Below are 72089 nucleotides of genomic sequence, written 5' to 3' on the forward strand. Positions count from 1 at the left end.
CTAACTATAAGTCAAGCAGAGAGATGTTGCCAATATGCTATCATTGGTATCCATCAAAACAGAAACTTAGCAAAATCTTAAAAGAATAAGCCATCTTTCTGAAAAGGCACTTTCATAGATAAAACGAACAAACTGTTCGCCATACCATCTGGAATAATTTTGGGCAGTTTATAAACGTTCGAACTGACACCACTTAGATTACCTGACAAATGTTCCCATTTGGCATTTCTCGTGTCTGCAGTAAATACTCAACATTATAAATTAAGGTCTGATGCGACAAATGTATTACATGTTATGTAATATGCCCATGGAAGTACAAGAAGAAGAATTATCACCTGAATTATAAAAAACAAACATCGATCAAAGGATTAACCGATTAATCTCGCGATCTCGCGTTCTCGTGCTTTTATGCCAATTGCCCATACAGTTCTATGTAACGATTTTCGAAAACACGAGAACGCGAGAACGCGAGATTGCGACATTTGACAAATCTCGCGATCTCGCTTTCTCGTGCTTTTGTGCCAATTGCCCATACAGTTCTATGTAACGATTTTCAAAAACACGAGAACTCGAGAACGCGAGATTGCGACACTTGACAAATCTAGCGATCTCGCAATCTCGCGTTCTCGTGCTTTTGTGCCAATTCGTTGGTTTCACATTAATTTTCGACTCGCTGTGCGCATGCGCAGAGCGTGTAAACATATCCACGGGCCAACTTCCGGTTTGGTCGTAAGCTTTACCGATAGTGTAAACACACTCTAAAGAAAGCAAAAATCAAAACAAATATATGGTTTTATGTCGAATTTAACTGATCTCAATTCATTTATGAATGGAAGGGACCGGAATCAGTTAAATAAATAGCTCAACGTTTGTTAACAAGCTCTTGTATAAACACATCTCACCACCACTCGTCCACCGTCCTCCCTGCACATCAAAAGTAAAAAAAACACATCTCTGACCAAAATAGGACATAAATTATTGAAAAGCATAGGCAAATGGATGTATGTACTCAACTATGAACAGTTATGACGCGTAAATAATATTCATACAGCATTTATTTAGAGTGTGTTTACAATATCGCTAATACGACCAAACCGGAAGTTGACCAGTGGATATTTTTACACGCTCTACGCATGCACACAGCGAAAATTAATATGAAACCAACGAATTGCCCATACAGTTGTATGTAACGATTTTAAAAAACACGAGAACGCAAGACTGCGATACTTGGGGATGGCCTAAAAGTCGGGCCGGGCCGGGCCAAGGCGGGCCAAATCTATTATTGGCTAATAAACCCATTAACAAAAACCATGCCTACAATTAATCAATGCAACATACACTCATGATAATAATGATCAATCGGAAGTCACAAACGCGTACCATAATAACTTTATTACGAGTAAATCGGCTAAAACCCAGGAAGACGAGAAGCCTGTGAACTGGCTGACCGAGGTTACGTATAAAAGTGGAATCGTTAAACGAAACGGGATTTAATACGTATAAATACTTCAGCCAATTCCGATACACATTTCCGTCGGCCCGAAAATGATTTTACATCTATATCCAATCACATACCACCCCATAAATTCACTTTTCATCGTATTTAAAGCATGCCCACATTTAAATGATACGATCTCTTCCCCACACTCTCAACATTATCTCGGCCACAATTTTCCGCCCGGCTTGGCTCGAGCCGTCAAAAGCAGCTTAAACGTAACACACGTATCTTGAAATGTGTTTAATTCCATAGACTGGTATGATATCTACCTAAATATCGCTTTGTAATATTATAAAATGCCACATGTAAAGAAAACTGCTCCGTTAAAGTGAAGCCCTTGTATCACATTTTTCAACATAGCCTCAATCAAAAGTGTTTGGTCTCTGTTCAGCCAGACTTGGCCCGTGCTGTCAAAAACAACTTAAACCCCCCTACATGTATCCTGATTTGTGTTTATATCCATAGATTAGTATTAAAATCTACCTACATATCACTTCACAGAGTCTAGAAGCGTAGTATTTGAAGCAAGCACCTTGCTCAAAGTGAAGCCCTATTTTCTGTACATTCTCAACAAAGACACAGTATCACAAGCTTTCGGTCCGGCTTGGCCCGGGCGCTCAAACGCACCTTATACCTCACAGATGTATCTTGAAATGTGTTTAAATCCATAGATTGGTATTATATCTACCTAAATATCACTTTGTAATGTTATCAAATGCTACATGTAAAGATAACTGGTTCGTTAAAGTTAGCCCTTTTCTCTCTCCATTCTCAACAAAGCCTCAATCAAAAGTGTTTAGTCTCTGTTCAGCCCGACTTGGCCCGTGATGTCAAAAACACCTTAAACCTCACACATGTATCTTGAAATGTGTTTATATCCATAGATTAGTATTATATCTTCCTACATATCACTTCACAGAGTCTCAAAGCGTATTATTTGAAATGAAAACGTTGCTGAAAGTGAAGCTCTCTTTTCTACATATTCTCAACAAACAGTATCACAAGCGTTCGGTACGCCTTGGCCCGGGCACTCAAAAACAACTTAAACCCCACACATGTATTCTGATTTGTGTTTAATTCCATAGATTAGTATTATATCTACCTACATTTCACTTCACAGAGTCTCAAAGCGTAGTATTTGAAGCAAACACCTTGCTCAAAGTGAAGCCCTATTTCTATACACAGCAAAAATAACTTGGTTTCAGTGGACTGAAACTTAAGTTTCAACCTAGAATCCAGTGAGTTTCCGTTCTTTTACATTGAGTTTCCACAATAACGGAAACTTACAATTACCCACTTTCTAAGGGTTTCCGCAAGGTTTCCGTTACCCACACTCCAACAGGTTTCCGCAAGGTATCTGTTACCCACACTCCAAGAAGTTTCCGTTGAGTTTCAGTTAACTTTGAATCCATCAGGTTTCCGCAAGGTTTCAGTTATTAAGACTCCAACAGGTTTCCGCAGAGTTTCAGTTACCAACAATCCGACATAGTTTCCGCATAGTTTCAGTTACCAACAATCCGACATAGTTTCCGCATAGTTTCAGTTACCGGTTTCAATTTCAGGTTCACAGGTTTTCATATGCGTTTCAAAGAGCTAAATGTAAACATTCTTCTTTATTCATATCATAAACTCTTGATAAAAAAAATATAAGCCATTTGTTATTATCATGACATTTACTTAAAGAAAAACAGAATATATAATAAGATTCATTTTTTTATTTTCTCAACATGAATATGAATTAGCATTTAAGGCAAATAAAGATCATACATATAACTAGTAATATAGCACTAAATAGGGCAAAACATTTTGGCATAACTCAGTCCAGTTTAAGAAATCATATATCATTTATAACAAAGTAGTAATTGTTCATCAGTTAAACTTTCATTCACTTGTTATCTTGAAATAGCATGTTAGATATGAAATTTATTTCTAAAATCATGCTAATGGTGAAAAATAACAATAACATACAACTTAACACGGTAATAAAACATAGCTGCATCGGACATTTGGCATTCAGCCACACACTATCTCCAAACATCCACTATGATATACATCATACAATAACACAACATACACCTTTCAATACAAAAATAAAATAAAATAAAAATTACATTATGAAATTGAAAATAAATTCAATTAAATTGCAAGAGATGGTCAGTTAGCCCAATAAGGGGCATCCCTGGGCGGAGATCCCTCTGTTACTTTGGTTGGATGCCTCATCCTCGTCCTCATGTTGGCCTTGACGAGAGCAGTGGAGGTGTAGATTCTTTCCAAGTCCAGTGTCGTCGTGTATGCTCTAAGCTTGCTGGACTCCCAGACAAAGGGGGCGGAATGCAACTAATTGACGTCATCTTCGTCACTCACGACTGGTGATGTCATGTCTATGGTGAGTGTTGTCGCTACCTTTTTCTTTCGTCTATCTGGCCAATCGATAGATGCAAGTCTGTTTAGGCGTTGTGCAGGTTTCTGAAAATGGCAGGTAATAACGAATTACTAGGTTATTTTGATAAATTACACAAACATCAATCAACAAGAAACTGACAATGCCAAGGATGATTTAAAATGAGTAATCCAAACGGAAGTTTGAATAAAAGAGAACTAAATTGAACAATCACACTTTGCATTAGTTTTCTCAAAACTCAAATTATACAATTCATCACACTTCATTGACCGAATGAAATATCTTATTTTCTAAAGAGGACACACAATCTATACAAAATTTGCTCTGGAGTTACATGCTTCCCAGACCAGAGGTAGTAATACGTTATATATATATATATCTGAAAATTTATTGCATTTTCTATATACAGTAGTTATAATGGTTCTAGTAATAGATTTTCATCAAATTGCTATATTCAATCTCCTACAGATCGTATTGTTGAGCCCATTTCTGGTGTCCCCCACCGTGATGTTGCTGGAATATTGCTAAAAGCGGCGTAAAACCAAACTCAGTCAGTCAGTCGTATTGTTGAAGGCACAAGTATATTCACCCAGTAGTGACTGTATGTTTACACCATTAAGTCTTTGAGGTGTATTTAGAAGTGAATAATACAAGACATGAATGTTTACGGATGTCAACTCTGAAACATGTTTTCACATAATAAAGGAGTTGACATCCATAAACCTTGTCTCTACATTATTGGAAATTATTTACTATTTATAATGAAAGTCACTACAGATAGGTCAAAATTACCTTCACATGTTCCTGCTGACCATCTTTGGTCATTCTTTATAAAGTCTCCACACTCATCATCAGCTTTGCTGAAAAAAATAAACAATAACACGTTACTGTTCTTTGCATTTCCCCATTCATTCATTCAAGTTTAAAAAAACACACCAAACAATTGCAGCGACATTTATACCAACAAGCAAACTACAGATTTATCATTTTAGTTTATGCAATCAGTAACTGAACGGCCTGACATAAACATCCTGATGAATGAAGTTTAGTTATCTCATGTGACATAACCTTGGAGTAATTACGGTATTGTAAAATCAAGGGGTCAGTTTGACTGCAATTTCATACAGGTGTGAAGTTAAGATTTATTTGGTCCAATTTGAAATCATGATTAAGTTACCGGTTATTCAAATCCATTTGCAAATGCAACTTTAGTATGGTTCATTTTGTGAAAATGTATCTAGGGAAGCATAATAATAAAATATTCAAAGTGAAATTATGTCTATGTTTCGTAGTACCATAAACACATACCTTCAGTAAGAGAGGGTGATCATTTCCTCCAGGAGTAGTCGTGGCACATGTTTCCTCACAACAGCCTAAATGAATAAAACAAATCCATTAATATATAATCTATTTGCTGTATTTTTCAAAATTGTAGTATATTTTTAGATAGACACTTATTTTACTTCACCAACCTTTGAAAATAGTTCGAGCAAAACAGTTTATACAGTCATGGGACTTAAATATACGTCAGTCGGCAAAATTCTCATAGACTTGCATGCTATTTTAGTGTAGCTGTGTAATTTTCATTAATTCAGTTTTCAATATTTGGTTGTCAAATTTTGCAGGTCGTTAGGAAATCATCTTGGTCACAGATACATAATTTTCCGCATTGTAGTTACATGAGCAACATATATACAACATTGCGTATTCTTTCCCCATAGACCGCCATGTTAAAAATTGCCATAACCATGACACGCACTGAATTGAAAATAAAACGGAAATTATGTCTTTGTAGCTGAGATAATTCATGACCCATGTGCAAAATATAAACAATATCAAACGGATATTAAATAAATTCAAGACATATTTCTAGCTGCACCAAATTAACATGTAAGTCGAATAATGCATAGTGACGAATGGGTGCAGGCTAAAACGGAACCACAGCAAAACGGCACCAGGCGAAAACGGCACCATTTGGACATAACGGAACCTCCACTTGGCGAAAACGGCTACAAATCTTATGGTGAAAACGGCACCAAATAAAATTATAATTATTGGGAACATCTTATTTGTCATTAGATAATCTGAATACAGAATTTTGGAAGCCGTCTACTCTGCCGACAGTGATTGGAAAGTTTGTGTTAGCTGATAATCGGATTCCAGTATGTTTAGATAATGAATGAGTCTGACTGATAATCGGCTTGTAGAATGTTTCGATAGTCAAAACATCTACTGTGCCGAGAGTGATTGGAAAAGCCTGTAAATTTAGCGTGAAAACATCACAACCTTTGATGTTTTAAGTACATTTACTCAACTCAGACTTATACAGGAAGGAAGGCTGAAGGCATACATCCGAAAATCCTCAACAGCTAGGCAGGAGGAGGTTTTCGAATTGTGGAGTTCATTCAAGGATGGAGACCTGTCTCTGTCGCAGCTACTGTCAAGATGTGCGATGATCCATGGACCAATCGTTCAAGCATCCGGCCAAATATGGACGTGTGAACATGTGTTATGTTGACGGTTTGTTATCGTCTTTATTATAATCTTGTTATTTTAATGTAATGGTTGATTGAGTGAGTTATGATTTTACGCCGCTTTTAGCAATATTCCAGCTGTATCGCGTGTTATAATCTTGCTGAAATAAAAACCATAAGTCAACGTCATACTGTGTTTTTTATATGTTGATTCTAATGTTATAATTAAACGAACTACAACATAAAAGTCAACATCATACTGTGTTTTGTATATGGTGCCGTTTTAGCTCAGAAATCAGTAGCCGTTTTCGCCAATACGGTGCCGTTTTCGCCGCACGATTTTGGTGCCGTTCTGCTGTGGTTCCGTTTTAGCTATAACCCGTGACGAATACCTATGGCCAGTGGCTGTAATTCGATAGATTCGACAATAAATTTATGGAATGCCCTACCAAATTTCAAAAGCGTCATGTAATCTCACAGAATTTAAAAACCTAATTACAAAAACTGAAAATAAGATTTACTTTGACCTTAATTATGGCACTCGTTTTTGCCAAATCGTTCACTGTCGCCTCAGGCTCGGATGTAGCGACCTAAACGCCGATAAGTATAACAGACATTTAAAAGACAGCCCTTGTTGTTCTTGTGGACATCAGAGTGAAAACGCCCTACACTATTTCCTCACTTGCCGTAACTATACTCGGATAAGACTTAATATGTATTTGTACACTACCGGTTATAACCTGGATACCATTCTTAAGGGAAACAGAGAACTTACTCCCTGTGTAAACCAGAAAACAGTTTAATCCGTCCACGATTATATAACCAAGACACAACGCTTTAAATTTTCTCAGGAAAATAATTAAATTTACTCAACAACCTTCTCATGATTGATTTATATTTCTACAATGGCTTGAGACACACACAACTGTAACTCTTTAACTTATGACTACTTAGAGAATAGTTGTATTTCATGTAATCTGTATATATTTATACATTTTAAAAATATTATATTTATGCAATGGTCAGTATCGATGACGTCAAATCCTCCATTTTCATGTTGTATTATATGTTGCATGGGAGCGGTGTTAACATAAGCAGTAATGCTTGTTCACCAATCCCAATTCATCTTCATGAATAAAAATATGTTTAAATCAATTCGATAGATTAGCTTGTTTACCAATCCGGATTTCTGTACGTAAAGTAAATAATTCATAAAACGTTATTTGACAACAAAATAAATTCGTCTTACCTGACAGGGTCGTGGTACTGCGAGTTTTTCGCAGCCATTTCCATCTTTCTGTTCCTGGTACCGAATTCTCTCTTCCAGTGCTTTGAGGGAAACTGAGGCGGCTATGAAAATGGCGTCTCGCAAAGACTCACGGGAAAAACACTTTGTTGTTGTTTTTTAATCTAAATCTAACATTACAGTTTGACAATATCTTTCCGCGTTATACAACAAAATAAACATACACTATACACCTAAAATGTCAGCTGTGTGTTTTTATAATGATTTAGGTAGTCTCGCGTGGACGTGATCCGGTCGCCATTGTTTTATTTGTTTTCATTGCCGACATCAAATGAGACCGTGTAAGATGGAAATGAGCAGATTGAATGTGAGAACCCAAAGTGACAACAGTGGGCTGTTATGGGCTTAAGGGTCTTTTCATCGCATAATGGGCACTAATTGCTCCTCCTCAGTGTGAAGCATCAACATGTAGGCCTAGGATAATTAACAGTGAATAAATCTGAAAACATATTCACGTTACTTTAAAAGTCCTGGGTGCCGTTCCACTAACCGATCTTATCTAAGATCAATCTTAACAAGTTACGCCAATTTTACAATCGTCGTAGCTAAAAGTTACACCCGTTCCACTAACCGATTTTAGGCCGATTGTAGCCGGTCCCGATCTTACGATCCGATCCAAGCTTAGATCGAGACTCTTTCGTGCGAGAGATAGAGGAATGCGAGGCACGAGTCACTCCCTTTGCATAGGTCGCACTCAGCAATAGTCCAGCTATATGGCGGCGGTCTGTAAATAATCTAACTAAGATGCATAGCGTTCACTAACATGAGCGTTCATGTTAGTTAACGCTATGTATCTTAGCTATAAATAATCGAGTCTGGACCAGACAATCCAGTGATCAACAGCATGAGCATCGATCTGCGCAGTTGGGAACCGATGACATGTGTCAACCAAGTCAGCGAGCCTGACCACCCGATCCCGTTAGTGGCCTCTTACGACAAGCATGGGTTACTGAAGTTCAATATTCTAACCCGGGCCTTCATTGGTATTTTTCCAACCAAGTGTAAACGTGGAGAAAAAGGCTGGAGCAAAATATTACGGTAGTGAGCACCTTGGTTTCAGGTGCAAGTGCGTGTGAACGCTGGGTATCAGGCATAATATAATAATAATAATGCATATTTATAGTGCGCCTATTCCACATCCTGGGGCATGCTCAAAGCGCCATGTACAGATAATTTACACGAGAGCATTTACTGCCGAGGTAATAAACTGAGAACAGATTTTAAGTCTGGACTTTAAAAATGTCAGTTGTGTCAGAGCTTTTAATATGTGCCTGAATAACACGCGGCTGCCTTTAGAATCCCCCACCAAATATGCGCAGTGAAATCAAACATATTTGTATCTTTTTGCTTCAGAACATTGTTCACTTCACGGCTGTCCCTATTCTTAACCATGACGTTGCAATATTGTTGTGCAATACAAATGTGTTACACGGACTCGCTCGGTTGTGTTCCCATGACGACAGTGGTCAGACTGGCCTGACATTTGTAAGGCTTCAGTGCAGTGTTTGTTTACATCACAGAAATATACAAATTCATTTCATGCTCGCTCTTATTTTTCACATAGAATAGGAAAGCCACCATTTTGGTTTATCTACGATTGATTTTAGCTATCCTAAGTTGGTCATGAGCAACTTAGACTTTGAATCTTAACTTTACGATTGACTTAGGTAGATGGGTTAGTGGAACGGTATGCCGATCGTAACGTCACGCTAAGATTGGGATTTTATGGGTTTACGATTGGCGTAGGGCTAAGATCGGTTAGTGGAACGGCACCCAGATCGAGCTTCATGAGTCCTACTCATGAGAACTTGTGTTAGTGGCAAATAGGTGATTTTTCAAAACTCTGTCAGGAGTAGGCAATATACGAAAATATTTCTGCTGGACGTAAAACTTCATCATGTAAGTAATTTACCTACTGAGCTCAAAACATGCAAGTGTATTAGATATGCTTATATCATGTTCATTCTTTTCAGTTCTACACCTAGATCTACGTATACTATTCCCATGTATTATCAGTTTACTTATCTAATTTTGCAGTATATATTACTAGTTTATATGTTATGTCAGCTCAACATATCTAAGTGAGTGAGTTTGTATTACGCCGCACTCAGCAATATTCCAGCTATAAGGCGGTATTGATCCAATTATACCAGTTCATCTTTTTTATCATTTTATAACCATTAAAACAATTATTACATATACTTTACACTCATAGCTTTGTGTAATAATTTGTGTAATCAATTATTAAACCTCTTAGCCTTACAATGCATTGACACAAGTCACGTATAACACTTCTAAAAGAATCATTGTTTCAATTATTTGATTTACAGATACGTATTGTGGATCCACTGACTTGTTGGAGATTGACAAGAGGCTTGGCTTGGTAATCATTTATAGTTACACCATACCATGCTCCTAATTTCATTAAAGGAAATCTTAAAACAATATTTTTTATTCATCAGCATTTAGTCAAAAACAAGTAAACACTAAATAGATACATAGAATAAATTTCTTTATCTTTGTAAAAAAAAAAATCAATCAAATGTAACAGTGCTTGGATTCCAGTGTAATCATAAGTTGATATGTTTTTTCAGTTCCAAGAAAAAGACGTTTCAAGGAAACAAGGAATCCGTCTGGAATGGACGGCAGTTTCTCATCAGGTTAGTCGTCAAAGATACTTCACTTCATAGGTTTCACTTAACGACTTCAGTTTGATCTGTCCCTTTGCTTTCCATCATATATCAATAATGAATACATTTAATTATTGTATATCAGATATGTTGTAACTGTAACTGAAAGTGAATAAGTTGTGTTACACATTTTACAGTTTTTAAATTAAAGTAAAGGTTACATTAAAAAATAATATTTTATGTTATTATATTGCTGTGAATGTTTCCTTAGAGGGTTGATAAAACTAAGAAATACCCACGATCTTTCATTCATGGGAAATGTTAGGTTTTGTATGCTTTTCTCAGTTGAGTTGGTCATTTCAATTTGAATAAGATCACATATATAATCAGGTGTTACATTCGGTGTTTGAACAGGATTCGTATCTATTTAAAATATGTATGTACCGTTTTACCTATGCTTAGATTTCAATTGGCGATTTGGTAGTAGATGTTACCTTGAATATGAGTACAGTAACAGTAATAAATATTACCACAATTTGCTTCAGAATACTGGGTTGGCTAGTATTTTCTGGTACCAATCAATCAAATAAGTGACATGTCCAATGGAAGATACAATATACATGTATACTACAGATCTTTCCTTTGTGATTGTGAAAAAAATCTTTTGGTTACATCTACAAATTAGTCGTTCTAATTTTATAATTTCACTGTGATCAGATGTACCACTGTGCATGTTTTTGAATATGTATCAATGTGTTACTTTGGCTGCTTTTGTAGTTTTACTAAGCATTGTATGTATTGTATTTGCAGGATGATGCAGAGTCTGTGTGGGATGATGAGGATGGCAACGATGTCGTGCCAGACATCAACCAGGACTCTTCATATTCACCCACAGATCTTAAGTAGAGCATACACCATCTGTTTGCGGTTGTGGACTGGTTCAAGCTTTGTTGTAATCAACTTGGTTATATTTCCCCTTTCTCTGTGTGGCAAAACAAATGTCTCAACTCAGGCTCTGCTTCATATGTACCAGATCAGAGGATTGCTGTCTGCTCAGTATGAGTGCAACAGTAGCTTCATGATTGTCAGCAAGTTGCCAAGTCTTTTTATGTGAGATTGTTAGTGTGTATATGTTAAGATACATTGAGGCAGCTTCAAATGTACACTTCATGTATATGTATATGGGCCCATGACCTTTCATACAATAAACATTTGAATGTTAATTTGAAATCTGTTTAATAAATACCACAGCAAATATGTTATGCCTGCACTAGTAGACCTCATTTCATCATATTCATAAAATGTTGTAGGGTTTTAACATATTTGTATTTGCATATTCATACAGAATTTGTGTTCTCCAATGCTGAAGATTCCCTCTTGATGTGGCCATACACACACACACATACATTGTTGAGTTCTGTTGAAATGTGAGCTATTCAAAATAATGAAACAGATGAATCATAACAGTGACTGTGTTACTGTGTTTGTTGTTTTTCGTGTAAAATATAATAAATGGTACATTCACAAGTTATGCAGAATGGTAGTGAGTGAGTTACAAAGTCACATCGGCAGCCATATCGTGACTATGAAAGTCGTAACTCTAAATTTGTAAATGTGTACATGAAATAAAAACAAACTTATTTCTTACCTGTCTTTGAAGGACAGTAAAATAACTAGTCTATCACAAATGTACACTAAAAACTGGCATGTAACCATAAACACTATAACGGTAGAGTATAAAAATGGGCTATAGGTTGCCAACACCTGAAGGTTGATCAATATACTAGGGACTACGGCACGTACAGTACTTTTGCTTCCTGCATGGACCCTAGAAGGATTCTATATATAGAAATTATCTTGCAAATGTAACAGTAAGTAAATATAGTCCCCCAATGGAACAGCACAAAGCTATACTAAGTTTGCCATTTCATCTAAGCTGAAACCAACAGAAACCTAGCGGAAACCTACATTACCCAGTAGCCAATAGGTTTCCGCAATAGCGGAAACTAAGTCATTTTGCTATGAATGTTTCAGCGAACTGAAACTAAATGGAAACGCATAATGATAGTTTCAGTTGTAGAAACTTGACGGAAACCTAGATTTGTTAGTTTCAGTTTTGTAAACTATGCGGAAACTCGCATTGACTGTTTCCGGATACTGAAACCTAGCGGAAACCTACATTACCCAGTATCCATTAGGTTTCCGCAAGAACGGAAACTCAGTTATTTTTGCTGTGATACATTCTCAACAAAGACACAGTATCAAAAGCTTTCGGTCCGGCTTGGCCCGGGCGCTCAAATGCACCTTATACCTCACAGATGTATCTTGAAATGTGTTTAAATCCATAGATTGGTATTATATCTACCTAAATATCAATGTGTGATGTTACAAAATGCCACATGTAAAGATAAATGCTCCGTTAAAGTGAAGCCCTTTTCTCTCTCCCTTCACAATATAGTCTCAATCAAAAGTGTTTAGTCTCTGTTCAGCCCGACTTGGCCCGTGCTCTCAAAAACACCTTAAACCTCACACATGTATCTTGAAATGTGTTTATATTCATAGATTAGTGTTATATCTACCTACATTTCACTTCACAGAGTCTCAAAGCGTAGTATTTGAAGCAAACACCTAGCTCAAAGTGAAGCCCTATTTTCTATACATTCTCAACAAAGACACAGTATCAAAAGCTTTCGGTCCGGCTTGGCCCCGGCGCTCAAACGAACCTTATACCCTACACATGTATTCTGATTTGTGTTTAATTCCATAGATTGGTATTATATCTACCTAAATATCACTTTGTTATAAAATTATGTTATCAAATGCTACATGTAAAGATAACTGGTTCGTTAAAGTTAGCCCTTTTCTCGCTCCATTCTCAACAAAGCCTCAATCAAAAGTGTTTAGTCTCTGTTTGGCCCGACTTGGCCCGTGCTGTCAAAAACACCTTAAACCTCGCACATGTATCTTGAAATATGTTTAAATCCATAGATTACTATTATATCTACCTACATTTCACTTCACAGAGTCTCAAAGCGTAGTATTTGAAGCAAACACCTTGCTCAAAGTGAAGCCCTATTTTCTATACATTCTCAACAAAGTCACAATATCACAAGCTTTCGGTCCGGCTTGGCCCAGGCGCTCAAACGCACTTTATACCTCACAGATGTATCTTGAAATGTGTTTAAATCCATAGATTAGTATTATATCTACCTAAATATCAATGTGTGATGTTACAAAATGCCACATGTAAAGATACCTGGTTCATTAAATTGAAGCCCTTTCCTCTCTCCATTCTCAACATAACCTCAATCAAAAGTGTTTAGTCTCTGTTCAGCCCGACTTGGCCCGTTCTGTCAAAACACCTTAAACCTCACACATGTATCTTGAAATGTGTTTAAATCCATAGATTAGTGTTATATCTACCTACATTTCACTTCACAGAGTCTCAAAGCGGAGTATTTGAAGCAAACGCCTTGCTCAAAGTGAAGCCCTATTTTTGTATACATTCTCAACAAAGACACAATATCACAAGCTTTATATCTACCTAAAAACGTCTTTATAGAGTCTCAAATCGTTGTATTTGAAGCAAACACGTTGCTTAAAGTGAAGTCCTATTTTCTATACATTCTCAACAAAGACACAGTATCACAAGCTTTCGGTCCAGCTTGGCCCGGGCGCTCAAACGCACCTTATACCTCACAGATGTATCTTGAAATGTGTTAAAATCCATAGATTGGTATTATATCTACCTAAATATCACCTTGTAATGTTATCAAATGCAACATGTAAAGATCAGATGATTTGAAAATAGGCTGCTACTGCCCAGCTCGGCCAGTTAGGCGAGACACTGTGGATTTAATGAAAACATACTTCTCCCACTTCTCTCTCTAATACTTCTATTGTCTGTATGCGTGTTCAGGAAAACAGGATTATCAGAAGAAGAAGAAGAAGAAGAAGAAGAAAATATTTATATTTTTGTGTCACATGTTATATATAAAACATACATAAACTTTAAAACATTCAATAAAATATAACATCCGGCCATATGGCCTATGAGACACAAGGCACTATATTATATCTAAAACAGTATAGTAGTAAATAAAATATCACAGCTTTGTAAGCAACATTGGAGTGTGGTATATATATTTAATTACATGACTACAAACTGCGTTTACAAATGGTTACCAAGAAGAAAGAGTGTTATAATTTGTGTTTAACATGTTGTACCATAAGACTCTTAATATAACATCTGGCCTGTGAGACACAAGCCACTACATTCTACCTAAAACAGAATAGAATCTCACAATTCTCTAAGCAACAGTGGAGTGTGGTATATTTAATTACATGACTACAAAGTGCGTTTACGTCTATGAAACATTTTAGTAACTAATGCAGCTAAGGGTTTTATTAATTTAACATTACCTAGCATATATTTGGCCTGGTCGGAAGGTGGCAAGAGAGAAAAAAAAGGGTTAATATTAAGTACATTTTCCCACAAATCATATCGTAAATCCGAATATAGTGGGCAGCTGACCAAAAAGTGAACTTCGTCCTCAATCGTATTGCCATCACAGCATTTACAAATTCTATCGTCTAAAGGTGTTTTAGGGCGTGTAAATCTACCGACCTCTATTTCAAGGGGTAAGGTGCCACATCGTAACTTGCTAAGTGTACTGCGATGAGATCTAGGCAGAAGTTCAGTGACATATGGTTCAGCTGTTAATAGTTTCTTAAACTTTCTGTAAGTACGGAGTTTATTCCCGTTAGGTTTCCCTCGGTCGTTCCAAAGTTCTTTATTCCAGTCCTGACAATCTAATGAACGTATCCACAGTGAGGCGTAATAAAATTCCATTTTAGACATATTATATAGGTCAACCACGGGGGGATCCAATTTGTTAAGAATATTTACAACAATTTTATTCCAGGATTTTGGAAAAGTATTAGACCATCTGCATACAGCACTGGGTATTCTCGGCTGCTCAGTAGAACACAGCTTACTCCAGAACCGCACAATTTCAATTTTTTGTTTAGAAAATGGAGTTGTCCAACCCATCTCTCCCCGGACCGCTAGATTTGGAGTCTTACTGCCAACGCCCAGGAAGAATCTACAGGCCTTTTTTGTACTGCATTTGTACAATTGAATTGTTTTGTGCCCCATATGGCTGACCCATAGGATAAGATCGGCTGGACAAGGTTATTGTATAAAGTATTAAAGACATTATAAGCCAAACCACCACAAGATCTGAATTTACACATGATAACACCAAGTACTCGACTAGCAGATTTAGCGATTTCTTTAGCTGTAAAGTTCATATCAATGTTTTCCTGCAACCAAACGCCCAGATATTTATGGTATAGTCAATAGTAACATCACCAATTTTGAATACAACTTGTGATCTATTGAAACAACAGGGTCGGTAATGAACGACATTAGTTTTCTTCTTATTAATAGTTAAACGCCAACGTTTACACCAATTATCAACGCAATTTTAACATCCGCTGTAGGAACAACTCGTTTCCTGCTATCAAAGCAATATCATCAGCGTACAGTAGTGTACTCAACATAACTCCGTCAATGTTTACACCACAATTGAGAGCGTTGATTTCTTCTGCTTAGTCATTAATGTAAATAGAAAACAAAGTCGGTGACATTACACAACCCTGCCTAACACCGGAATTTACATTAAATAAATCAGTGAAACAGTTGTTTATACGTACACGGGCGTTAGAGTTATTGTACATAGATTGAACAGGATAAAGGAATTTCCCTTTGATTCCAAGTTTTAACAGTTTAAACCATAGACAATTTCTATCTACCTTATCAAACGCTTTCATTGCATCGATGAAGCACACAAAAGTAGGTTTCCCAGTTAGCTTTCTGTTATTGATTACTGAATATAGACTGTAAATATGTTCTTGAGTACTACGCTTGGATCGGAAGCCATTTTGTTCCTCAACCAATATATCATGTAATTCTAACCACTTTGTAAGTCTAGTATTAAGGATAGTGAGTATATTTTACATGGGACTGAAAGCAGTGAAATACCGCGATAACCCAATAGATCACGTGGGTCACCCTCGGTCTTCTTGATAGGATTTATAAAACTAGTACGCCAAATATCCGGGCACTTATTGTTTTCAAAACAAAATGTAAACAGTCTAAATAAAAGATCAATACATGTTTTACTTTTTAGAGCTTCAGTAGGTATACAGTCTGGACCGGCAGCCTTACCACGTTTAGCACGGGCAACCGCGTACTCAACCTCCACCAATGTTACAGGTTTATCTAGGTCACTGGTATCAAACGTCCGATCACTCGCCCCGTGACCGTTGTCCATTTCATCCCGAACTCGCTGTAAGTGAGCCTCGTCAAAACCGGATTATCAGGAAAACAGGATTATCAGAAACGCTTGAAGTTTACAACATCCGGAAACGGCATCTCAGAGTAACCTTTGGCAAAGCTCTCACAGTGAAAACAATGTTCTCCCGAGCCTGAGCTGGGCAACACAGTGTCATTGCTGTGGATGTGTTTTCATACTTTCGTATGTTCAAATTATATAACCATAACATCTCATACGGCAAGTCATTTTAGCTGATACCCTCTGATATTTATTAAATTACTGATATGTTCAAATCATGTCATGAATAGCTTCAGCCGGCTATCTATATCTGTACTAGTATGAATTGATGTTTATACTGTGGAAACTGTACGGAGAACATCCTGTATTCTGAACCACTAAAAAACCCACCTCTTTCAACATGTACGGAGAACATCCCATACGCATCATATAACACGAGTGGAAGCATAAATAATTTTATATATATCTATTATATATTATATATACATCTGTGATAAACGTAATGAAGAAACGGTGGAGTAATCAATAACACTGAAGGCCCCTGAACGGTAATTAAGGGCAACAATGGAGTATGTTAATTGAATCACAACACCTAGCTGATTGCAATTAGACAAGAGGCAATTAAGCAAGCTGAATACAGGTGTAATTAACAGGTGTATTAATTTCATTAGCCCGCACAGACCCAGATTGAACACTGGGCTTCACTTAAAGCAACGTGTTAGATTCAAATACATGTACAAAGCTTTGAGCCTCAATAAAGAGGTATTTAGGTAGATATAATACTAATCTATGGATTTAAACACAAATCAGGATACATCTTTGAGGTATAAGGTGCGTTTGAGCGCCCGGGCCAAGCCGGACCGAAGACTTGTGATACTGTGTCTTTGTTGAGAATATATAGAAAATAGGGCTTCACTTTGAGCAAGGTATTTGCTTCAAATACTACGCTTCTAGACTCTGTGAAGTGATATGTAGGTAGACATAATACTAATCTATGGATTTAAACACATTTCAAGATACATGTGTGATGTTTAAGTTGTTTTTGAGAGCACGGGCCAAGTCGGGCCAAACAGAGACCAAACACTTTTGATTGAGACTATGTTGAAAAATAAGAGACAAGGGCTTCACTTTAACGGCGTAGTTATCTTTACATGTGGCATTTTGTAACATCACACATTGATATTTAGGTAGATATAATACTAATCTATGGATATAAACACATTTCAAGATACATGTGTGAGGTTTAAGGTGTTTTTCACAGCACGGGCAAAGTCGGGCTGAACAGAGACTAAACACTTTTGATTGAGACTATATTGTGAATGGAGAGAGAAAAGGGCTTCACTTTAACGAACCAGTTATCTTTACATGTGGCATTTTGTAACATCACATATCGATATTTAGGTAGATATAATACTAATCTATGGATTTAAACACAAATCAGGATACATGTGTGAGTTTTAAGGTGTTTTTGACAGCACGGGCAAAGTCGGGCTGAACAGAAACTCAACACTTTTGATTGAGACTATATTGTGAATGGAGAGAGAAAAGGGCTTCAATTTAACGGAGCAGTTATCTTTACATGTGGCATTTTGTTACATCACACATTGATATTTAGGTAGATATAATACTAATCTATGGATTTAAACACAAATCAGAATACATGTGTGGGGTTTAAGTTGTTTTTGAGAGCCCGGGCCAAGGCGTACCGAACGCTTGTGATACTGTTTGTTGAGAATATGTAGAAAATAGAGCTTCACTTTTAGCAACGTTTTTGCTTCAAATACTACGCTTTGAGACTCTGTGAAGTGATATTTAGGTAGATATATTACTAATCTATGGATATAAACACATTTCAAGATACACGTGTGAGGTTTAAGTTGTTTTTGACATCACGGGCCAAGTCGGGCCGAACAGAGACTAAACACTTTTGATTGCGGATTTTGTTTTCCGAGGACATTATTTTCCTAAATCGTTGGGAATGGAGAGAGAAAGGGGCTTCACTTTAACTTTACTTTATGAAGTGGTATTTAGGTAGATATAATACTATTTTGTGTTTCATGTGTATTAGTAAATATAAGCATATGCATACGCGCTGGCTATCGGATTTGGGCTGGTATTGTTTACAATGAAAACACATAAGAATTTTTGTGTTTGTGAATGAATACTTTGTTTGATCCTTTATAACATGTTACAAAAGTTTGTGATTTCAAATATTTCTTTTAATATACATAATCATGTCATATTTGCCGGTTGACATTCGCCCATATCCACGTCTCTTTAACATAAACATCCTGTGCTGATTCAGCACAATAAAGGTTAATTAGGGAACCCTAATATCTTAATTAAGGAAAGAAAAGCAGTCAAAACACTGTCACTTCCTGCCCAGGACCCCAGGATGTCACACGCTAAGAGAAGTAAGCAGCCTTCCCTCATAGACATATCAAGGAAAACACATAACAACAAGACGGTGTCTTTTCTACGGGAATCTCGGTATGTAGACTTTGTTGTTGTGTTGGTCTTTTCCCTATTAACTATACATTTTCAATCAAACTATGCATTTGTGAAGGCGGGAAGTGTATCGACCCAAATGTGCAGGTTTCGTTTTAATATTCTGCAATCCATTTTTAGTATTACCCGGTGGCCCGGGCCCGCCCGACTTTTCTTGGCCCGACTTTTAGGCCATCCCCATGACAAATGTCGCGATCTCGCAATCTCGCGTTCTCGTGCTTGTGTGCCAATTGCCCATACAATTCTAGGCAATGATTTTCAAAAACACGAGAACGCGAGATTGCGACACTTGACAAATCTCGCGATCTCGCGTTTTTCTGCCAATTACCTATACAGTCATATTGAACCGGGATCACAGGTAGCTCAGTCATCTGAGGCGTGGCAATAGAGTTGCGTCCCTTGAGCGTGCCAGAAACTTATGTTGGTGGGTTTCATCCTATAACGAACTGACAAGCCGTGACATAACTGAAAGATAAATACTGTTGAAAGGCGTGTTAAGCCAAACTCACTCATTTATTCAGAGCAATGCACGTACCCCGGGTTGTGAATGGGGGTTTATTTCCAATATTAGCATGCCGGTAAGGCCGCAATAAATTTAAATACAGAGTTTGATTAATTTCTAGCAAAAACATTGGAGACGGGAAGAATATTAATTTACATTTTATTTTTTACTTTTTAAGGCACCTGTGTACAACTACTGTCCAAGGATTCGATTCACATGCACCATGCATGTTCAGTAGGGCTACGTTTGTGGAGTATTTCATCAAGTAAAGAAAGTAGGAATGTAACAGGGATGAATTATTATATTATTAATATCATAGGATAATTATATTTATATAGCGCACCTATCCACGCAATATCAATATCAACTCCCTTGGGAGTATACAACTCTTGCTGCCTCTAGGCTCACCGAGTTTATTGTGACTTTCTCATCCTAACGAAGGACCCATTTCCAGCTGGGTGGACTGGGACACATAGTTCACAGCACGTTGATGTACCCGCAAGTAAGTGTTTGCACGTATTCATGTGGCCACCATATGCGGGTTTGTGGGTTCTTTTAAGTGCACAGGGTTGTGTACTTTACACTAGGGGTTGTGACATCACAGACAGAGTCTGCACACAAAGTTGACTGCAAGGTTTTTACACCCGGTCACAGATGGGCTCGATCCCGACACCTCAACCTCGCTGGATCACTAGCCGGCGCTTTAGCCAGCTCTTTGTGTTTCAGTGAGTGAGTGAGTGAGTGGCTGAGTGAGTGAGTGAGTGAGTGAGTGAGTTTAGTTTTACGCCGCACTCAGCTATATGGCGGCGGTCTGTAAACAATCGATTCTGTACAAAACAATCCAGTGATCAACATCATGAGCATCGATCTGCGCGATTGGGAACAAATGACATGTGTCAACCAAGTCAGCGATTCTGACCACCCGATCCCGTTAGTGGCCTGTTACGACGTAAATTGTAATAAAAACGCAAATTGTAATACTTGCAGCAAATTGTAATAAACTTGACGTAAATTGTAATAAAAACGTAAATTGTAATAAAAATTGACGTAGGCCTCTTACGACAAGCATGGGTTACTGAAGATACATTCGAACCCGGACCTTCACGGGTGTCTTTGTGTTTCATGTACAGTTCTGTGTCACAGTTTGGTCAGGATTAAAGGTTAGTTATTATACATTTTAATTGTTACATACATAGTAAATTAAACCCTAAAATTAATCAAAATAGGTATAAATATGCCCATGATAACAAAACAAAGGTGAATACACAGTATACTTTTTAACTTGTATGAATGTGCTTATGGTTTGCTTTCTATATGTATAGTGAATATCTAGTGCTGGCTAGTAGTTGTTGTTTGGTAACTATTTTCTGTATCATGTAAGATTGATATATCTCATCTATCATGTATATTGTATGTACTTGACAAAGATTACATTTGATCAATGTGTGGTACCTATATCCCAGCAGGCACATCAACGTTGTTTCAACGTTGAGAATAGGTTGATCCTCAACGTTGAAAATAGATTGAAAATAGGTTGTATATGAAAGTTTTTTTGACGTAGATATCCGACGTGGAATCAACGTTGAAGTTTGACCGATTATCAACGTTGAGAATCGGTTGATCCTCAACGTTGAAAATAGATTGAAAATAGGTTGTATATGAAAGTTTTTTTGACGTAGATATCCGACGTGGAATCAATGTTGAAGTCTGACATATTATTAACGTTGAAAATGGGTTGTTCCGTGGGTGTGTCTGGGAGGTATTACGATTTCCTGTAAATAGACTCGCATTTCATCTTTAAACTACAATAAAGTAGCACCAAACTCCTGCATCCAGCTAAAATACCCAAAAAGCTACCTGCAATAAACAGTGTTCAAACAGAAAATTGCAGTAAAAATATTTACCTGATAAAATACTTGGTTAAAATTCCACATTCAATATAATGTTCATTTAAGTTTTATGTCAGTTGGACGTATAATTCCAGTAAGAAGAAAAGAGTATTCCAAATTAAGAAAAACTATTTACTGTTGTATTGTTACTTTGAAAAGGTGAAAATTGTCCCGAGAAGACATTTTGTCTGAATTTCAGCTCTTAGACAGACACCTGAATAAACACAATGCAATTACTTTCACCATGAAAGGGATCCAAGATGACCAGGAACTATACCTGAAGACAGCACATAAAACAAGTCACTTTTCATGAAATCTTTATGAACACACACGCACACAGAAAACGTGGTTTAATGCATAATGTAAAACATCACACATGACATAGTCTGTAGGTGATCTCTGTTGTGCTAATAACACAATATCATCTGCATATAGCATCAAAGTGACATTTACGCCACTAATTTCAATACCACAGTTCAGATTTTTCAACACAATTACAACTCCAAAAACACAATTATCAGCTCCTCTTCTTTCTGCCACTCCCTGCCTGGCGGACAGGTGGATACTTCAGAAACGTTCCTAACTCTTTCTTGAAATTTACTTCGGATGCATTCCCATCTCATTCCCTTGAGATAGGACACATTCTGAAATTTTATATTTAAATACATGAATAAGTTATATGGAAGATATATTGTCTTAAATGATTCAAGTATTTGTTTAATCAATCATTTGAAAGGTTCATTTCACTGCTGTAACTTGGCATGTGAACATATGAACAGCATCAATACAAAATATGACGAAAAGTGTAAACAATTTATATTTTCAACCGAAGGAATGGAAATGGGTGGTGGTTCACAGGTCAAAGAACAAGTCTATTGTTGGAGGTCTCCCAACACCATTTGTTCCCAAACACAAGGAAGTATGGATCATGGAGTTCTGAAAACAATAATGAGCTCTCATAAGTATGCAATATATTCTCTATTATCTATTCTCTCTCTCTCTCTCTTTGTCATTTGTACACTCATAAAACTCAGATAAATAACTTTTTTATAATTCATAAATGTTTACACTTAATCTCTTATAGGAACGCTTAGAAAATCTCTCATATAATGAATTATGTGTGCTATTATCTGCGACGTCATAACTATGCTTCTCTGAATCATGAACAATAAAATAATGAGATTAAACTCTACATTGCCAGAAATAATCTATCATACCATGAATAATAAGACATTGAATAACATCTCTTACAACTCCAATCTACACTCAAAAGACTTAAATGTACTCGTAAACAAACATCGCTGGCACACGCAAATTCTTGGAAACAGTGCATCTCTGACTCTCAATTCCAAGAAATGGAAGTCCTACTCTATTTGACCAAAGGGGTGACAGGTGGCCAAAACATATTGAAATGTAGGTCATACACTGAAAATAACTCTGATTTAAAACACTACAAATATACACCTTCTCTCTATATATACTCGATAGATGATCTTAACAAGGGAACATGTACATAAAATGCTGATATCTAACAACACCTGTACTTTAAATAATGGACTCTTCCAAATCTCAGTATGTTTCACTTCACACATATTAGATTGCAAATAATGAAAAACCTACCCTTTGACAATAATAAAAAAACATCATATTCAAATTCTACAGCTGACCAAATACCTGAAGAGGGTGTTTCCCAGCAATAAACATCTCTATATATCTATAAATGTATGACTTCTGTCCTTTCGCGTGCTATCTTGCATCCAGCTGTTTACGGCGAAAAACAATATGGCGCCAAGCAAGGGAGTGCTCATTAAACTAAACATCTCCGGGAGAAATCATTGTAAATTTTTTCTCTTAAATGACCAACCTTAATATATAAATGAAAATAAAGACCAACTATTATCACCAAAAAAGACCAAACATTATCACAAATATTCAAAACAGGTGGTAATGAAAGAGCATTATCATCTTTCTCTTAAACTTTGTGGTGGATGTACTGGAAACAAGTGAAATGTTAAAAACGTGTTACCTTAGCCTTGCTCCTTTTATGTGATCCACAAAATTGCTGCCACCCAGTCTTCGAAGATGAGATTTCTGCAAATTCCATTAAAATAATGTTATTTCATAATTAAATGTTCCTTACATTAAAATTACTTCTTTTGTATGTAAGATTTTAACCTTTAAGAGACATGAATTATCATATCCCTTCCAAACAAGTGTAAGAATGAAAGTCTGTGGGTGCAGTTTTGTTAATTGTCCCATCAAAGAATCATTAGTGAAGTTACACTTTTTGTAAATAAATAAAAGTTCAAATAAATTATATACAATTTCATCCTTAACAAAGACTTTCACTAGACATTTTAAAGTAAAAATTTTCGTTGCATTTCCTTACGCCATTCTCCACCACCCCCTCCCCCCAATAAAATACATATGTTGACAGGGTTCAGGGCGTGCTCAATGCATCATTTACTGATAGATCTATTCAAACGAACAAATGTTCATAATAATGGGATGCAATATAAAATGTTGATTAATCCTATCCGATTTTGTATAGCTGCCCTTAGGGACCGTTCATAATGTATGGCTTTGGGGTGATGTTGATTTTTATGTACAAAGTGAATTACACACACACACACACACACACACACACACACACACACACACACACACACACCCTAAAGTGTATGAGTATGTACAGAATAAGAGACGGCCCACCCTGCATGTCATGTACATTATCTATGACGCCCTCTCCCCTTCCCATAATTTCTAAACATAGTGCGTGTGTACAAAAATGCTGACCCCTAGCTCCCCTGAACAAAATGGGTGACACCCCACCCCACCCTCCAACCCTTACAATCAACACCCCCACCCGGGGGGTGTTTAATTTAATTATGAACGGTTCCTTATATTGATGTACTTCATTGATTATTTGAAAATGTATATTTGCAAAATTCAAATCAGGTGATGGGTAGGAAAGGAAATCTTATTCGATTATATAATAAAATGCCAAATATATGCATGCAAATATACTGAAAAATAACAAAACAAGTTCATGGAAAACACGGGCTTCCACTAAATTTTGTGAAACATGTACTGTGACATACCGGTAACCTTGTGAGATAAAACATGAGCCCTAATTCGGAGTTTCTTGCTACTGCTAGATTTAAACGGCATTCCTACGTTTTCATTATACATGAAAGACATACTTACCAAATAAACACCAGCATGCCGTGAAGATGGTGAAAATAGAACGATATTGCGTTGAACTTCGCCAAAGTGAACTGACAACGATCAGCTGCCTTTGCGCGCGCGATAATTGTGCGCATGTCCGGATATGGCCAAACGAGGCGATCGAAAGGTCAACATCTGGCTTGTGTTTGAAAGCAAATTGTCGGGAATTATACAATTTTCACAGTTTTGTGGGAAAATATCAAATGTAATGCAATTTGGATAACTGATGACTTTATACCTAAAACTGCGATTTACGTAATATTTCCGTCCGTTGATCGATGCACAATAAAATAATATATAAGATTATATCTGTCACTAGCTCGATCTTGATCTTTTATGAAAATAATGTTCCGAAATGATAGTTGCTAAGTTGGATACCTATTACCAATATGAATTATGTATCAAATTTGCCAAGGAAACAATTAGTTGACATTTTGTTGGTTCCTTACGTTGAAACAACGTTGACAACTAAACGAATCTCGACTAACTTTCTTTGGTCGCATGATAAACGTTGAATCAACGTTTATGAAAGGTTGATCAACCAAACAACTAAAATTCAACGTTGATTCAACGTTGATTCAACGTTGTGTGCCCGCTGGGATGGGATTATTGCATGCGTTGACTGTCCGGCTGCTGGATGTGCAGACACACTCTGGTGTAACCCACAGGATAGGTTTCTTTGAGCAGTATCTATTGTCTATTTCATTATTATACCATGTATTATTATAAGTGTTTATGCCAACACTCATTTGGTATATCACTGTAAACATGTGATCACGTAAGTAACCTGTGTGATATTGCATCGCGTAATACCTGCATATGATACACGGCCAGAGCACTAGCGGTGTCGCGGAGTATCCTTGACACACTAGCTCGGGACACTCCATGGAGATGCCCGATTTCACTGAGGAAAAGCCCTTTTGCCAAATACCTCTGTGTACACAACACTTGCAGGGAGGTCGGAATAGCATGTGAACGCCTTGTGGGTTTGTTCAGTTGGGCTCTAATTTTCTGCACAGTTAGAAAACAACATGAGTGTCGAGCACGTTCGACCTGTCTCAAAATTTCTCAGGTCTTCTTTGTTAGCGCGTTTAATCACTTGCAGTGAGTGCCATAATCGTTGACGCCATCTTTGTAGTGTTTGCGACCTCCTAAAGCATTTACGACAGGTCAATCGGGGTCCTAAATTTTGGGCTGTTTACAGCACAGTGTAAATATACGAGGTCTTTGTGAAACAGGGTAAAAAAGTAAGAGGTGGGCTACGACCTGCTTTACGAGGTCGTACCGATAAGAGGGCTTTGTGAAACGGGCCCCTGGATCATTGTGCCCAGCGTAGACGTTCATTACCGTGTACCTGCGTCAGCATCGGCCCAACATAAGGAAGTAGGGCACGAAGATGGGCAGCAGCGGTTTCGTGCGGTCTGGGCAGTTACGCGACCCAAAGCAGTGCGTGACTGTTTAACACTGCGATCCTAGACCTAGACCTAGGGTTTGATTGTTATCGGCGTGTGACGTCACATGTGGCCTGGGGCGATCAGTTATCGTACCCGTCTGATGTCCACGGTTATGAATTGTCCGTCTAATGCCTCTCATGGTACGTGCAACAACCACAGTAGACTGCCAAGCCTGGAGCATGCCAATTGCACGGTCACATTCAAGATTTGTAAAGCTTGGCATGAGAATTGTGGACAGGCCTAGGGGCAGCGCGTCGCCCTTTGGCCACCACAGAACCTTTTAATCTCTCGAAACAGCACCTCACAATATTTGCCAAAAGTACACACAAGGCGTAACTGATACTGGTAGCAAGAGCGAACGAAACTTAAGACGTGTTAGCTTGCACACTGCTGTTTTCAGTGCCAGGTTCCTCAGATGATAAGATTAAAGAACCACTAAACTTTGTTTTTTTGTTACTCTTTTAACCATTACATATGAAAGATTTGTGGTTAGTCTTATGCGGAACACCAAATTTATTCTTTAAAAACTTGTGGTTAATTAATACCGAGCGATTAAAAGTGCGCAAAAAGTCGCCTGCTTCCCTCTCGCCCGCCAACGAAACCACAGACAGGTTACGTAACTCTGTCGCCAGAGCACTGCAGTGACGTCATATGAGGAACGATTTTCAGTTAGTTGTATAGAAAGTGTGTAGCACGCTCATCATTTTGATGATTTCTCAACATCAACGACGACATGCCGAATCGTTGCTTTGTCGTCAATTGCTCCTAGGGGTCGGGCGATGGTGTCACCATGCACAGATTTCCACAGGACCCCGCAGTTCGTGCTAAATGGGTTATGTTTGTGAGTGCGAAGCGAGCGTTGTGGAAGCCTGAAACGATATCTTACTTGTGTTCAGATCGCTTCACGGAAGTTAAAGAATCAAAACTACTTACTAGTTATAGTAAAATATGTATATGATTGATGACCATATAGATTTTCCATAACACAACTTGTAACATAACGATTTCTTCCTCGGAAGTGAGGTTGTGGTCGAAGTAACAATAATATTGTAAGTAGTATTATATTGACACCCACCTCGCTGCCAGGAGAGAAATTGTTATGTTATACGCTATGTCATGCAAAATCCTATTGGCCATCAATAAAATACATATTTTACTACCAGTAGAAAGTAGTTTTGATTTTGTAACTCGGTGAAAACAAACCTAAATACCATTTATCCACAGACTGGCGGATGTTCCCGACAGGGCCCCGCCATTTTTGAAAATCGTAAAGTCTGTTAGAATTAACGAGATTATAGTTTGTTTTCATCAAGTTAGAAAATCAAAACTACTTTCTACTCGTAGTTAAATATGTATTGGAATCATAACCAAAAGGATTTTGCATGACACAACTTATAACATAACGATTTCTTCCACGGAAGCGAGGTGGGGGTCGAAGTCACAATACTGCGCGATAAATTTCTTGCTACATTCACATGGTTAATGTCCACTCACCAGTATGTAGATACTAGTCAATGTGCGTCTTTATATTTGGTCTTATAATCCTAATTAGTTTATTATCATACTTTTATGCATTTTGAAACTAAATAAAAAGCTGACGATCTGCTGATACTTATAGTGAATTTATAACAGAACTGTAATATCTAGACATTTTATAGTTTGCCAATGTGAATCATAATTCGCACACACACCCTAGTGTATGTTGTCTGTCTCATTACACTTCACGGTGAAAACAATGATTCTGTTGAATACTACGACAAATGAATAAAAAACAAAATGCAAATATTAAAATTAAAACAGATTAAAGTTATAGGAACAATATCAGGCCATTACCTTGTTTGAGGAATGTATCCATCAATATCCACAAAACTGTTCCAAATGATGTGTCTTTTAACAGTTTAATATACGAAAAAGTGATAAAACTTTTCAGGTATTGGTGTATAGTCTCATTGGTCACCCAAGATAGCACACCTGGCAACTAATTGCATAATGTCCGCCTTTCATTAAAAACAGTAATTTAGTTAGCCAATAATGGGCAATCAATCAATGTATTGCCGGTTAATCCTTTGAAAGAAGGACGTTGTTTTTACGCAGACACCGACACGGCAGAGTGTATTCAGTATAAATTAGTAAATCTACATACATAAACACTACCTTTTGACAATTCCGCTGTGTAAGATAAAAGTAATTAATCAATCAGCGTGTTATCGGTTATTTCTTTGATCGATGTTTATAATGTTGAATATTTACTCCAGACACAAGAATGGCCAAATGGGAACCTTTGTCGGGTAATCTAAGTGTCTTACCACTAATTATACCTGTTATAAATTCATTAACTGACCATCAAGTGAATGATGACAAATAACATGTGTAGGTTTATACCACCTAACACGGGTTACAACAAGGGAGTATTAATTGCTGTATTGCATGTGAAAACTTATGGGCCGACACTGTTTTGAGAATACAAACAGATTTTTACATGACATGATTAAATATCGAGGTAAAAAAACACAGAAATGGGATCAATTTGGATCAGTCATTATACAAATAGGGCCTAACGACACCAATCAATTGTGACAGAAGCGTCTATGAAAACAAGTTGTAACTCGGAAACTAGGCAAAGCAGGAGACAAAATTAAATGCCAGTAGATTGTGAGAACATATAGCTTTCATTTTCCACAACAATTATCACGATTTCAGGTTTATACTAGCCTGTAAACAAGATAATTTACCCCCTAAAATGTAGATGAATTCTGCATCGGCCCTCAAAGCTATTCCTAATATGACGTCACAGAGTCGCGCCGCTCTGATTGGTTGAAATTTCGTTCGCGGGTGAGAATTGTGCACTGTTGTCAAAAAGGTCGATTTAAGTCAATTAAAGGTCGAAATGAGTAGTTTTAATGACGGGGTTTCATTTATAACGATGCCAGTTAGTGATTTATGTATTTTTACCCCCTAGGGTTTATGTGACCTTTAAACAGGTCACATAAACGTTGATTTCAAAAGTATTAAAATATGTGAAAATGAGGGAGTGAGTGAGTTTAGTTTTACACCACACTCAGCAATATTCCAGCTATATGCGGCGGTCTGTAAATAATCGAGTCTGAACAAGATAATCCAGTGATCAACAGCATGAGCATCGATCTTGTGAAAATGAAGTTATATGAACCAAGAATTTGACATGATGGAAACATATGGTCATAGAATGTATTTCCTACAGTGTTTGCATAAATTCCAATGGCGTATTATCCACCTTTTGATCCCGTGTGGGGATAATCTAGGGTTGGTATTCTTTGCGTTGATATTGGTATTAATACGAAAAGGTATTTAATCATAAAAACCAAAGCAATAATTCCTTATAGAATTCCATAGAATTATAAGGCCAAGGCATATGACAATGTTCAAGCATTCTCGTACCACACTACCCTTGTCAGTTTGAGCCAGAGGTCGCCATTTTGTTGGCGTGGCGAGTGTGACACTGGAGTCAGTTGAACTGTTCGTTGAGTGTTTCTTTCGTTTCACGCCTGAGTGTTTTTTTAAATATTTCTTGGCATTTTCCGGGCATGTTTTCGAACAGTACGAATGTAAAATCTTCATACGGTGGCTTCCAAAGTAGTTACAGTATACCTTTTGTAAGGAACTGTGTTCAATACGTCCTCGCCGTCATGAGCAGAACCAAGCCTCCCCTAAACTCTCCATACTAGTCACTGTGTTGTTCTAATCATCATTCCTTGTTAATCCTATATCTTCTTCAAAAGCATTTTTTCCTTATAAAAATTCACAGAATTATAAGGCCAAGGCATATGACTATTATAAAGAATTATTATGTAATTGTTAAATGCATCTCGTCACAGATACTGAGGAGTGTAATGCAAGTATCGATTGTGTTCATTATGTCTTCTTTTGAATGTTTTACAACCAAAGTGAGTTACACTCGTTCATGTGAGATATCTGAAGAATGACTGGAAACATGCATTTGTGAATTGTATATTTTAAATAATAGTTTTATTACAAAATGTGACATGAATTATTGAGGATATGTTTACACACTGACAGAAACATTTTACTAGGTATTCTAATCATAGGAGGTGAGGTGAGGTGAGGTGAAATTGGGTTTATCGTCGTGCTTGAGAATATTTCGCTCATATGACGACGTGCATGCGTGTGTATGTGTACGTGCAGCTGCTTGTACTAGCCCAGACTGAAGCTGGTTTTATAGTGCTAGCCAACTGAGATACCATGCCGCAGTGAAGCATGAATACCCCACTCAGACACATTATACTGACTCCGAGCCGACCAGTCCTTGTTGTACCCATTAATGCCGAGCGCCAGGCAGGGACCAACAAGTACCATATTTTAACGTCTTTTGGTATGACGTGGTCGGGGATCGAACCCGTGATTTTCCGCTCTCCGGGCGGACGCTCTAACCACTACACCACGGAGGCGATCTTCTAATCATAGGAGATCTTTCGGTACTATATTTAGACAGTCACTACATTAGTAACACAAACTGTATTTTGATAAGACAAGTTAAAACTTGGACATGGCTGCACAACAGAAATGTGTTTCCTGTTATGATATGACACGCCAGGTGACATCAACACAAGCATGATAATACTGTTACACTTGTCTTTGACACAAGGAGGTACGTTTAAGAACACAAAGTTGAAATAAAGCTTTCAAATTCACTTACATATATCGTGGTGATCGACAGTCACAATTGTCAAAAGTAGTGCTGCACCTTTTAATTGATCCGCATGTGAGCATGTTGACTTTGCCCGGGATATCGATGAACGACATGCTGTGAGCGTCTTACATAATATATAACTGTTACGCATTGAACATCCGCCATATAGCTGCAATACTGCCGAGTGCAGCCGTAAACAACCAAACACGTTACGCGTTGAAGTTACCAATAATGTTTGACTGTTCTACTGAAAAGGTAAGGATGGTTTGTCATTGTTTATTATTTTTTATACAGTTATATATTTCAGCATTTCTTACAAGTCACACATTATATAATAAGTAAAGGTTTCTATTTTTCGTTTTTATAATTAATTCACTTGTCTTAGATCTACTGATAATTAGTAAATGTACATAAAAGCCGGGTATGTAAACTATGATGAATATAAGTGTTTAACCCCAGAAAGATGATTGGCATTTTCATTAGGTTTGAACGTTATTTTTCGCAAAGTTTTCAGAGAACAACCTCTTACAATTTTCATGAACATCCTGTGTATAATGTTTTTCGCTATTTTTGTCCTCTACGCAAAGAAATCCGTTTAAATGGATATTCGAGGCTGATTATTCTCTGGTATTGACGTCTCAGATTTTAACAAGCAATGAGACACAGAATGCGCGACTAAACAAATCATTTTCATCTTATCTGACGTGCTAGCTTATTGCAGGTGGCAAGTTAAGTGTGACGTGGGTCACAAATAATCATCTCTTTGTGTCCTTTGGTCACATTAATAAAACAACACGTTTAAAGATATTCGGTACGTTTAAAGGAAACATGAAAAAAATACGCTTTAAAGACTACATTACCATTGTAATTGTTATCTGATTTGCACAGTCAATTATTTCATGTGATTATTTGATGCTTTTGCAACATGAGCTGACATTTTATATTGATGTGCTCATCCAGTTTACAAATATTCTGTGTTACAAAGTTTATGGTCCAGTGCATCGCTAATCGACTGCCTGTTACCTATTTCATACAACGGACCAGCCCAAACACTTAGAACTTAACAGAATGATTTTGATGAGGAATCCCCCAAAGAGTTTGAGAGAATGCTTCTAATGGAGTGAGTGAGTTAAAATTTAAAGTCACATCGGCAATATTCAGCCATATCGTGACTGACCGCCTCCGTGGTGTAGTGGTTAGAGCGTCCGCCCGGAGAGTGGAAGGTCGCGGGTTCGATCCCCAACCGCGTCATACCAAAAGACGTTAAAGTTTGGTACTCGTTGGTCCCTGTCTGGCGCTCGGCATTAATGGGTACAATAAGGACTGGTCGGCTCGGAGTCAGTATAATGTGTCTGAGTGGGGAATTCATGCTTCACTGCGGCATGGTATCTCAGTGGGCTAGCACTATAAATGATGCAATGATGCAATATACCAATCATAGAAACCAAAGTAGTTTAAATGAAGACATAATAAATAGATGAGCCAGATCATTGGGGATTCATAATGTATGAAAAGAATGGTTCGGCACCTCTGCTCCCTACCCACCACGGAGTGTCAACAAAGACGGTGGTATCCAAAATGCAAACACCAGGGATACAGGGATGATATAATCCTGCACATATGACTTGAATAGCTATATTTGTTTGCTAAATGTATCGTCAGGCTGGTTCTGCAATTTAGAACAATATAGAAACATACAGTATTCAGCGGTCAACATCACCAGATTGGCCCATGTGCCAACGCCTTCTGGCATAGGACTCTAGGCAAACATATATCATATAATTTAAATGCAAATTTTATTGTCACAAATGCACAATAATATGCAATAATTGCAATAAGAATGTTGATATGTGAAGAGCTATTAGCGTTACCCAGCACCCACCACGAGGAGGTTGCTCTTCAAGGGTGCCATCCTCACAAGAGAGCTCATTTGGAGTGATGTTTACCTCGACGTCATTGGGATTCGACGTCATGGAGAAAGGTGCATTTGGTCGGATGAGAGACACTTTTTATTGCACGTCACAGACGGGCGCGAGCGAGTCTGGAGGACCAAGAACAGAGCCTATGAACCTAAGAACATCAGAGCATCAGTTAGTTACGGGGGTGGATCTGTCATGGTCTGGGGTTGTCTCTCCCGTGATTGTAAACTGGATTTGGTAACCATGTTCGTGGAAGTCTCAGTGGCGACCACGACATCCGGGACAATCTGGATCATGTTCTTGTGCCGCATTTTGAAAACCACCCATCAGCCACTCGCCCTGTATTTATGGATGACAACGCCCGACCACATTGTTTCCGACTTGTGACAGTTTTTTCTCCAAACAACACTGTAACCAAACTTCCATGACCTGCTATGAGCCCGGATCTGAACCCATTGGAGCATTCTCGGGCATTCTTGGACGCTGAGTGCAAGCACTGGATCCGCCTTTACAAGATCTGTTTGGAAGCAACTTTTCGCCGGGAGTGGCAGCAGTTGCATCTAGACTAACACTTAGTCTTTGTATATATACTCTCCCAAAAAAGAAACGCATCATGAAAATAGCAATTTCATGTAGCAATGAATTAAAACGTGATTCATTTTACAAAAGGTCTTGCTCTGTTTATGAGTCCTATGGTGTTTATGTTTTGAAACATCACAACAAAAAAGCATCATCCGTAAAATATCCGTATTTTACAGCATGATTTTCAATTTCGGCGTGTAGTGTCACAGAATACACAATTCACATGCAATGCACGTGAAAGTTGGGGATCATATAGTCTCAATGATGGGTATAAAAGGTTGATCGCTGTCTGTCGATTATTCACTGTATTTGGAATATTGTTGACGAACGCAAAATGCCACGTCTAAGTGAAGCCAACCGTCATATTGCCATTGATTTGCTTGAAGCTGGCCAGTCTCAACGTACAGTTGCCGGACGCATGAATGTTCACCAAAGCACCATTTCACGGCTCTGGGAGAGATATCGCCGGCAGAATTCGGAAGCAGATGCCCCTCGTAGTGGGCGACCTCGAGCGACCACTGCGGCGCAGGATCGCTACATCCGGGTACATTACCTGCGTCATCGAACAGCTACGGCGACCAGTACCGCTCGACAAATACCCGGATTTAGGAGGCTTTCTGCACAGACAATCAGGAACAGGTTGAGAGAGGCTGGTTTACGTGCCAGAAGACCTTATTTTGGCCCTGTGCTTCGACAACAATATCGTCGACATCGAGTTCAATAGTGCACCAACGTTCAGGCCTGGAACGTACCGAATTGGCGTAGAATCTGGTTCAGTGATGAATCACGATTTCTATTGGAACGACGCGATGGAAGAATGTGGGTGTACAGACGTCGACGTGAACGTTTCGCCGACGCTTGCGTTCCCCAGGTGGACAGATTCGGCTGAGACAGTGTTATGATGTGGGGAGCGATCACCTGCCGCAGGAGAAGTGATTTGGTGATGATCCAGGGCAACCTGACAGCTCAACGGTACTGTGACGAAATCCTACGCCCACACCTCCTTCCAATCATTGATCGCCAGAGGGAGTTAGTTTCAACAGGACAATGCCAGGCCCCACACAGCACGTCACACTAGAGACTTCCTCCAGAACCACAACATCAATGTGCTCCCCTGGCCCTCAAGATCACCGGTCTTAAACCCGATCGAACATCTCTGGGATGCCCTGGACAGACGGGTGCGACGCCGTAACCCTCAGCCCCAGACACTTCAGCAACTCGCACAGGCACTACAGGCAGAGTGGGCTGCGATTGGGCAACACGAGATTCTGAGACTTATTCGTTCGATGCCTAGGCGATGCCGTGCAGTTCTGGATGCCCACGGTGGTCACACGAAGTATTGACTTCAGCGCCACCACACGTCTCCATGTGACACTCAAACTGACTTTCCTCGAGTTGGTGCCAAAGACGGATAAGTCTGCATTCCCAGTGTCCAATTTCGCTATATTTCATTGACTCATAAGCCTACATGATGTTTCAAAATATACATAAAAATACAGTTGAAATCCTATATGCGTTTCTTTTATGGGAGAGTAAATAATTTTGATTGTAACAAATAAACCCATTTCAATTGAAAAGGAGCCCAAGGGAGACCAGAGATTCCTGAACCTGAGGAACTCTAGACTTGCTTGGTTTAGGGCTTTAGCATTGCAGAGAGGGCTAGGCAGTAGGGAAAATAATGTGGTTCAGGGACTGTGAGACAGACTAGAGCGGACCCGGAGACTCACGACAAGCATGAGGAGGAGGGTCAAAGCAGTCATCCGTGCACAAGGTGGATATGCATGCTATTAACATTTTTTATGTGATTTGTTGTCTGAAGATGATTATTTTCAGACTGAGAGACACTAACCTCTCCCATTTTGGAACTCTGCATCCCCATAGTTGTACAGGGATACATTTTGTTGACAAAACATCGTTTTCATGTCATTTTGTAAATTAAAATATTGCAAATTTTATTATTTTGTTGTTATTGTTTAGCCCAAAATGTCAGCTTACAGGAAACAATGGCGTTTAAACTTTCAGTATACATACTAATGGTAATTCTACCATGGCTACGTGAAATGCTCGAATTTGATTGGTCAATCAATAAAATCAGACGGTATCAATTTGGATTGAAAATGCGTCAGATTTCACGGCGCTTCACTGCGCACGTATACAACACTGCCGCACTACTTCAGTTTGGCCACCAACATGACTAATATCAACACAACAGACGTGATGGAAATGCTGATGAAACATTTATTAAAACTCGAAAAATACAATTACTAGTCTACGATTTCTCCTCCACAATTATTAGGGAACCTCACTATCATAATTATTATCTTCTATTATAAAAATATTCAAACTAAATTACAATACACAGCTCCAAACATAAACAAACAATATCTAACATATAAATCAGAAAACCTTGTAAAAATACATCCCTATATCTATCCCTATTTGTGCGGCAAACCGTTCGTGAATATTTACCTACCTGGTAAATGGTATATTTGTTTCCGTTTAGAATGGGAAATTCGCAAGATAACGGTCAGGGGAAAAAATGTATGGCACTCATACTCCATCATGTCCCGTTGCATCGTTCAAAATGTCAAAACTGAACCACGAGAATTCCGCTCTCTGCCACATTCCCCGCAAGGCTGTCACTGCTATGTTCGTACACTTTGAAAAGCTTGGCCACAATCCAGTCCAAACTGATGAGAACAATGTTCCAAGGAATCCCAAGTTTGTCGCATGTACACAAAGCAGCACTGTCACTCTTTCGTCGCATGCCGGGGTGCAGGCACGTACGTGAAATCATGATCGACACTCGCCGGTCATAAAAATTAACAATCTTTGATGAGTTACAGGTCATAGGTCGATCAGAAAAGGATGTAGTCTGCGATTCTGCAGGGTTCAGGTTCGACAGTCAGTCAAGTATTTTCCACTGTCACTTCGAATTTCAACCTTTCGCAAAATGTAAACACTGGCTCGTCCGCCATTTCAAACTGTTGCGTAACTGTCTACTTCCAAGAAAATAAGTAGGTCAGACGATTCCATTATATTGTGGCCAGGGGGTTAGAGTAACATGGCACGTAAAACAATAGGCTGGTTTCGGTCGTGTGGAGTTGGGATTATATAAACCAAACTCTTAGGTATTACATTATTGCATTGAACAGAATATTTGGACAGAATATTATATACGTTGCAATGTTTAAAAAAATACGAACGGCACCTTCCACTCCCTTCACAGACGAGTTCAATTCGCCTCTCGCACCATGCCGGATTTCGCAGCGTCTTCCTTGGAAGGAAGGAGTTCGATTTTAAATCGGTTATGGTAGAATGGAGATAAACGTATTGTGTTGGAAAATTAGATGAATGTTAGGCAGAATTGATAGTCTCTAAATTAATCATTTGAAACCTCACGCTATCGGTTATCTCCTAATGGTTGCTCAGTTTCAAGACAATACGAAAAGATTGGGGGTTAGGGTTGGGTGGGGGTGGGGGTGGTTTGTTTGTGCTTAATTAAGTTCCATATGTATATATGAAAAACCACATAGAGGGGACACTTCTTCATTCCGACCAAGCAATATAAGCACTACACTTGAAGCAAAGTAGATAACAAGGGACAAAATTTAATCATTGAAGCTGGAACAAGGGGTTTGTCTGAATGTCCATGAATCATTAAGCAGATCAATTTAGGTGGATCAGGTCAGCATGGCCAGCATAGTCAAGGTCAATGAGAAGCTGCTCAACGAGGTGAGACTTCAGGGTACGAAGTCTAGAGTCTGTGACTCTGTATTTTCTCTTGCGGGCGAGTGCTCGTGGGTGACCTTCTAGCTGTTGCTGTTTCCTTCAGTTAGAGCAGTTTAACAACTTCATATATGTTCATAGATGTTTGGGACCCGTAAAAAGATCCGGGTTAGAATATTGATGTTCAGTAACCCATGCCTGTCGTAAGAGGCGACTAACGGGATCGGGTGGTCCGGCTCGCTGACCTGTTTGACACATGTCATCGGATCCAAATTGCAGTAGATCGATGCTCATGCTGTTGATCACTGGATTGTCTGGTCAAGGCTCGATTATTTACAGACCTCCGCAATATAGCTGGAGTATTGTTGAGTGCGGCGTTAAACCTATCTAAATCAGTGCAACACTTTAACCTCTAGATAATACCACGGTGTCGGCCCGGTAAAGCGACATTTCAATTTTTAGTATACTCGGTAAAGCGTCAAACTAAGTACTGTCGAGCATTGCCGGGAAAGCGTCAACAAGATAGTTCCAAAAAACACATCGAATTACCGTAAATGAGTTCAGCGTCCATGATGAAAAATGGAATATTGCTGAGTGCGGCGTAAAACTAAACTCACTCACTCACTCATAGATGTTCGTATGGTTTGTCGCTGCTGCTCTGTTGATGTGGTGGGGCCGTCCTCCATCTGTTTAGACCGACTCTCCTTGAAGGTCAATTTGCTATCGAGATCTAGGTAATCTTGGGAGCGTCTGGTGACGATGCCAGTACAGAATGTTGGAATCTCACCTAGAAGACCGTCTGGAATAACTTCATCATCGTAGATCTACTCCCAGTTGAAATGGAAACACAAACTCACCGTTTAATTTAATGACAACACAAATTTCATACACGCAATTGGATTATTCACTACTCCCAGTTGAAATGAAAACACAAATTCAATGTCTAATGATAAATGTTAAGTGTAAACACAGCCTGTATTGTTATTTAATTAAGCAGTTCAGACTGCACTGTGCATACACTAGCTTGAAAGTTGTCCGGTGTCCAGATTAACTCAGCTTAACTTCATAGTTCAGTGACTATAGCTAGAGTTTTGCGCGATTGGTCCCAACCTAACGGATTTATACAATCTTTTTTATATGATATTGATATACTGGTCCTTTCCGATTTGTGTTTTACTTTGTTAAATAAACAAATTGATTTATGATTGGATGTGAACTAAAACAAAGATGATTAAGTGTTCACCTATCAAAACTAATTGCTGTCAACGTAACCTGTTCTAGGTGAGGGGCGGTGGGGTAGCCTAGTGGTTAAAGCGTTGGCTCGTCACGCCGAAGACCCGGGTTCGAATCCCCACATGGGTACATTGTGTGAAGCCCATTTCTGGTGTCCCCGGCCGTGATGTTGCTGGAATATTGCTAAAAGCGGCGTAAAACAAACTCAGTCAGTCAGTCAAGTCGTCATATCCCAATTGCGTGGATTGATGCTGATGCTGATGATCACTGGATTGTCTGATCCAGACTCGATTATTTACAGACCGCCTCCCTATAGCTGGAATATTGCCGAGTTCGGCGTAAAACTAAACTCACTCAGTCAGTCGTTCTAGGTGAGATCGGGCGTTACCACCTTTCTATACATTACTTTTGCCGCTGTATAAGATACTGGTGTAGGTTGATGCATATGGACTCAGCACGAAATCCTCATGCCTGTTATAGCATGCTTAAAGCGCAGGACGAAGCTGGCAAAGTAGACTGAGCTTCACATGGTTATTCACATGCTTGGATTTATCAAGAATGCGGTAATGTATCGCAATCTATGACTTTGTTTAAACAGACATGTATAAATTTAGACATTCAATCTCGGTATGGGAAAGTTCAGTCATCTTCAATTCTCAAAACGTATTCTTCTCATAAAACCGTTTTTGAACAAGAAAAGTATTTAAGTGCAGATATTGATGGAGATTTTACTAAAGGACCTGCAAAGTTTAGATGTGTGTAACATACTCTGAAAATTAAAGAAATGCGTTTTAATAAATACACTGCGCATTCTGATTTATTACGTGAGCACTGTAATTTAAGAGCTATTGAAGATGAGTTCCATTTTGTTCTTGTTTGTCCTTTCTTTAAGGAAAGTCGAACAAAACTCGTACTTAATGTTTTTTGTTATTATCCAACACAGCAAAAGTTTAACTTATGTCCTGCACACATGTGAACATAATCAAAGGTTTAGCCATTTACCTGAAAGGAAACATGAATGTTTGTAGTTGATCTCCCACGCCAAATGTACATTTACATCCATATTTTGAATATGCATGAATTATTATGTATTGTACTCTGGGTCACGCTATTATTTGTAATTGTGCTATTTATTTATTTTTTTTAGTCACACGTGAACATGATATATTGGTATGGTATGGTATGGTATGGTATGGTATGGTGGTGGTGGAGGAATTGGGTTTAACGTCGTGCTTGAGAATATTTCGCTCATATGGCGACGTGCATGCGTGTGTATGTGTATGTGCGGCTGCTTGTACTAGCCCAGACTTAAGCTGGTTTTATAGTGCTAGCCAACTGAGATACCATGCCGCAGTGAAGCATGAATACCCCACTCAGACACATTATACTGACTCCGAGCCGACCAGTCCTTGTTGTACCCATTAATGCCGAGCGCCAGGCAGGGACCAAAAAGTACCATATTTTAACGTCTTTTGGTATGACGCGGTTGGGGATCGAACCCGCGACCTTCCGCACTCCGGGCGGACGCTCGAACCACTACACCACGGAGGCGGTCGGTATGGTATGGGATGGGATGGGAGAGAGAGAGAGAGTTGTGTATAGCGACGCAAATGTACGCCTCTGAAATAGTGCATCCGTACACGAGCCCCGTACCTGTATTTCACAAGGGGAAATTCGCTAACCTGAACTAGTATGTTTGTCAACGTTGTAAAATCCATGTAACCAATTATAGTCAAGTACAATTAGTGGAAAAAAATAACTGAACCTAAAATAAAATGGTTTTGTGTTGATATCATTTAAAATAGTTATGTACACAATACATAAAACTCCTCCCTTGGATGTTGATGCTAAGTGGTTTTTGGGGGGCAAAAACTATGAAAAACGGTATTTTTCAATTATATTTTTCTATCTGAAGAAAAGTCCAGAAAATGGTATATAATGTTCCAAAACATACAAATGAAATGAACAAAATAGTAAAATAATGAAAATTAAAATTGAAAAAAACACAACAAAACATGACATGAGGTTTGAACTTGGATTTTGGACACTCCAGTGCACAGAAATCGAGTAAATGAGAGTTATCTCCCCTTTGTTTATAATAGATTGAAGTAGCAGAATGGAAAGAAAATGATCTATCTTTTATAAAACTCAAACTAGATGAGGACATAGTTAGCCAAATAGATAATGGATTAAAAGACAGCTAAAAGTTACAATTAAAACAGATGATGAGGAGGACTGAGGTGATTTAGCCCCCATAATTTGCCCACAGAACTATGGGCACTGCGGTCGTGTAAGACTACGCACCTAGGTGATAAATTGGACGGTCTGTATCAAGATTTAACAGAACTTAAAGAAACATATGCCAAAATGATAGATTAGGAAATTATTATAACTTTTATATCTTCTATGCTATTAATTTTTAAATAATTTCAAAAGGTGATTGAAGGATAAGCCTGTTCTCTTTTAATTTTAAGTGGCAACTACATATTATTATGTGAGCAGAATTGAGTGAACCCAAGCAAATATTTATAGTATAATTACTTTTTATATCTGATTTGGAATCTCAGCAACATTTAAAAAACAGACTGAAATCTACATGAAAAAAACTTGAAATTGATTTGCATAAACTGGATAAATAACACATTATTTTAATGAAAAACACAATCAAAACACCCGCACCCACACCTACACCCACAACAAGAAGCGCTCCTACAATGTCATCACAATAGGAAATCGGCCGGGCCCTTTAGCAATTACAAACATCTGTTGATGACACGGATGACCAGCACATGCCTCGTGATGACACACATCGTAGTGACTTCTACGATAACATCTCTTTTGTTCCCTTTTCATTCCTTTCAAGGAATATCGATGGCCTAAAGAGCAAATTACGAGACTCAGATTTCTTAGCCTTCCTAGGTCAGTTTGACCTAATATGCCTATACGAGACTTTTCTTGATAATCTGATCACTATACCAGAGTTATCTGAATTTCACTTGTATTTTTGTAAAGCTCATAAATTGTCTAATTTTGGAAAGCTTTCAGGGGGTATCTACATGTTTATACGGAAGTCATTGTCACAATACTGTTCAAAGATACCTATTACGATATCAAATGTTATCTGTTTACGCTTAACCAAACATGTTGAATACCGAACGAGATATGTTACTCAATGCTGTATATGTTCCACCAGAAGGTTCAACATTCTGTAAGATAATACAAACATGTACCCTGTTTGATCAATTAGAAGAGTGGTTGTTAGACAACCCCAATTATATGACTGATTGTGATATTCATATCATTGGTGACTTTCACGCTCGTGTTGGAGATGGTAATCAACCACCTGACGCTCCAGATGATAGAAATGATCACTATTTTCCTGAAGATGAACCAGTACCTATAGACACCAGGTCAACTCAGGATGCTATTGTAAATAGGTTTGGGAATCTACTTTTGAACTTTTGCTATGTTTTTAACTTGTTTCTAGTTAATGGGCGTGTGAAAGGTTATGAACGAGGTCAGTTTATATTATTTCGTCCCCTAATTTATTCAAGTACTTTTTTAGTTTCAAAATATGTCATAGAATTGAAAGCAAACACATGCCACTGGTACCCAGTTTCAAAAGTGTAAAAAGCAATTATAATCAACAACTGGAAAATGATTGCATCCCAAAGTATAAATGGAATTCATGTGATGAACAAATATGCGTATGTAAGATATACTGAGTCAAAAAAGAAACTTCACATTCTTTCTTCAGGGCACAATAAAAGAACAAGAGATGGTAAGATGGTTAAATTGTTATTATTTCATTGCTGAGATCTGTGTGATGTACTCGATACACTGACAGTGCCATAATCAGTTCCAATAGGCTACACCGCCGTTCCATAACATGGGTATACAGAATGTCAAGTCACAAGAATAAAAATGCGAAATTTCTCAGTTCAATATCGTGTATGGCCGCCCCGCGCATTCACCACTGCCAAACACCGTCTCCTCATCGACTGCCTGATGCTTGTGAACATGTGGTTGGGGATTCTGCGCCAGTGCTCTTGCGAGGCAGCGCCAAGTTCCTGCAAATTCTGAGTTTGGTTCCTAAGACCACAAAGCCTTCTCCCAAGTGCATCCCAAACGTGCTCTATTGGATTAAGGTCAGGGGACCTCGATGGCCAGTCCATGTCGTTGATTCCAGCGTTTTGAAGGAAATTTCGTGTCAACATCGCGGTATGCGGCCGAGCATTATCATGCTGGAACTGTAGACCTGGGCCATGAGCCGCCATGAAAGGAACGAATTCAGGGGTGAGCATCTGGTCGCGGTAAGCAGCAGCTTTGAGGTTTCCACAGATGACCAGAAGTCGGGAACGGTCGTTCCCACAGAAAGCACCCCACACCATGCAACTTCCGCCCCCGAATCTGTCGACTTCCTGTACACAACATTGGGCATACCGTTCACGACGTCGTCTCCAGACTCTATGCCTGCCGTCCGCGAATCTGAGGGTAAACCTGGATTCATCGCTAAAGACGACTCGATTCCAGTCTCTCTGGGTCCATCGGAGGTGACGTTGGGCCCACAGCAGACGTTGACGTTGATGAAACGGCGTCAATATTGGCCCACGATATGGACGTCGAGAATGGAGATTGTCAGCCCGCAACCGATTTCAAATGGTCTGTGAGGACAGTCGACCTCTAAACATCTCAGCCCTGGTTCGTGTAGCCGGCAGAAATCTGTCACGTAGGTGACGTAGGACGATTTGACGGTCTTCTGCTCGTGGCGTCACACGTGGACGACACGACCTTGGGCGATCAGAAGTGGTGCCAGTTTGTTGTAGACGACCTCGCAAGTCATACACAGTACGACGGCTGCATCCCATTGCTCTTGCAACGTCAATAACTGATCTTCCCGCTTGCAACATGCCAATGGCACGTTCACGTTGCACATTTGACAATCGTGGAATTCAAGTACTGTTAGAACTGTGGTTTAAAAGTGTTTTTTTCAATTCTTGAGGCCAATGCAAACACGTGCATATGAAGAAAACTTTGATGCGAAGATCACGTGAACGACTATACGTGCAAAACCCGATTTGGCACTAACGTCATTTGCACGAGGAATAGATGGGTTTGAGTGGGTTTTGCTAACGTTTTTCTAGAGTCGAAAGATAGGGATCCCATTTTGGATACATAGATGTATCATCAGAGAAAAATTATTCATTATTTTTCAAATTACATTTTGTGAAGTTTCTTTTTTGACTCAGTATATATATGATAGAAAGCATGTACTAGACTAACTCATAGATGAAATTTCAATTGACATTAATAATGCTGTTTCCAAATTTGCAGATTGTGTATGAGAAGCGGCAGGTTGTATGAAAATGTCACCTCGATGTAAAACTAGACCTAAGAACTTCTATGGTAGTGATTGCCACAGGGCTAAATTAGAGGCAAGAAAGGGTCTTAAGCGCTTTAGAAATGATAGAAATGACCAAAATAGAAAAAAATATTGTATACTCAGAAATAAATGTAGGAAGTGGAAGAGAATAAACCAACAGCTAAAAAGCCAGAAAGTTATATAACTCTATGTAACATGTGGTAATCGCCTCCTTTTTTTTATTATGACAATTAAAAGGGGACCCCCAAAGAAATCTTTGTATTTGGGGTTTTGTCACTCTGTTACGGCAGCGTCAGCGTCATTGGTCTTCGTACATGGCCAAAGGGAAGTAACTCTCAGCAACCTGCCGCCTTATATGGTGTTACGTCTACGGGGTTCCCATCCTTGTTACCACGAACCCCGCTCAACTGGTTTTGTTGTTTCTCTCTTCCTGCAGGTAATTATCCCATAGATATTAAAGTGTTAATTGTGTTTACCATTCCTAAATTCCATATATGTATATATCAAGCTTGTAGAAAGTGTGGTAAAACTGGAATTGGTTAGGTAAACTCAGGTCAGAGCACATAATGTCAGGGACAGTGAGTTCACGTACAGCGTGACCTTCAAGATGTGTAAACAGAGTGTATTCGTTAAATAACCATTACTTATGGTTACAGATTAATGCTAGAGTTTGTTATGAAATTTGTTGTTTGTAAGAGAATTAACAAATTGTTGTAAATTTGAAGATTAGTTTATATTGCTAGTTGGAAAGATAAGCTGGAACGAGTTGTCTCCCCTACACTAGGTGGCGCTTAGGGATTCAAGATGGCTGCACCCATGTCAGGACTGGCATCTTACAAGCAGGCAACCCGATAGGGGCAACATCTAGACACAATCCTAAATCATTTTGGAAGGAACTGAGAAATATATCTAATCCCAGGAAACCACCACCCGATATTTCTGTTGAATCATGGTTTAATCACTTCAAATTACTGTATGATAAAACTGATCTTACTGATCAAGATCAAGATACTTTTGTTACATGTGCTGCACATATATGTCCTGAATCAAGCGATTTTGAGTAACAGATTTTGGATTCTCCAATTAAAGAAGAAGAAATTTTCGATGCTATTATTCCATTACATAAGAAGGGTGATATCCACAACCCAGATAACTGTAGGGGCATTTCATTGTTAAGTATTTTAAGCAAATTATGTTTAACAACACAATGGGCAATTTTCATGAATAGTTTGAGAGGAGGTTATCCTACCATAGATAACATTTTCACGTTGGTTGCACTTATTGAAAAATGGTGATTGTAAAATGAGAAAAAAATTGTTTGTTGCTTTCATAGATTTTAAAAAGTCTTTTGATTCAATAGACAGATTTAAATTATGGAGCTTGTTATCAAGCTACGGCTTGGGTGGGAAAATGATGCTAGCGGTAAAAGGTATTTACTCTTCCGTTAAATCATGTGTGCGATGTAATTCACATTTAACAGACTACTTTAACTGTCCTTTTGGTCTAAAACAAGGTTGTATGCTGAGTCCAATCCTCTTCTCTCTGTTCATAAATGAGCTTTCTACTGAAATTTCACAAAATGGAAAACACGGCATCCAGTTATTTCCCGATATGATAGAAATTTTTATGCTACTTTTCGCTGATGATGTTATTTCAGCTTCAGATACTAAATGTGGTCTTCAAAATCAATTACATATTTTAGCATTGTATTCAGATAAGTGGGGTTTAAACGTTAGCCTTGATCAATCTAATATTGTTGTATTTAGGAGGGGAGGTAGACTTAAAAGTACAGATGCATGGTACTTTCAAGGTAATAACTTAAAGATAGTCAATAGCAATAAGTATCTAGGTTTTCTATTGACTTGTAATGTTAGCCTGGACAAATCGTTATCCGATCTCTCCTTGCGTTGTAAAAAAGCATTAATGGAATTAAATGGCAACCTTAGAAAAATCGGTTCGTTATCACCGGATATCTTTTTCAAAATATTTGATAGTCAAATACAATCTATCCTATTATATGCTTCAGAAATGTGGGGATATAAAAAAATATGAATGCATTGAGAAAATACATCTTTCGGCTTGCAAATTATACCTAAACGTTGGAACTCAGACACCTAACGCTATTGTGTATGGGGAATGTGGCCGTTTCCTTATTTTTGTAAATGCAGCTGTTCGTTGTCTTAACTACTGGATTAAAATAATAACAATGCACAAAGATCGCATACCAAAGAAAGCTTATGAAATGTTAGTTAATCTCGATAACCTTGGCTATGAGACATGGGCTTCAAAAAATCGCTATTTGCTCTTTTCTTATGGATTTGGATTTGTTTTGTTATCACAAACTGTTGGAAATCGTGTAAGTTTTATCGGAATCTTCAAAACGCGTTTAGTGGATGTTTTTATACAAAACTGGAGATCCGATCCGATCCTATCTTTTACGGAGGTGTAGAAGACGCATACCATTTTACATTCATTTGTCCTAGATATGATGACTTACGTTATATGACAAATAACGTACATAGTTTGAAAATGCTCAGCATATATATAATGCATTCTTATGAACGAAGATGTAAGCTATTACAAGAATGATAATATTATATACCATGTTATACTTTTGTATTATTATATCATATCTTTATCTACTTTATCCATATTAACCTGTATTGTATGTTCAGATTACCCGTATACATGTATGCAGATGGGCGTGTATACATATATGCAAATTATAATGTATGAAACTGTATGTTTATGGGCCCGATGGCCTTTGTACGGAAATAAAGTGTTGATTCACTGATACTCAGAATATCTTCTGTTACTGTTAAGTTTTGCTTGTAATAGCATTCTCACCAAGCATGATTCTCAAATTTAATTCAAGTATACAGACTACGACACCAAGGGTATCCCTGTCACCCCTTTGAAAAGCTCTTGGTGTTCAGGGTCACCATCAGTATAGTTCAAGCCACCTGATATATCTTGTTCAGTTATTACTGTCTCTGACCCGTGAAGGTCCGGGTTCGAATTGATCTTCAGTAACCCATGCTTGTCGTAAGAGGCGACTAACGGGATCGGGTGGTCAGGCTCGCTAACTTGGTTGATATATGTCATCGGTTCACAATTGCGTAGATCGATATTATGCTGTTGATCACTGGATTGTCTGGTCCAACATGTGCATCATATTTCAAGGTTGGACCTTTTAGTACTCATTAGTTATAAATAACTTAAACATGTTCAAAACACTCAAATCATGTCCGTACCAATTGTTTTGAGGTTTAGTCACACTTTGACTTGACTATTATGACATTTTTACTATTATGTTTGTGTGGCAAAAACGATAGGCTTTTCAATGATCTCTTTGGTACGTGTCGTTTGTGAGTATTGTACTTGAAAAATACCAGTATGCACTCAGCCCCTCCAAAGAAAAGGGCTGAAGGGTACGAGGACACAGTTATAGTGAGTGAGTGAGTTAATAATATTTAACGTCACATGGGCAATATCTCAGCCATATCGTGACGAAAACAATTTATACAATAAAAAGTGAAAATATTTTGAAGATTAAAACCTGTCGACGATGGACAGTAAAATACTAGATAATCACAGATATAATATAAAACTAGCGAACAAAGCTAAAACATTCCAATTAAAGAAGACAATACAATAAAAAACACGGGCTATAGATCGCAAACAACTGATGGTACATCACCATACTAGGAACTATGGGGACTTACATTACTTTTGCTACCTGCATGGAGCCTAGTAGGCGACTGTAGGATAATTTAGCCGGAATTTAAAAGAACAAAAATACTACGTTTAAAAACTTGGTACGTGAACATTTTACTTTGAAAGATTTTGGGACTTACGTACCAGACACAGTTATATTTTCCTGAGATCAATAAATATGGATGTTACAGGATGTACTCAGTAATTGTAAAGACGAAACACATAGATCAATAACACTTAAAGCGACAGGGTGTACTCGAACATTGCAGTATTCAATGGCATGCTTTAAGTGGTTTTTGATAATACAGTTGGAAACAAACTATCGCAAGACATACGATGTTTTAGGCCCATATAACCATATATATTTGCATAACAATTACGTTTGTTGTGTATGGTTATATTTACCGTTGGGTGCACCATACATTGATTTTAGACGTGCACTTGCTACGATCAAAGGCGAGCAACATGTGCAGTACGAGTACAAGTTTCAGCAACTGTTCTTACACCTCGATAACTTGGAAAAATCAAATGATTTCGTTGTTGGCCCCCTCTACTGACAACAGTTAAAAAATGATACGTTGTTGGTATTCAGATTGCTAATGATTGCAATGAAGAGAGGTAACCTTCTTTAAACATAGCGTCATTTTGAGTTTATTCTTTCTAGTGCAATCTCCCACAGGTACAAATGGCACTCACGCCCACTCTGATGCTACTCAAATATCACGTTATTCGAACAGATAAATAACTTTTTTACCTTTTAGATTTTGACATCGATTCATTATTGAAATGAACCCTACACATTATCTACCTAATCTAAATTCCATACTTATTATTATTTTCAGTGGACGTTCATCTTTGGTTCCGCAACATTCATCGGCTGGGCTGTGACTTCGTTCCTTTGCCACCAGTCTACCTATCTCTTCTTGGGAACATCCGCCAACGTCCAAGATAATGGGCTTTTATGGGCGTCTATCATTACACTATGTCAGGTTACCATGTGCTGTCTGCTCACCGATCTACGTCTCTGGCGCCCACGTTCCACAGAGGCCAAAAAGATCATATGGGTGAAACTTTCCTGCCACGCGTTGGCTACCATGGCAACAAACTACAGCATGACGATGGTACATGCATCGTCAACATTCGCCATAAAGCTCCTGGAACCAGTAACCAGTGCCATTATTCAGCGTCTGGCTTTAGGAACACCTGTACCACCCTCCGCCTATATTACTCTTCCTATCATCATAGGAGGTGCTGTTGGTTTTTGTGGAAATTCTTTTAACACGCCCTTGACAGCTGCTGGTATTGCCGTGGCCTTCGCGTCCAACTTAATCCTGGCCTTCAGAAACGTGGCTATCAAACTGGAACAGAAGGACACTTCCACTTCAAACATCCAGCTGAGACCAAAGAGATTTGTCTTCAGCATTGCAGGTGTTTGTGTTGCCCTGGCTGTTGGCACTAACTACCTTACTTCACAAAAACGTCTGTCAACCTTGTTCTTATTCCTGGTTAACACCGGACTGTGCTCCAGCGTCTTCCACGTCATCTACTCCTACATCTCCACCAACATCGTGCTTCTCTACATGTCTGTAGTCAGTCACTCTGTCGCCAACATCTTTAAGAGGGTCCTCGTTGTGCTGATGCTTTACTCAGCAGGGCAAAGGATGGCAACGTTTGCTAACTTCATCGGACTTGGAATCTGTACCTTTGGTTTAACTATCTATGTCTTGGCCAAAAAAGAACACGCCCTCACCTCCATTATTAGTCTACCAACAAGTAAGTATTTCGCTATTTAGTAGCTGAAATGTAGAATTTCAATGAATATGAAAATATCTCAGAAATGGATTGCAAAACTGGAAGCATCATTTTACATACATGTTGACATTATATTAACTGGGGTCGTTGACATCTTCAAGCATTTGCTTGTATTAATGAGTTGGAACATTTTGGGCAAGTATTCAATTTCTATGACACATCTACTTCTTCAATGTGAGTACAGAAACATTACTACTCGTATGCATACATACTGTGATCAAACATAATTGTTCTTTCTTTTTCCTTTTCAGAATTCGTTGGAAGACGTTTATTGGGACTTTCCTTTCTCTGTTTCTGTGCTATCATTGTGAGACCCTTCGTCGGCACAAACAACAGCAACATCCACGATGTATATCGTTATTTCAGACCAGGGAGTATTACCAAATGTAATGAGTTCTCAGGGAAATCATTTGAAGGACATGCATTTTCGAAGTATATCCCGGAGTTTTCCACAAACACGACCAGGGCAGGAGAAATTCTCCAAAGAAAACTAATCCTGACGCCAGAAGAAACGGATACACTTTCTCCAACTCTGACATCGTCCATTGCCGTCATAAAGGAGGCGCAGAGAATTCATTTCAACCTGTTTTCTGATTTACTATCTCCTTACAAATATGCAATACTGTTGGACATTGCTTCTTTTGAAAACAAAGGTGACCCTGCTATAACAACGGGCGAGGTGTATCTTCTGAGACGCCTGGGTATACAACTTCTGTATTACTGTAACTTTTATGCTTGTACCAACAAGAATCTTGACTATGCCAAGAACCAGACTTCTGGTTATTCCCCCAAGGACCTGGTTGTGTTAATTCACGGAGGTGGGAACCTCGTGGGGTATTCTTCAAATGATAGACTACGCCAACAGATATTCCAAAGGTTTTCAAACTTTAAGATGGTGTTGTTTCCTCAGAGCATATTTCTGAGGAAACATTCCGAAAAACATCTTGAATTTTGTAAGAAATTGTACACAAATCAAGGGAACTTCACTATGATTCTTAGAGACAGGCAATCTTTAGGATACGCAAAGACTTACTTCAAAGGTAAACCCACACTAATGATGGCTCCAGACATGGCCTTTCAGGTTGGTGCTGTTCCAAGATTTATCTCCCCTTCTTTTGATATTTTGTGGTTGAAGCGTTCAGACGAGGAGACTCCTGGATATGTATTGCCAAAACTTCCGCCAGGGGTAACTGTACACTGTTCAGATTGGTGGGGTTGGAAAACACCAAAAGGAAAAACGACAATGGAAACTGCTTTCCTGATGGCCAATAATGGTTTGATATTTCTCCAGCGAGGTCGTGTGGTCATTACAGACAGATTACATGGACATATCCTCAGCACTTTACTGGACATTCCTCACGTGTTAATTGACAACTCATACCGGAAGTTATCTTCATATCACAACACCTGGACACGTAGTCTGGCGAACACAGTGATTGCTGACAACGCCTCACACGCCCTGGACCTAGCTGTGGAATTGTTGCAGAAATATGGTGACGCTCTGCCTCCTATTGCTCCATACATGGATGTGGCAGAGAAGAGCACATCCCACTCATAGGCCATCCGGTGACATCACACAATTTTGTGACTTTTGTCTATAAGAATTTACTTAGATAGTGCTATCTTAAACAAATGTCAGAAATATGCATGGGAATTGCATAGTGTGGCTACGAGTGACTCGTAGAAAGTAGTTACCATTGCTTTTTGTTGTTACATTATATTGCATCCAGGGCGAAAACGTATTAGCCACGGACAGTTATTCGGCTTTCACAGCCCCCTATTCAAACATATTCTTTTCAGTTTTGAGATAAACAGAAGCCCCTGCAGCTCAGGAGTGAGGGACCGAAGAGTTAGTACGTGTCTTACATGATTTCTCGTACAACAAACTCGTCCTTTCTATCGAGGGGCGGTCTCGTAGCCTAGTGGTTAATGGGTTCGCTCATCACACAAAAATCCGGGTTCGATTCCCTACATAGGTACAATGTGTGAAACCCGGCCGTTTCGGTTGTTCCCCGCCGTATTATTGCTGGAATATTGCTAAAAGCAGCGTGGAACTTAACTCACTCACTCTTTTCTATCAAATGTCAAATCGCTTTTGTTGAATTAAGAGCAGGTGTTCTGGTGATTGTCACCTGCACCTAAAGCAAGAATCCAACACTTTTGCACATTTCGTAGTTTAGAAAATTATCACCATTCTCTGAGAGAAAGCAACATGAACATCCCTTTTGAACCAGGGATTCTGATTCTCGGCAGTGTGCACAAGACAATATTCCAAGATATCCAATTTTGTATTGAATATGCAAAGCAAAACAAATTGTGTTTGGCTCCGTTTACAACCCTTGTTCAGGTTTGTATGTACATGTATAGAAATATTTTACCACTACTTCGTTCAGTTTGTGCCTGGAATCACCTATTTTGATATCTCTCAAATGTCTGTGTCAGGAAGAGAGTACAGACAAACTACTTTCACTATCGCCTGTTCTATTTTGGTGATCACACACAAATGAGTTCATATCATATTGTAGAAATACATTGTGCTTCTTGCTTGTGAGTAAATAATACAAGAGGAGAAAAAGTTACTGAAACCGCAGGAACAAGCGGTATTTTCAAGGATAATCCTCATGTGCATTACATCTATGCAACTGCGCCTGACGCGTGAGTCGCAACCTAAATGTGGTCTCCAAATACATTTTAAAAGTTTGGATAATAGTTTTAAACATGTTGTTTTTTCTCCGCAGTTGTATGTGATCAACAAAGAACGAGTTCTTATGTAACTCTACTCAGTCTTCATTCTCTGTGTTCTGTTTCAGAATACATTTTTATTATAAGAACGATGTTGTAGTTTTCATTTGTATGTTTTAGCATTTAAAAAATATCTTTGCACGTGTATGTTTTAGCTGATATCCCAATTCAATTGTCACTTTCCATATGGATACAGATACGTCGAGCTACGTTACATGGATTATGTAAATATTGTAACATAACCACTGATTGATAGATCAAGGTCTATTACGTGTCATAAGATTGAACTCTTGCCGGGGCGTAATAGGGCAATTGCAGTAAGTCTCTCTGCAATTGCAGTACGTGTCACAACTAACAGGGCCCCGTTTCACAAAACTATCGTAGCGCTACGACTGTCGCAAGTCTATTCTACAGTATAGGAAGTACAACAGTCGTAGCGCTATGATCACTTGAAATTGTGAAACGGGGCCCTGGCCTTTTTGGCTTTGCGCTCATTGTTGTATTCACGTGCGTGGTGTTCGAGTTCTTTGGCCTTTGTTAGATTTTTAATAGATAATCGGTTATTCTGTCCAAACAAATGCAGTCTAAATAAATGACTTTGTTCTAAAGTACATCGTACTAGATGTACATCATTTACTAGAAATAAGTGATTGAATGTTTGATTATATTATTCATTTCAGATCTTGTTGAATAATTTTAATTGAAACCTGCACACAAATATATGTCGCAGATGATTCTAGATAAAAAGAACATTTGAAAGATCCTACGTTAGGAATAACATTGAGTTAAAAAGTAAGGCAAGATAAGTAATCGGACCTGTCCTGACCAGGAATTATTACCACAGATCACAGTATTTGGAGTTGAATGTTTGAAATCTGCATTGTGAACAGAGTTTCCTGAAGTCTATCTGTCACAGGTAATCTGTGAATCAAACTTAGTATGACAAAGTCAAGCCATCCTGGTAAACCCCTGAAGAGTTTAAGCAAAGCAATAAACTCTATCAATAAGCATTTGATTAGCTTGTTTACAATTTAGGATCCCTGTATACTGGCTTCATGTCTTCTGTTATCTATTGGTCACATCTCCACCAAATACTTGTTTTCAGTTACCTGCTGTAGCTGTTGTTAATCTCCTGCTTCTCACAGCATACTATACATATGTGTTTCTCATCATCTGCTTGTAGTCACTTTCTGCTTGGTAACAGAATCGCCATAGAGACGTCCTTCTACGCAATAAACGAGGTGTCACCCATAAAGTCGTAATGTTTCGTTATGTCTACCAATGCCGTTTATTTGCATTAAAGGAAGGAGTGGGGTCTGCCCAAAATGTTACGTTTTTAGCTTGAATGAGCAATCATTCCAAATTGAATGATCGTATAGATCTGTCGTTTATCTGTTTGTTGCTGTAAAATACATTTGGTTTCCAAAGGTAAGTTCTGCCATTTCGACATCTTAGTAAACCAGTAATGCCACGTCTAAGTGAAGCCAACCGTCATATCGCCATTGGTTTGCTTGAAGCTGGCCAGTCTCAACGTGCAGTTTCCCGACGCATGAATGTTCAGCAAAGCACCATTTCACGGCTCTGGGAGAGATATCGCAGGCAGAATTCGGTAGCAGATGCCCCTCGTAGTGGGCGACCTCGAGCGACCACTGTGGCGCAGGATCGCTATGGAACGACGCGATGGAAAGAATGCGGGTGCACAGACGTCGACGTGAACGTTTCGCCGACGCTTGCGTTCCCCAGGTGGACAGATTCGGCCGGGACAGTGTTATGATGTGGGGGCGATCACTTGCCGTAGGAGAAGTCATTTGGTGATGATCCAGGGCAACCTGACAGCTCAACGGTACTGTGACGAAATCCTACGCCCAAAACCTCCTTCCAATCATTGATCGCCAGAGGGAGTTGTTTAAACAGGACAATGCCAGGCCCCACACAGCACGTCACACTAGAGACTTCCTCCAGAACCACAACATCAATGTGCTCCCCTGGCCCTCAAGATCACCGGACTTAAACCCGATCGAACATCTGTGGGATGCCCTGGACAGACGGGTGCGACGCCGTAACCCTCAGTCCCAGACACATCAGCAACTCGCACAGGCACTACAGGCAGAGTGGGCTGCGATTGGGCAACACGAGATTCTGAGACTTATTCGTTTGATGCCGAGGCGATGCCGTGTAGTTCTGGATGCCCACGGTGGTCACACGAGGTATTGACTTCAGCGCCACAACACGTCTCCATGTGACACTCAAACTGACTTTCCTCGAGTTAGTGCCAAAGACGGATAAGTGTGCATTCCCAGTGTGCAATTTCGCTATATTTCATTGACTCATAAAGCCTACAAGATGTTTCAAAATAACCATAAAAATACAGTTGAAATTCCTATATGCGTTTCTTTTTTTGGAGAGTATATGTGACTGTTTAAAACTTGATTTTCCTTATGAATGGATATCCAAAGAATTACATTTCATGAACATTTTACGTAGCAGATGCATTGATGTCCAAGTCCAAACATGTATATTAAATCATTACTGGAACCTAACTCATTCTGTCAAGTTTGGAGAAATATCTTGTGAGGATTCTAGCCAAATTACGATATTTACCACGTGGTTTGAAAATACAGGTGAAGCACTTAAGTTAAACGTATGATCCAAAAGGCCAAAGTTGTGAGTAATGTAATTTAATGGCGATCGAGGACGGATATAATTATTTTGTTTATAAGTGTGTCCTAACTATAAGTCAAGCAGAGAGATGTTGCCAATATGCTATCATTGGTATCCATCAAAACAGAAACTTAGCAAAATCTTAAAAGAATAAGCCATCTTTCTGAAAAGGCACTTTCATAGATAAAACGAACAAACTGTTCGCCATACCATCTGGAATAATTTTGGCAGTTTATGAACGTTCGAACTGACACCACTTAGATTACCTGACAAATGTTCCCATTTGGCATTTCTCGTGTCTGCAGTAAATACTCAACATTATAAATTAAGGTCTGATGCGACAAATGTATTACATGTTATGTAATATGCCCATGCAAGTGCAGGAAGAGGAATTAACACCTGAATTATAAAAAACAAACATCGATCAAAGGATTAACCGATAATACGCTGATTGATTGATTACTTTTATCTTTATTACGTTTTTTTTCAATTCTAACATTTTTACTGCTGGCAGATGGTTGAACTTCAAATGTTTTTATTTCTTATCATCATAATGAAGATGGAAATATTATCAAGTAAAAAGATTTCATCTTTGTTGATCAATCTATACTTATACCATACATTGGGCATGCGGGTTGCGCAGCAGATACATTTCTATGTAAGGATTTTCAAAAACACGAGAACGCGAGAACACGAGATTGCGACACTTGACAAATTTCGCGATCTCGCGATCTCGTGCTTTTGTGCCAGTTACCCATACAGTTCTATGTTACGATTTTCAAAAACACGAGAACGCGATAATGCGACACTTCACAAATCTCGCGATCTCGCATTCTCGCGTTCTCGTGTTTTTGTCAATTGCCCATTCAGTTCTATGTTACAATTTCAAAAACACGAGAACGTGAGAACGCGAGAATGCGAGATTTGACAAATCTCGCGATCTCGCGTTCTCGTGCTTTTGTGCCAATTGCCCATACAGTTCTATGTAACGATTTTCAAAAACACGAGAACTCGAGAACGCGAGATTGCGACACTTGACAAATCTAGCGATCTCGCAATCTCACGTTCTCGTGCTTTTGTGCCAATTCGTTGGTTTCACATTAATTTTCGACTCGCTGTGCGCATGCGCAAAGCGTGTAAACATATCCACGGGCCAACTTCCGGTTTGGTCGTAAGCTTTACCGATAGTGTAAACACACTCTAAAGAAAGCAAAAATCAAAACAAATATATGGTTTTATGTCGAATTTAACTGATCTCAATTCATTTATGAATGGAAGGGACCGGAATCAGTTAAATAAATAGCTTAACGTTTGTTAACAAGCTCTTGTATAAACACAACTCACCACCACTCGTCCACCGTCCTCCCTGCACATCAAAAGTAAAAACACATCTCTGATGCAATGCCACCAAAATAGGAAAGCATAGGCAAATGGATGTATGTACTCAACTATGAACAGTTATGACGCGTAAATAATATTCATACAGCATTTATTTAGAGTGTGTTTACAATATCGCTAATACGACCAAACCGGAAGTTGACCAGTGGATATTTTTACACGCTCTACGCATGCACACAGCGAGTCGAAAATTAATATGAAACCAACGAATTGCCCATACAGTTGTATGTAACGATTTTAAAAAACACGAGAACGCAAGACTGCGACACTTGACAAATGTCGCGATCTCGCAATCTCGCGTTCTCGTGCTTGTGTGCCAATTGCCCATACAATTCTAGGCAATGATTTTCAAAAACACGAGAACGCGAGATTGCGACACTTGACAAATCTCGCGATCTCGCGTTTTTCTGCCAATTACCTATACAGTCATATTGAACCGGGATCACAGGTAGCTCAGTCATCTGAGGCGTGGCAATAGAGTTGCGTCCCTTGAGCGTGCCAGAAACTTATGTTGGTGGGTTTCATCCTATAACGAACTGACAAGCCGTGACATAACTGAAAGATAAATACTGTTGAAAGGCGTGTTAAGCCAAACTCACTCATTTATTCAGAGCAATGCACGTACCCCGGGTTGTGAATGGGGGTTTATTTCCAATATTAGCATGCCGAGCTTCTGAAGGTAAGGCCGCAATAAATTTAAATACAGAGTTTGATTAATTTCTAGCAAAAACATGGGAGACGGGAAGAATATTAATTTACATTTTATTTTTTACTTTTTAAGGCACCTGTATACAACTACTGTCCAAGGATTCGATTCACATGCACCATGCATGTTCAGTAGGGCTACGTTTGTGGAGTATTTCATCAAGTAAAGAAAGTAGGAATGTAACAGGGATGAATTATTATATTATTAATATCATAGGATAATTATATTTATATAGCGCACCTATCCACGCAATATCAATATCAACTCCCCCGGGAGTATACAACTCTTGCTGCCTCTAGGCTCACCGAGTTTATTGTGACTTTCTCATCCTAACGAAGGACCCATTTCCAGCTGGGTGGACTGGGACACATAGTTCACAGCACGTTGATGTACCCGCAAGTAAGTGTTTGAACGTATTCATGTGGCCACCATATGCGGGTTTGTGGGTTCTTTTAAGTGCACAGGGTTGTGTACTGTACACTAGGGGTTGTGACATCACAGAAAGAGTCTGCACACAAAGTTGACTGCAAGGTTTTTACACCCGGTCACAGATGGGCTCGATCCCGACACCTCAACCTCGCTGGATCACTAGCCGGCGCTTTAGCCAGCTCTTTGTGTTTGAGTGAGTGAGTGAGTGAGTGAGTGAGTGAGTGAGTGAGTGAGTGAGTGAGGGAGTGAGTGAGGGAGTGAGTGAGTGAGTTTAGTTTTACACCGCACTCAGCTATATGGCGGCGGTCTGTAAATAATCGATTCTGTACAAAACAATCAGTGATCAACATCATGAGCATCGATCTGCGCGATTGGGAACAAATGACATGTGTCAACCAAGTCAGCGATTCTGACCACCCGACCCCGTTAGTGGCCTGTTACGACGTAAATTGTAATAAACACGCAAATTGTAATACTTGCAGCAAATTGTAATAAACTTGACGTAAATTGTAATAAAAACGTAAATTGTAATAAAAATTGACGTAGGCCTCTTACGACAAGCATGGGTTACTGAAGATACATTCGAACCCGGACCTTCACGGGTGTCTTTGTGTTTCATGTACAGTTCTGTGTCACAGCTTGGTCAGAATGAAAGGTTAGTTATTATACATTTTAATTGTTACATACATAGTAAATTAAACCCTAAAATTAATCAAAATAGGTATAAATATGCCCATGATAAACAAAACAAAGGTGAATACACAGTATACTTTTTAACTTGTATGAATGTGCTTATGGTTTGCTTTCTATATGTATAGTGAATATCTAGTGCTGGCTAGTAGTTGTTGTTTGGTAACTATTTTCTGTATCATGTAAGATTGATATATCTCATCTATCATGTATATTGTATGTACTTGACAAAGATTACATTTGATCAATGTGTGGTACCTATATGGGATTATTGCATGCGTTGACTGTCCGGCTGCTGGATGTGCAGACACACTCTGGTGTAACCCACAGGATAGGTTTCTTTGAGCAGTATCTATTGTCTATTTCATTATTATACCATGTATTATTATAAGTGTTTATGCCAACACTCATTTGGTATATCACTGTAAACATGTGATCACGTAAGTAACCTGTGTGATATTGCATCGCGTAATACCTGTTTATGATACACGGCCAGAGCACTAGCGGTGTCGCGGAGTATCCTTGACACACTAGCTCGGGACACTCCATGGAGATGCCCGATTTCACTGAGGAAAAGACCTTTTGCCAAATACCTCTGTGTACACAACACTTGCAGGGAGGTCGGAATAGCATGTGAACGCTTTGTGGGTTTGTTCAGTTGGGGGTCAAACTTTCTGCACAGTTAGAAAACAACATGAGTGTCGAGCACGTTCGACCTGTCTCAAAATTTGTCAGGTCTTCTTTGTTAGCGCGTTTAATCACTTGCAGTGCCATAATCGTTGACGCCATCTTTGTAGTGTTTGCGACCTCCTAAAGCATTTACGACAGGTCAATCGGGGTCCTAAATTTTGGGCTGTTTACAGCACAGTGTAAATATACGAGGTCTTTGTGAAACAGGGTAAAAAAGTAAGAGGTGGTCTACGACCTGCTTTACGAGGTCGTACCGATAAGAGGGCTTTGTGAAACGGGCCCCTGGATCATAGGAGCCATGAACAGCACTAACTCCGGAACGTCGACCCGTCATAACAGGTTTAGCACTTGGCGTCACGTTCACCACTCTTCCGTCGGCAAAACGCAGCGTTAAACGTGATTCGTTGCTAAACATATGGTCAAATAACGCTATTCCATTGTGCCCAGCGTAGACGTTCATTACCGCTTACCTGCGTCAGCATCGGCCCAACATAAGGAAGTAGGACACGAAGATGGGCAGCAGCGGTTTCGTGCGGTCTGGGCAGTTACGCGACCCAAAGCAGTGCGTGACTGGTTGACGCTGCGATGCTAGACCGAGTCGGGTTTGATTGTTATCGGCGTGTGACGTCACATGTGGCCTGGGGCGATCAGTTATCGTACCCGTCTGATGTCCACGGTTATGAATTGTCCGTCTACTGCCTCTCATGGTACGTGCAACAACCACAGTAGACTGCCAAGCCTGGAGCATGCCAATTGCACGGTCACATTCAAGATTTGTAAAGCTTGGCATGAGAATTGTGGACAGGCCTAGGGGCAGCGCGTCGCCCTTTGGCCACCGCAGAACCTTTTAATCTCTCGAAACAGCACCTCACAATATTTGCCAAAAGTACACACAAGGCGTAACTGATACTGGTAGCAAGAGCGAACGCAACTTAGGGCGTGTTAGCTTGCACAATGCTGTTTTCAGTGCCAGGTTCCTCAGGTGATAAGATTAATTAGGTCACATAAACGTTGATTTCAAAAGTATTAAAATATGTGAAAATGAGGGAGTGAGGGAGTGAGTTTAGTTTTACACCACACTCAGCAATATTCCAGCTATATGGCGGCGGTCTGTAAATAATCGAGTCTCAACCAGACAATCCAGTGATCAACAGCATGAGCATCGATCTTGTGAAAATGAAGTTATATGAACCAAGAATGTGGCATGATGGAAACATATGGTCATAGAATGTATTTCCTACAGCGTTTGCATAAATTCCAATGGCGTATTATCCGGCTTTTGATCCCGTGTGGGGATAATCTAGGGTTGGTATTCTTTGCGTTGATATTGGATATTTAGTATTAATACGAAAAGGTATTTAAGCATAAAAACCAAAGCAATAATTCCTTATAGAATTCCATAGAATTATACGGCCAAGACATATAACAATGTTCAAGCATTCTCGTACCACACTACCCTTGTCAGTTTGAGCCAGAGGTCGCCATTTTGTTGGCGCGGCGAATGTGACACTGGAGTCAGTTGAACTGTTCGTTGAGTTTTTCTTTCGTTTCACGCCTGAGTTAGACTAGTCAAATTTCTCAGAAATGTGAATGCATGAGGCATTTTTGAGTAAAAGCAAGCAAACAACATTTTCTGGGGTAGTTTTTCGTGCTGAATACGAATCTGTTGTTTGCTAAGCTCAAAAAAGGCCTAATTAGGTCACAAATTGGGTTCAAAGGTCAATGAGTGCAAAATTCAATTTTTTTTAAAAGTGTTTTATTTATCATTCTCCATCCATACAATGAACCCAGTTTACAATATATTGATTAATAATGGTACCACAGGATTTCAAAATGTTGGATTTCATGGAAATGCTGAAGGAAAAATTTCGTATTTTTGCAAATATCTCCCTTATGGAGCGACTTTTAGTTTTTGCGTGAAGAGCTACTTTTTACAAGCATTTTTGCTCAAAATGCAAAGCAAGGCTGAATCTTTTCCTTTTGTTGACAGAATTATATTCCAGGAAAACTGTTTAGATCACAAAAATCGCATAATAAGCGCATAATTACTTCAAAGGTTAATGAGTGTGACAGGATGTGATAGGCATTTTTACATGTATGCCACACGAATGCTTTTATACTGCTTCACATGCATGTCAAATGAAACTGCTTTCATTCATGCAGTGAGTTTGATTAATGATTTTAGCAACATAATTACCCACAGAACAGTTCAGGAAATCACAGGAACAGGTGGGAACCCTATTCCGATAATGTGTCAAATACATAGTATGAAGATGAAGGCGAAAGTGGAAATTATATGCATACAAGCCATGTTATGTGCTATGACTGAAGGATCGAGGCTGTACTAAAAGACTTTGCTATCACATGTTTGGTTTTAGGAATCTTTGTGCCGGAGGATTTTGTTAGTTGACGCACTGCTTGTACTTTTTTTATTCAAAAGGTGCAGAGTGTGTGTACCAGGAGAGGTCATCAGTGGCGGTATATACGTAGCACTGGTGACACAAGGTCTTTGAACGTATTATAGACGTGAATGATTTAATAGCAGCCGAATCATGCTATCACATCTAAGTTAATTTCTGTGGGATGCCAAAAGGGCAGAAACTGACAGCAAATAATAATAATAAGTACATTTATAATGCGCCAAATCCAGACACGAAGTGTATGCTCATAGCGCTACATAAGAGATTCTGACATCACGAGGTTAAGAGATAGCGGCTAGAAACGATTAGAGTCTATAGAACTGAGTGAAGAGAAATGTTTTGAGACTGTCTTTGAACATTTGCAGAGTAGGGATTCTTTTAAGATAATCTGGGAGTTTATTCCAGAGAGTGGTGGCATTGTAAGTAAATGATCTCTGACCAAATCGTCTCAGACGTGGGGTTGGAACAGAGAAGAGATGTTGTTGGGCAGATCAGAGGACTCTAGATGGGTGGTAGACTTGTGTGAGTTCAGACAGGTAGGAAGGTGCTGATTGGTGATAACACTGATAAGCCAGTGCAAGCACTTTATACTGAACACGTGCATCAACAGGTAGCCAGTGCAGTTTCATCAGTATGGGCGTGATGTGTACAGATTTCTTTGATCGTGTAACTATCCTTGCGGCAGAATTCTGAATGCGCTGAAGCCTGGACATTTGTTCATTGATGATGTTACATAAAAGACTATTACAGTAGTCCAGCTTGGATAGCAGTAAACTCCTGACAAGCATATGGGCAGTATCAGTAGACAGCAGGTGCCGGATGTTGCCGATGTTCCTGAGATGATAGTGACAAGCTCTGCAGGTTATAGTGATGTGCTGATCCATTGACAGGTCATTGTCCAGGATAACTCCCAGATTTCTAACACAGTCAGTAAAAAAGAACCTGGGACTGTCCAACACTAAGAGATGAAACATTTGCCTTGTTCCGCTTATCACGTGTACCAATCAACATGGCTTCTGTCTTGTCTGTGTTTATTTTCAACATGTTTGTGTTCCTCCAACACTGAATGTTGCTGGTGCAGATACCCATATGAGAGACAGCAGTCTTGGCGTTCTGAGGCAGGAAGGAATCAAGTACCTGAGTGTCATCAGCGTAGAAATGGTGAGATGAGTTTTCCCAGATCAGAGGTGTAGATGGTAAATAAAACTGGACCTAGAACAGATCCTTGAGGAACACCACATTTCAACAGAGTCTTGCTGGAGGAAACCCCTTGGATAACAACAGATTGAAACCTGTCAGTGAGGTAGGATGCGAACCAGTCCAAAGCCACTCCATCTATGCCAATGGAATTCTTCAAAGTTCCAATGAGTCTCTCGTGATCGATTGTGTCGAAGGCGGAGGACAAGTCCAACAACACTAATAGGCCGACCTTACCACAGTCGCATGTTCTAAGTAACTCATTGGAAACTCTCAGAAGCGCCGTTTCAGTACTGTAGACAGGTCGATAAGCTGATTGAAACGTATCAAGAAGGGAGTATCTTGAAAGGTGTGATGAAAGCCTCACCTTCACAGCCCTCTCAATTAATTTTGACAAAAATGTCAGGTTAGAAACGGGACGATAATTCTTTAGTTCTGAGTCATCAAGTCCTTGTTTCTTAATGAGCGGACCTACAACTGCCTCTTTAAGAACCTTAGGAACTGTTCCAGACTGGAGACTCTGGTTAACAATCCTGGTGATGACTGGAAGAAGTAAGTCCATGTAAGTCAGCAGGATCTTTGTAGGAATAGGATCAAGGCTGCACGTGGTTGGCTTACTGGATTTCATAAGAGAGAGGACATCTTGTTCAGAGAAAGCTTCAAGTATGTCCAGTTTTTCTCCCACAAACTGAACCGGTACATGATCAGCATTCAAGTTTTTCCCTTGGTTGTGTCAGGAGTTATGTCACCGTGCAGAGAATTGACACATATTTGAATTGTCTGCTGTGTTCATGAGGTACAAAGAATTAGCCAGTGAGTCAGACTCTATCATCCAAACCATCATATTTCAGTAGACAGGGGATTTCAAGGGACCTTTATCAAAGTGCATTGGGGTCACTTATGAATTTGTTGTTCTTGTCACTGGAGCACGTTGCTCTGAGACTCTGCAGTGATATGTCAGATCCGGGATTCAAATGTTGTGACGTCAGTGAAGAAGTAGAGTTGGCCAGTGTACCTCCTTCTGAAGAACGTGAAATAGGCGTGTATCTGATGTTGAACGGATTAAGAACACAGGTGTTCGTAGTATGGGGCAAGACATGGTCTACAGTGTTTGCGGGGACCAGGAAGCACCACCTAAACATGTTGGTATGGGTATGACCCTTCACCAATCAACATGCACAGTCAAGAAAACTAGTTGAGCTATACCATATAGAATGCTTGGCACATCATCAGTTACATCCGGGTTCTCCAAGCACTAGATCCACACACTGGGGCAGTGTTTTCAAGGAACTTGGTCTTTGGGAGATTTTATTTTTCTTTTTTCTTGGGGGCAGGACACACTTTTTGTGAGAACATCAAACAAGATGGACTTGGTACCTTGGTGCGAAGTGCCCTGTACTTCTAGCCCTTGTGTTCTTAACCCGTTCAACATCAGATGCGCCTATTTCACCTTCTTCAAACTCATTATAAACATGACTTGGGCCACCAAGTTAAATGTTCAGAAGCATGTACACTGGCCTACTCTGCTTCTTCACTCACGTCACAACATGTGACATGATATCACTGTGGAGTCTCAGAGCAACGTGCACCTGGGACAAGAGTCCACAATGCACTTGTTTCCTTTATCAAATGATAGGATGATAGAGTCACTGGCTAATTCTTTTTACCTCATGAACACAGCAGACAATTTAAATTCGTGTCAATTCTCTGCAGGGTGACGTAACTCCTGAAACAACCAAGCCATGGCTTTATCAGCTCATTTGCTGTCAGTTTCTGCCCTTTTGGCATCCCACAGAAATTTACTTAGACAGTCAATATGATAGCATGCTTAGGCTGCTATTAAATCATTCACATCTACAATACGTACAAAGGCCTTGTGTACATATTTTGCATTTGTGTACAAATCCACTGTTGAAGTCCCCCTGCGTAAAAAGCGGTATCCTTCGTCTGAAAGACCAGTCTGCTCATTTCCTTGTGAAGCATTGGACTGTTCCTTGGCAAGCCTTACATTTATTTTTCCCTAATGTGTGTATGCTGAATAACAGAGTTTGTGCCATTTTAGATTAGGGTTGCCGTCAGGAGGTTCTTCAAAGAGGAACGAAAGCCTGTCTACAGATGACCGAACTTTGCAATGTTTCAATTTGTGCCTGAGCTGGGTGGCCTCAAAGATGGATGAGATGCCCAGTTCTGTCTGGTTGTAGAGGGTATTTTTAGACTTACTGGTTTCCTGACATATGATACAAAGCTCAAATGATAAACCTTGGCCTGTGAATAGAAACAAACTTACACCAGTGCTACGTATATACCGCCACTGATGACCTCTCCTGGTACACACACTCTGCACCTTTTGAATAAAAAGTACAAGCAGTGCGTCAACTAACAAAATCCTCCGGCACAAAGATTCCTAAAACCAAACATGTGATAGCAAAGTCTTTTAGTACAGCCTCGATCCTTCAGTCATAGCACATAACATGGCTTGTATGCATATATTTTCCACTTTCGCCTTCATCTTCATACTATGTATTTGACACATTATCGGATAGAGTTCCCACCTGTTCCTGTGAATTCCTGAACTGTTCTGTGGGTAATTATGTTGCTAAAATCATTAATCAAACTCACTGCATGAATGAAAGCAGTTTCATTTGACATGTATGTGAAGCAGTATAAAAGCATTCGTGTGGCATACATGTAAAAATGCCTATCACATCCTGTCACACTCATTAACCTTTGAAGTAATTATGCGCTTAATATGCAAATTTTGTGATCTAAACAGTTTCCCTGGAATATAATTCTGTCAACAAAAGGAAAAGATTCAGCCTTGCTTTGCATTTTGAGCAAAAATGCTTGTAAAAAGTAGCTCTTCACGCAAAAACTAAAAGTCGCTCCATAAGGGAGATATTTGCAAAAATACGAAATTTTTCCTTCAGCATTTCCATGAAATCCAACATTTTGAAATCCTGTGGTACCATTATTAATCAATATATTGTAAACTGGGTTCATTGTATGGATGGAGAATGATAAATAAAACACTTTAAAAAAAAATTGAATTTTGCACTCATTGACCTTTGAACCCAATTTGTGACCTAATTAGGCCTTTTTGAGCTTAGCAAACAACAGATTCATATTCAACACGAAAAACTACCCAAGAAAATGTTGTTTGCTTGCTTTTACTCAAAAATGCCTCATGCATCCTTAAAATCCACATTTCTTAGAAATTTGACTAGTCTAAGTGTTTTTTAAAATATTTCTTGGCATTTTCCGGGCATGTTTTCGAACAGTACGAATGTAAAATCTTCATACGGTGGCTTCCAAAGTAGTTACAGTATACCTTTTGTAAGGAACTGTGTTCAATACGTCCTCACCGTCATGAGCAGAACCAAGCCTCCCCTAAACTCTCAATACGAATCACTGTGTTGTTCTAATCATCATTCCTTGTTAATCCTATATCTTCTTCAATAGCAATTTTTCCTTATAAAAATTCACAGAATTATAAGGCCAAGGCATATGACTATTATAAAGAATTATTATGGAATTGTTAAATGCATCTCGTCACAGATACTGAGGAGTGTAATGCAAACAAGTATCGATTGTGTTCATTATGTCTTCTTTTGAATGTTTTACAACCAAAGTGAATTACACTCGTTCATGTGAGATATCTGAAGAATGACTGGAAACATGTATTTGTGAATTGTATATTTTAAATAATAGTTTTATTACAAAATGTAACATGAATTATTGAGGATATGTTTACACACTGACAGAAACATTTTACAGGTATTCTAATCCTAGGAGGTGAGGTGAGGTGAGGTGAGGTGAAATTGGGTTTATCGTCGTGCTTGAGAATATTTCGCTCATATGACGACGTGCATGCGTGTGTATGTGTATGTGCCGCTGCTTGTACTAGCCCAGACTGAAGCTGGTTTTATAGTGCTAGCCCACTGAGATACCATGCCGCAGTGAAGCATGAATACCCCACTCAGACACATTATACTGACTCCGAGCCGACCAGTCCTTGTTGTACCCATTAATGCCGAGCGCCAGGCAGGGACCAAAAAGTACCATATTTTAACGTCTTTTGGTATGACGCGGTTGGGGATCGAACCCGCGACCTTCCGCACTCCGGTCTCTAACCACTACACCACGGAGGCGGTCTTCTAGTCATAGGAGATCTTTCGGTACTATATTTAGACAGTCACTACATTAGTAACACAAACTGTATTTTGATAAGACAAGTTAAAACTTGGACATGGCTGCACAACAGAAATGTGTTTCCTGTTATGATATGACACGCCAGGTGACATCAACACAAGCATGATAATACTGTTACACTTGTCTTTGACACAAGGAGGTACGTTTAAGAACACAAAGTTGAAATAAAGCTTTCAAATTCACTTACATATATCGTGGTGATCGACAGTCACAATTGTCAAAAAGTAGTGCTGCACCTTTAAATTGATCCGCATGTGAGCATGTTGACTTTGCCCGGGATATCGATGAACGACATGCTGTGAGCGTGTTACATAATATATAACTGTTACGCATTGAACATCCGCCATATAGCTGCAATACTGCCGAGTGCAGCCGTAAACAACCAAACACGTTACGCGTTGAAGTTACCAATAATGTTTGACTGTTCTACAGAAAAGGTAAGGATGGTTTGTCATTGTTTATTATTTTTTATACAGTTATATGTTTCAGCATTTCTTACAAGTAACACATTATATAATAAGGAAAGGTTTCTATTTTTCGTTTTATAATTAATTCACTTGTCTTAGATCTACTGATAATTAGTAAATGTATATAAAAGCCGGGTATGTAAACTATGATGAATATGAGTGTTTAACCCCAGAAAGATGATTGACATTTTCATTAGGTTTGAACGTTATTTTTCGCAAAGTTTTCAGAGAACAACCTCTTACAATTTTCATGAACATCCTGTGTATAATGTTTATCTCTATTTTTGTCCTCTACGCAAAGAAATCCGTTTAAATGGATATTCGAGGCTGATTATTCTCTGGTATTGACGTCTCAGATTTTAACAAGCAATGAGACACAGAATGCACGACTAAACAAATCATTTTCATCTTATCTGACGTGCTAGCTTATTGCAGGTGGCAAGTTAAGTGTGACGTGGGTCACAAATAATCATCTCTTTGTGTCCTTTGGTCACATTAATAAAACAACACGTTTAAAGATATTCGGTACGTTTAAAGGAAACATGAAAAAAATACGCTTTAAAGACTACATTACCATTGTAATTGTTATCTGACTTGCACAGTCAATTATTTCATGTGATTATTTGATGCTTTTGCAACATGAGCTGACATTTTATATTGATGTGCTCATCCAGTTTACAAATATTCTGTGTTACAAAGTTTATGGTCCAGTGCATCGCTAATCGACTGCCTGTTACCTATTTCATACAACGGACCAGCCCAAACACTTAGAACTTAACAGAATGATTTTGATGAGGAATCCCCCAAAGAGTTTGAGAGAATGCTTCTAATGGGTGAGTGAGTTAAAATTTAAAGTCACATCGGCAATATTCAGCCATATCGTGACTGACCGCCTCCGTGGTGTAGTGGTTAGAGCGTCCGCCCGGAGAGTGGAAGGTCGCAGGTTCGATCCCCAACCGCGTCATACCAAAAGACGTTAAAGTTTGGTACTCGTTGGTCCCTGTCTGGCGCTCGGCATTAATGGGTACAATAAGGACTGGTCGGCTCGGAGTCAGTATAATGTGTCTGAGTGGGGAATTCATGCTTCACTGCGGCATGGTATCTCAGTGGGCTAGCACTATAAATGATGCAATGATGCAATATACCAATCATAGAAACCAAAGTAGTTTAAATGAAGACATAATAAATAGATGAGCCAGATCATTGGGGATTCATAATGTATGAAAAGAATGGTTCGGCACCTCTGCTCCCTACCCACCACGGAGTGTCAACAAAGACGGTGGTATCCAAAATGCAAACACCAGGGATACAGGGATGATATAATCCTGCACATATGACTTGAATAGCTATATTTGTTTGCTAAATTTATTGTCAGGCTGGTTCTGCAATTTAGAACAATATAGAAACATACAGTATTCAGCGGTCAACATCACCAGATTGGCCCATGTGCCAACGCCTTCTGGCATAGGACTCTAGGCAAACATATATTATATAATTTAAATGCAAATTTTATTGTCACAAATGCACAATAATATGCAATAATTGCAATAAGAATGTTGATATGTGAAGAGCTATTAGCGTTACCCAGCACCCACCACGAGGAGGTTGCTCTTCAAGGGTGCCATCCTCACAAGAGAGCTCATTTGGAGTGGTGTTTACCCCGACGTCATTGGGATTCGACGTCATGGAGAAAGGTGCATTTGGTCGGATGAGAGACACTTTTTATTGCACGTCACAGACGGGCGCGAGCGAGTCTGAAGGACCAAGAACAGAGCCTATGAACCTAAGAACATCAGAGCATCAGTTACTTACGGGGGTGGATCTGTCATGGTCTGGGGTTGTCTCTCCCGTGATTGTAAACTGGATTTGGTAACCATGTTCGTGGAAGTCTCAGTGGCGACCACGACATCCGGGACAATCTGGATCATGTTCTTGTGCCGCATTTTGAAAACCACCCATCAGCCACTCGCCCTGTATTTATGGATGACAACGCCCGACCACATTGTTTCCGACTTGTGACAGTTTTTTCTCCAAACAACACTGTAACCAAACTTCCATGACCTGCTATGAGCCCGGATCTGAACCCATTGGAGCATTCTCGGGCATTCTTGGACGCTGAGTGCAAGCACTGGATCCGCCTTTACAAGATCTGTTTGGAAGCAACTTTTCGCCGGGAGTGGCAGCAGTTGCATCTAGACTAACACTTAGTCTTTGAATATATACTCTCCCAAAAAAGAAACGCATCATGAAAATAGCAATTTCATGTAGCAATGAATTAAAACGTGATTCATTTTACAAAAGGTCTTGCTCTGTTTATGAGTCCTATGGTGTTTATGTTTTGAAACATCACAACAAAAAGCACCATCCGTAAAATATCCGTATTTAACAGCATGATTTTCAATTTCGGCGTGTAGTGTCACAGAATACACAATTCACATGCAATGCACGTGAAAGTTGGGGATCATATAGTCTCAATGATGGGTATAAAAGGTTGATCGCTGTCTGTCGATTATTCACTGTATTTGGAATATTGTTGACGAACGCAAAATGCCACGTCTAAGTGAAGCCAACCGTCATATCGCCATTGATTTGCTTGAAGCTGGCCAGTCTCAACGGGCAGTTGCCGGACGCATGAATGTTCACCAAAGCACCATTTCACGGCTCTGGGAGAGATATCGCCGGCAGAATTCGGAAGCAGATGCCCCTCGTAGTGGGCGACCTCGAGCGACCACTGCGGCGCAGGATCCCTACATCCGGGTACATTACCTGCGTCATCGAACAGCTACGGCGACCAGTACCGCTCGACAAATACCCGGATTTAGGAGGCTTTCTGCACAGACAGTCAGGAACAGGTTGAGAGAGGCTGGTTTACGTGCCAGAAGACCTTATTTTGGCCCTGTGCTTCGACAACAATATCGTCGACATCGAGTTCAATAGTGCACCAACGTTCAGGCGTGGAACGTACCGAATTGGCGTAGAATCTGGTTCAGTGATGAATCACGATTTCTATTGGAACGACGCGATGGAAGAATGTGGGTGTACAGACGTCGACGTGAACGTTTCGCCGACGCTTGCGTTCCCCAGGTGGACAGATTCGGCTGAGACAGTGTTATGATGTGGGGAGCGATCACCTGCCGCAGGAGAAGTGATTTGGCGATGATCCAGGGCAACCTGACAGCTCAACGGTACTGTGACGAAATCCTACGCCCACACCTCCTTCCAATCATTGATCGCCAGAGGGAGTTAGTTTCAACAGGACAATGCCAGGCCCCACACAGCACGTCACACTAGAGACTTCCTCCAGAACCACAACATCAATGTGCTCCCCTGGCCCTCAAGATCACCGGACTTAAACCCGATCGAACATCTGTGGGATGCCCTGGACAGACGGGTGCGACGCCGTAACCCTCAGCCCCAGACACTTCAGCAACTCGCACAGGCACTACAGGCAGAGTGGGCTGCGATTGGGCAACACGAGATTCTGAGACTTATTCGTTCGATGCCGAGGCGATGCCGTGCAGTTCTCGATGCCCACGGTGGTCACACGAAGTATTGACTTCAGCGCCACCACACGTCTCCATGTGACACTCAAACTGACTTTCCTCGAGTTGGTGCCAAAGACGGATAAGTCTGCATTCCCAGTGTCCAATTTCGCTATATTTCATTGACTCATAAGCCTACAAGATGTTTCAAAATATACATAAAAATACAGTTGAAATCCTATATGCGTTTCTTTTATGGGAGAGTATATAATTTTGATTGTAACAAATAAACCCATTTCAATTGAAAAGGAGCCCAAGGGAGACCAGAGATTCCTGAACCTGAGGAAATCTAGACTTGCTTGGTTTAGGGCTTTAGCATTGCAGAGAGGGCTAGGCAGTAGGGAAAATAATGTGGTTCAGGGACTGTGAGACAGACTAGAGCGAACCCGGAGACTCACGACAAGCATGAGGAGGAGGGTCAAAGCAGTCATCCGTGCACAAGGTGGATATGCATGCTATTAACATTTTTTATGTGATTTGTTGTCTGAAGATGATTATTTTCAGACTGAGAGACACTAACCTCTCCCATTTTGGAACTCTGCATCCCCATAGTTGTACAGGGATACATTTTGTTGACAAAACATCGTTTTCATGTCATTTTGTAAATTAAAATATTGCAAATTTTTATTATTTTGTTGTTATTGTTTAGCCCAAAATGTCAGCTTACAGGAAACAATGGCGTTTAAACTTTCAGTATACATACTAATGGTAATTCTACCATGGCTACGTGAAATGCTCGAATTTGATTGGTCAATCAATAAAATCAGACGGTATCAATTTGGATTGAAAATGCGTCAGATTTCACGGCGCTTCACTGCGCACGTATACTACACTGCCGCACTACTTCAGTTTGGCCACCAACATGACTAATATCAACACAACAGACGTGATGGAAATGCTGATGAAACATTTATTAAAACTCGAAAAATACAATTACTAGTATACGATTTCTCCTCCACAATTATTAGGGAACCTCACTATCATAATTATTATCTTCTATTATAAAAATATTCAAACTAAATTACAATACACAGCTCCAAACATAAACAAACAATATCTAACATATAAATCAGAAAACCTTGTAAAAATACATCCCTATATCTATCCCTATTTGTGCGGCAAACCGTTCGTGAATATTTACCTACCTGGTAAATGGTATATTTGTTTCCGTTTAGAATGGGAAATTCGCAAGATAACGGTCAGGGGAAAAAAAAATGTATGGCACTCATACTCCATCATGTCCCGTTGCATCGTTCAAAATGTCAAAAACTGAACCACGAGAATTCCGCTCTCTGCCACATTCCCCGCAAGGCTGTCACTGCTATGTTCGTACACTTTGAAAAGCTTGGCCACAATCCAGTCCAAACTGATGAGAACAATGTTCCAAGGAATCCCAAGTTTGTCGCATGTACACAAAGCAGCACTGTCACTCTTTCGTCGCATGCCGGGGTGCAGGCACGTACGTGAAATCATGATCGACACTCGCCGGTCATAAAAATTAACAATCTTTGATGAGTTACAGGTCATAGGTCGATCAGAAAAGGATGTAGTCTGCGATTCTGCAGGGTTCAGGTTCGACAGTCAGTCAAGTATTTTCCACTGTCACTTCGAATTTCAACCTTTCGCA

General features: G+C 39.3%; 1 protein-coding gene and 1 long non-coding RNA gene across 2 annotated transcripts; one reads left to right on the top strand and one right to left on the bottom strand.

Annotated features, from left to right (window-relative positions):
- Nucleotides 1-3925: 3925 nt before the first annotated feature.
- On the bottom strand, nucleotides 3926-5248 carry LOC124289782. Its single transcript, XR_006901763.1, has 3 exons — nucleotides 5208-5248; nucleotides 4692-4759; nucleotides 3926-3964 (listed from the first exon to the last, which is right to left on the bottom strand). It is a non-coding gene; the product is annotated as an uncharacterized LOC124289782 (long non-coding RNA).
- Nucleotides 5249-31134: 25886 nt separating this feature from the next.
- On the top strand, nucleotides 31135-49089 carry LOC124289805 (triose phosphate/phosphate translocator, chloroplastic-like). The gene is made up of 3 exons (XM_046726470.1): nucleotides 31135-31191; nucleotides 48342-48927; nucleotides 49028-49089. Exons 1-3 carry the CDS (start codon nucleotides 31168-31170, stop codon nucleotides 49087-49089), a joined length of 672 nt encoding a protein of 223 aa, XP_046582426.1. The 5' UTR covers nucleotides 31135-31167.
- Nucleotides 49090-72089: the final 23000 nt, after the last annotated feature.

Source organism: Haliotis rubra, unplaced genomic scaffold (genome assembly GCF_003918875.1).
Source record: "Haliotis rubra isolate DU_JTF1 unplaced genomic scaffold, ASM391887v1 Scf45, whole genome shotgun sequence".
NCBI lineage: Eukaryota > Metazoa > Mollusca > Gastropoda > Lepetellida > Haliotidae > Haliotis > Haliotis rubra.

Bases quoted from the DNA above. Each gene is read 5' to 3' on its own strand.
- LOC124289805 (XM_046726470.1), top strand. From the start codon at position 31,168: ATGTTTGACTGTTCTACTGAAAAG. The intron at 31,192-48,341 runs GTAAGGATGGTT...TATTATTTTCAG, and splicing joins TTGACTGTTCTACTGAAAAG to TGGACGTTCATCTTTGGTTC. The intron at 48,928-49,027 runs GTGTTTGTGTTG...ACTGTGCTCCAG, and splicing joins ATTTGTCTTCAGCATTGCAG to CGTCTTCCACGTCATCTACT.